Here is a 70,603-nt window from a genome sequence, read left to right as displayed (position 1 = left end):
GCAGTTTCACAGCAATATGGTGCAAATGCAGCATAAAATCACTGCTATAGATAAAATACTGTGTGTTCCTGCTGGTTTGACAGAGAAGCGCCATCAAGCTGTGAATCAGGTGATTCTTGCTGAGCAATTTAGCCATTTGCAGGTCTCTTGTATTGTACCAGTCATGGAATCACAGCCTGTTACAGTAGGTTATGTGTAATGTTTTTTATTATGGAGGGGGTCAAACTTTCGCTGGTATCTTGCAGGAGAGGCATAGGGAAGTCTCTGTGGGAGGAAAAGCTTATGGGCTATTTGCTGTTGCTTTTTTGTAGTTTAGTTCACTAAGCATTTTAGCAATAGAAGTGTTCTACAGATCTGTATGGACTTGCCACTTTGTTTTCTCCTTGAAACTGTAGAACTTTTAAGTATGCGTAACTCCTTACAAGTGTAGAGAAAGTCCTCTGAATGGCAGCTGCCCTACTGCCCACAGCAGTCTGCTTGTTTTAATGACGGCCCTGCTGTTCTAAGCCAGTTAGAACGGCCTGAAGCTGGAACCAGGCTTCCTCGGGGCAATCAGCTGACAACTGTGATCACAGAGAAGTGCCTCCTTCTCTGCAAATTAGCCCAGTCTTGGGTGGTATGAGCGCATCTTGTACAACATAATCTTGGATAGACCTTGATTTAAGGTTATAGCTTTATTTTAAATAGCTGGGGCTAATTAAATTAGTTTGCAGTACACTTTATCTTGCTTTAGCTTGGAGCGTTGTGCTGTTGGATTACCATTGCATGCATGAGACTTCAGTTTGTTCAGAACCAGGAATTTGTTGGAAAGGTAAATGGCAACAACTTAACAGTTGCAGGAGAAAGGTCTTTTTAGTCATGACTGTAGAGAACGTGGCAGTTGTTTGATGTGTCATTGTTCCTAATCTGTAGTTGAGAGATAATTATAGTACTGTTTTTCTCCTGCTACTGTATTTTTCTTGTTTCAGTACCTTTAGAATTTTTTTAAGAATCCACTTTAATCTGCAGTTAGTTTATGCTATTTTTTTCTGTTTTGCTTGAGATTTAACATAAACAGAATATATAAAATCATCCAGTATCAAGAAATGGAAAAACCTCTCAATTATGCTTTTATGTGCAGTAATTTGCATGCTGTGGTGTAGGATGTCTCTAATGAGCTGTAGCTGTGGCTTTGCTCTCCGTTTCATTTTAATTCTAAGTGAAATAGATTTTATTTTAATGATACGACCAGTAGTAAATGCGGTTAATATGAACACCAGCATATTTGTGTTCATATCTACATCCAGATGTTTAGAGCTACAATTTTTATAGTATATATTTTGGGAGGGGCAGGAGGGAGGCACTGGGGATGTCAGTAATATTTATCTAGTAAAAAAGAACTTTTTCCTGTGGATGACTTCAGGCTCAATTCTGAACTCACGGTATTGTGAAGAAAGTGATTCTGTCTTTAAAGAAATACGTAAGTGGCATCAAGAGAATGATGTTCTTCTGATAGTTCTGCTTCCTGTCATCCTACTTGTAATTTCCCCCAGCACACTGCACTTGCAATCAAATCCTAAGACGATGGTTTCACCTGTTGACCAGGGAAGATAAGGAGATTTTTTTTTTCGTTTTATATTGCAAAGGAGCAAAATTGATGTTACAGATTTAACTACAAAAATGAATGTGGTATGTTTCCTAGAAAAGTAGGATAATCAAAGGTGGTGTTTTTTTTTTTTTAAACAATTTTTTCTTAAGACCCTTCATGCAAATACTAGAAGGTTGTTTATATGATTAATAGTGTTCCCTAAGTGTAGGGAAGGGACAAAAAAAATTATAATTAGAGTTATTATCGTTGGGTCTAGCAAAAAGAAGAAATGGTTTCCTATCAGAACATTAAAGGGATTTAAGGTATGGTTGTAAGCAATTTTCCCTGCTCTGGAGTGGAGGCAACTTGTACTGAATGATAGGTAGCTCAGGACCTTGGAATACAGCGTGCATTTCAAACATCTGATTTAGCTTTGAGATATCAGAGTGGAAGTAGATTTACTGTGTCTGTTCCCCCACTGGAAACATTTGAATAACACTTACAGTGTCTAAAGTGGCTTGCCTGCTATGGAAGTACAATTACTTATTGTAAAAGGCACACCAAGGAGCATGAAATTCCTGTTCTGCATCACCCAAAGGGTTTCCAAGCAAAATGGTTTGTCTCTAGTTGAGTTAGCAGGGGTTTAGAAAGAATATATGATTCAGATGAGCATGGAGTCTAAACTGAGAGATTGAGTGTGCGCTGTGTGCTATGCGGCAGTTGGGGACTTAACTGAAAACTCTTTATTCCTCATCTTTGCTTGTACCTTTCTAATTGTCTTTGTGGTAGTTGGTAGAAGAAGGAATTCTTCCCTTACATCTGCTGGAAACTGAGCACTTTGTTAAACCAGGTAACTGCGTGCTCTCCTAGGAAACTGAGCTAAGAAAACCGTGAAGCAGTGACTACTGTGCGTTGTCTAAGAATGCATGAGGAGCACTGAGCAATGGAGGAAAGAAATGATTGCCTCACGTTAGTCTGCTTTCTCCTAACCTGTTAGTTTGCCTGCTGCAGGGAAGCATCACCCAGCAAATGAGATGCAGCATGTGATGGAGTCTGAGAAGGTCGCCGAAATCGCTGTTGTACATGAGTATGGCCATGACCATTCCAGGTTGCACGCATACATTGGTGTTTCGCTTGTCCTTGGCTTTGTCTTCATGCTTCTGGTTGACCAGATAGGCAGCTCTCACGTGCACTCTACAGATGGTGAGTAAGGAAAAACCCTTCAGATAAGCTTGCTCATTACTTCTAATTAGCAAGGTGCAATTTCATGAGTGCTACTGGAATTTAATTTGACCAGTCACGTCCAGAATTTCAGTAGGTGCAGTATGAACTTAGAGCAGGATCTGTTTAAAATATTTGTTCTGGAAATCTGTTCTGAAATCCAGCAAAATTTGAGAGTGTGCTTCGTTAATGTAAAATAACTGTGCAAGCATGATATGGGTGCGGAGAGTGTTTTTACGCTTGAATTATTGTCTGATTTGCAGTATTTTTTGGTTTTCCAAAAGACTTCTGCCAGAAAAATCTGTGGTTTGTACATATTGTGACCCTCTTCTGTGTCATCAGAGCAAGTAGCAGGAGAAAATTGACTGTGGTCTGTGTTAGAGATGCACATTATGAAGAAGAGTATTTAAATTTAATGCAGAAATGCAGAAGCTGATAATTTTAAATGCAGCTTTCTAAGGTGTTTATCACTGCTAGAGATGTATGGTAATATTTAGATTTTTTTCTTCCAGCTTAATTTGTGTATTCATTCTTTTACCTTTGCTTTCTTCATGTCCCTTTCAGATCCAGAAGCTGCTAGATCAGGCAATTCTAAAATCACCACAACACTGGGATTAGTGGTCCATGCTGCAGGTAATGTGGGACCTTTGTTAAAACTCGAGGGTGACTTCCATTGCTGTGCAGTTTGTCTTTAGGTGTGATAGAAATACTTGTGTTTTGGTTTTGAAGATGCCGTGTTTTATACCAACAACAAAAAAGCAATGTTCCCCACCAAAACTGATGGAGTAAACACACTCCAATGCTCAAAATGTTTCCTGGAATTGTATTCCACTGCTGTGTTTCCTCTCCTTTATTTTTCCCATCTATGATTTCATGTGGTGTTTAATTCCTGCCTGTACAATTCTTTGCTGACTTCCTTATCTGCTGTATTTTAATATATGCTTAAACATTTAGTATGTAGTATGACACATTTTTAGGTTTATTTGTTGGCTCAACTGACATATTTGAAGAAAAGTAAAACCACCAAATAAACAAAAAAATTGCCAAAATAAACCCAGGACAATCTTGTGATAAGAAAGGAGTTTATAGAGTAGAGCTGAAATATTTAACTGAAACGCACATATGTTGACTTGCAGGGGTTGAAAGGGTTGTGAATAACTACAACATCAGCATGGGTTATACATTGTATATGTAATATAAACATGCTTATTGTTCTCTTCTGCTGAGAATTACTGTGCAGATGTCCTAAAATGTTTATCCAAAGGTTATGTTTCACTGATGAAAGTATATATTAAGGATTAATATAGTATCCATCTCCCATTTCATATTTGTTAAATGAGAAAAAAGTAACGTTTAAATGTAAATAGAAATAGTAGCCGTTAATGTTCTTTCAATGTTTAGAATCTCAAACAGCTTGTTTAATTTAGAGAAGAGGATGATTTTAGACAGAAAACTAAGCCTAGTAAACTTGTTGCCAGATTCTAATTTGGCAGACTGCATCAATATTGAACAGATTCTTATTGTACTTTGTATGGTTTTGAGGAAATGAGAGCTGCTACCTGAAATTGTGCCCCAAAAGGCAGTGGGGAGTGAATGATGTGTGGGGCTGTTTATGTCGATAGAATTTTGAATATCAAGACTTTTCAAATGTTTTCTACTGCCAACCAGCGTGGGGGAAAGCTGAAACTTGCATGAAGGAGTAACTCAGGAATTCTTACTCTTCTTTCAGCTGATGGTGTTGCGTTGGGTGCAGCAGCTTCTACTTCTCAGACTAGTGTCCAGTTGATAGTGTTTGTCGCAATTATGCTGCACAAGGTAAGCCAACATCAAAAACCCGTGTATTTTGTTCTTTGAAAGACAAGTTAAAGCATACAGAACTTACACAAGTTCTTAAGTGTCCTTAGTGATGTAATCTGTAAATGAACAGATTAGTAATTCAACTTCAAGGACCAAAATGCATGACTATGATGTATGACAGTAGCAAATTATGGGTGCTAAGTCTGAAAGAGAAGGTATTGATGCTTGTTACTGCCTACCTTGTCTGCAGTGGCTAACAAGACTGTCTCAAGTGATGTGAGAACAGCTCTTTAAGAAATGTGTCAGCATCACGTTATGTTTTCTGAAGCAAATTTATTTTGAAGCTAGTGCTTTTGGTGATGGTGTCAGGGTTGGGTTGGTGTGCTGCTTGTTTTTCATTTTCCTGCAATATCTAAAGAATTCAAAAAAATATTTGCAGATAGTGACAGGACGAGGGGGAATGGTCTTAAGTTGAGATGGGAGATTTTGTTTAGATATTAGGAAGAAGTTTTTCACACAAAGGGTGGTGATGCTCAAGGAGGTTGTGGATGCCCCATCCCTGGAGGCATTCAAGGCCCAGCTGGATATGGCTCTGGGCAGCCTGGTCTGGTGGTTGCACATAGCAGGGGTTTGAAACTGGGTGATCATTGTGGTCCTTTTCAACACAAGCCATTCTATTAATTCTTACTGCTGTAAGAAATGCACACGAAGTTCTAGAGGTTGACCATGGGAGTATGTGCTAGTGTATTCAAGGAGAGATTGTGGTTTTATGCTCATCACACAGGATTTAGGGTTTGGTTTTTGTTGTTGTTGTTTCTTTGGGGTGTTTTTTTTTGTTTTTTTTTCTCCTCTATTGCCCAGAAAATGGAAAGGACATTTATGTAATGAAAGGTTTTACAGTTTGCAGGGTTAGTCTTCTGAGCCTACTTAATATTGGATACTGAAGAAAGCTTCAGATGCTGAGGAAAGAAAGGTTAACCTCTGTTATTAAAGCAGTTTTAACGTCTGTCATATCTGCAGGAAAAAACTCATAAAGAGATTTCTCATGGGGAAAATGATGTTTACAAGAAGTGCTTTCTTTTCTTCGTGTTTATGCAAGAATGTATATTGACTGTGTAGGTTCCAGATGTGTATGAGTTACAGCAGCACATACACACACTGCAGTAGTTAGTCATATGTTCATCTAAAGTCTTGCTTGCACAACTGCATATCCAAAATGTTAGGAAATTCCCATCTAGAATGATTTCATTCACTGTTTCTGCAGTAAATGGTTCTTTATGCAACTCACTTCAAAGGTAGTGCTAAGTGTTGCATCTTCCTACAAGGCTTACTTTATGGCTTGTGCCAAGTGAAATTTTGCTTTCACTATTCTAAACATTCAAAGTCTCTGTCTTCTTAAATTGTGCGATTGTGCAATTTTGGAAGAAAATTTATCCTATGAAATAGATCAAGAAATGGTTGGTATTGAAGCAGTGTATCTTCTGCGGCCTTGTGGATAAGAAACTGTGCTCGCACATAAAAGGGAAAAGAGTTCGTTGTTGTTGATATGCAATTGAATGGTGAACAAACCAGAAGAGCACTTAAGCCTTTGTTCACTTGGAGGCTGATAGCTATCTATCTTTGGGAATCTTTTTCCCTTGGTGTTAATTATAGAATTTTTCTGTTCTAGCTACAGAAACCAACCATCTAGAAATGCCCAATACCAGATGGAAAAAAGAAATTACAGGAGTTAATGGAAATACAGAGATTATAGCAACTACTCAAATCAGAAGCATATTAATGGTTATGACTACACAAATATCTCTACTTTTTCTGTACCTTTCCTAGCACTGCACTAATACTAATGTAACACTGTATGATGACTGCAGTCCTTGTTCTAGAATCACACAAGAACATCTTAACTCCTGCTTCTATCCCTTCTTTATGTAAAGAAATAATTGACAGTATGGGTGGAGCAGATATGGATCTGTGAGTCTGCAGTTGGAGATTATTCCATTAATTTTTTCTGTATGAACTTTCTGATACGTGTTACTACCCCAAAAGGGATGTACCATAACACAGAGCTACAGCATCAGTTACCTAAGGGGGGAGAGCATTTTGTAGTTCACAACTCCTGTTTCCTTCTCTCTGAAGAATTAAAAACCTTTGTCTGCCTTATTTTACTTTTAATTCATTGGTGTTGCAGTAAATAGATTGTAGGCTGTGGCTTGTTTGAATGATAGGCAGAATATGGGTTTCCACTATGGCGAAAGTTCTTAAGATGGGGCATTATGTAGAATTCCACTTATTTGAGTTACTGAAAATATACCTTCTTTCCCTGAATTTCTTCCAATTCAGTGCATTTCCGTGGAGTAAGTCATATTTCAACTAAGTTCTTATATTATCTTTCAGGTAATTTTAAAAGGCTTGGATTACTAGCAAGTAATTGTTTCGTTCTGTTTCTGCAGGCACCAGCTGCCTTTGGCCTGGTTTCCTTCCTGATGCATGCTGGGCTGGAACGGAATCGAATTAGAAAACACTTGCTGGTCTTTGCACTGGCAGCACCTGTTATGTCCATGGTGACATACTTAGGGCTAAGCAAGGTGGGTCTGTGATTCTGTTCTGCCCAAAATGTCTATTAGTGGACAAGTTAGGAGAAATGAACATCAGATAAAATTCATAAAACATGATTCTGAATTGCCTGAAGAATTCAGCAGAAGTAGTATTTTCTATTTTTAATAGATAAAAAGTTAGCAATGTAAGTATGGGAAACAAGCAAACAAAGAACAATTGCATTCAATCAGAACCAAAGATACAGTTCCTACATATAGGTTGTTTGTTTAGAAGACTGATTTCTGTCTTTTTTTTTTCCTTTCTGTGTGTTGTGCTTGACAACTCAGCATATTTACTTGTATAACACACCATATCTGGTGACTACATAGTTCAGTCGTTTTCAGTGCTGCTGCATGTATTCTCATTTTAATATACAGATAGAAAACAATCTTTGCTAGTTTTTTCCTGCCATGCTAGAATTCTGTTTTAAGTACAAAGACTTTTTCAGCATGTCAGAAGAAGCTGCATCCCTCTTTGCTAGAACAGCCCTTTTGCCTTTCACATTCTTACAAGCATAGTCTTCATTATGTATAGTTCATGTCTGTGAAATGAGCATCTCCCTCCAAATTAAATGCTTCTTTCCTTTCTTGCATCTTCTCTGGTACTGCTGTGTCCTACAGATACTTCTGTAGGCTGTCCTGGTTACACACTATGAGGCTACGTCATAAAGAATTTAAAATGTTATCTTGTAAAACTCAAAGCATGACAGAAAAGATGAAGTAAATCCTTTACTTGCTGGAAGGAAGTTCTAGCTGGTACTGCAGTGCAGGAAGTACCAGAAAGGATTTGTGACTAGAAATGAGAATGGTGTTTGAGCACTCTGCTGATGTTGGTCTTGCATTTTGCACTTCAGAATGGACAGAGAATTACTAAGGCAAAAAGACTGGGGTAGAAGATGCATTTTTTTCTCTTTGGAAAAAGTAGCCTGAGAGTTTACCAAAGAGCTAGCATTGCACTTGAGTTGGAGACTATTCAAGAAGTGTTTTGAAAATCATGTGACCGGTTTTACATTTCATTACAATTAATGATGCATAGCAAGGTCTTAATCCTAATATGAATAGGTGCTGGTTGTTTTTTTTGTTTGGTTGGTTTTTGATCCAGAGGGTGCATTTATTTGTGCAGCTTGTGTGGAAATTCTGGAAAGGTTTTTTATTGTTCATTTGCACATCTAAATGAAATATTGAGAGAATCATTATTTGGGGCTTAAATCTAGCAATTCCTGCTCTCACCACCTGCAGATATTTAAAGGATAACATTTTATTTGAACACTGTTTAGAAGGAGGGTCAGTCCTGAGTGTCGTTCCTCAGTTTGATGGCTTTGCAGTCTGAACCTTGTATTTTTTGAAATATAATTTGTCCCTCATCAACTTTATAATTCCTGTTGCCACATGTGAGGTGAAGACATTAAGCAATACCTTAATTCAGTACAAAAAAAAAAAAAAAAAAAAAAAAAAATCCAGTACAAAAAAGACAAGGATCTCTTGGAAAGAGTCCAGCGGAGGGCCACGAAGATGGTGAAGGGCCTGGAGCATCTCTCCTATGAGGAAAGGCTGAGTGAGCTGGGTCTGTTCAGCCTTGAGAAGAGAAGACTGAGAGGGGACCTGATCCAGGTCTATAAATATCTAAGGTGTGGGGGGCAGAATGGCGAGGCCAGACTGTTTTCAGTGGTGAGTGGATACAGGACAAGGGGAAACGGCCGGAAACTGTAGCATGGGAAGTTCCGCACAAACATGCGCAAGAACTTCTTTACAGTGAGGTGACGGAGCACTGGAACAGGCTGCCCAGGGAGGTGGTGGAGTCTCCTTCTCTGGAGATGTTCAAGACCTGCCTGGATGCCTACCTGTGCGACCTGCTGTAGGGAACCTGCTTTGGCAGGGGGGTTGGACTCGATGATCTCTGGAGGTCCCTTCCAACCCCTACAATTCTGTGATTCTGTGAATTCGCTCACAGCGATAACAGCTTAAAGTTGGTATAAATCCTACTGTGTCTGGACCTTTGTAGGATTTCTTCATTATTGATTGAAGAACTTATGCATACCCTGATTTTTTTTTTTTTTTTTTTTTTTTTTTCCCTTCTCTGTGTTTTTGTTTCAATTCCACAGAGCAGCAAAGAAGCCCTTTCAGAAGTTAATGCCACCGGAGTTGCTATGCTTTTTTCTGCTGGGACCTTTCTTTACGTTGCCACAGTTCACGTCCTCCCAGAAGTAGGAGGAATCGCGCATAGCCACAGACCTGAATCAACTGGAGGAAAAGGACTCAGCCGTCTGGAGGTGGCAGCCCTGGTCTTAGGATGCCTTATTCCTCTAGTTTTGTCCATTGGACACCATCACTAAAAGCTCGAATTTCACCGGTCTTCTCCTTGATCTGACATGAGCAGTAAATGTCAGCTGCTCCCTTTATCATTGTCTGTCTTATCCATTATCCATCCCATCTACTTTATGGAGTTCAGAATGAACCTTGATTGCAAAATGAGGAATACTGGGAAAATTTTTAGTATAGCAAAAGGTACTTTGGCAGCCGGACACAAATTCTGTGTAACTTTTCTGAAGACGTTTGCTATTTTAGTTGTTGCTTACGGCCCTATTCTCAGGGAAGATGGAATTTGGAGTTTAAGAAAGGTGAGCGAGGAAGAATGTAGTGACTCATCATGAAATTGCAATCACCAAAGCATCCTGCAATTGAGCTTTCACAGCTGAGAAGATAAACAAAGAATGGCTGCCTTTTGAGAGGTCGAAGTCTTACGAATGAAGAAGGGGACTCTCCCCCACTGAATCCATGTCATCTTGACAATGCAAATGGTTCTTGTAATGTTGATCATTAATTGTATTACAGGAGTGGGCTACACTCAGAATTCTGGACAACGGTGCTGTTGTAACAGGTGTCGTTGATAGGAAAGAAGTACTGTAGAGAAGGTGTAATGTAGGAGTAGGAAATGAGCAGGCTAAGAAAGAACAAATTTTTCAGTGTATTCAATTATTTAAGATAATAGAAGCAAGGAGTGTCACTTTAGTTGTTCATGCAGTTGTTAATAAGTTTGAAACAGGCAATATTTTCTTCTGACATGTAAAGCACCAAAAACATTAGCAGGTATTAGTAATTTGGTTCTGTGATTGCACTGCTGCTACTTGTGAGAGAGATCCATATTGTCCTTTGAAATCAAGCTCTTCTGGACTCTGAGGAGTAGAAATCTGGTGGAAATAGCTGATGAGGGACCAGAGAACTTTACTGGCTCACTTTCAAGAGTCTGAACCACTGACATCAGTGGGGGCATGTGTTGTTTTCTTTTTGTTGTTGTTTTGTTCCATTAAATAAAATATACTAAGGCTAATGTAATAAGATCTATAGGTAAATATTTATGTTATGATAGGGTACAGAGTGTTTCTGAAGCAGTTCTAAACAAACAAGAAGAACAAACAGACAAAAACAAAACCTGGTGGGTTTTCAGTGGCCCTGTTAGGCATTTTGCTTTTCCTTGGGAATCTTGCATTCACCTCTTACAGATGATCATTAGTCTAGTGAAACTACTTGAGGACTTTTTGCCAACTGCTGATGCCTCTCAGTGCAAATGGGTGCTAAAAGATCATCCCTTTCCAAGGCACAGCATTTTGTTTCGTTTTATTTTTTGTCAGGCACCTTTTATCTTATGCAAATTATACTATACTTCAATAACTGTAATGCATTGAAAAGTCAGGAATGCTTGATGTGCACAGACTGAGCTCTTTAGGGGCAAACTTTTTAATGCTGTACCCTTTTTAAGCTATACTTTTCCTGCACTTTTTAAAGATAACATTGCCAAATAGTTTTTTTTTATATGGATTTTCAAGGCTTGAAGTATTTTTCCTGAAGTGCTTATTGTTTCAGTTTGAATGGCCGTGTCTCTTTCGTGCCATTTATTACTTATACTACACAGGCCATCATGCCTCTTCTTCACATTTTGTCATTTTCCTAATTGTCTGCTAGGTCAGTAATGGGTATGGCCTGGCTCTTGGAGTAGTGGTTGCTGTGTCTGTTGGCTTTGTAACAACCTAAATGTGTTCTGGATTTGTACCTGGTGCTGATCCCAGGAGTACTTATTTGCATATTTTACAGGAGGTTAATTTGAAAATAGTTGCAAAGTGACTAGAACTTACCTTCTTCCACAATATTATTTTGAAGATAGAATTGATTTATCAGGCCTGAACAACATTAGACCTTCAGAAGTTGTTTTTTCCTTTCTGATTTACAACTGTGAAATCAATGGCGTGGATGAGATCTGCATTCTTAAAGCATTTTTTACAACATATATATGCAGCTAGTAACTTAGTAGTAAGTTATCTGTTAAAAAGTTCACTGACAGAGGCTACTGCAAATGGTGTGAGTGGTAACGGACATTTACACCGAAGTTCCCAGTGTTTTTCCTTATTTCCCCTTCATTACCTTCTTTCCTTATGATCTCGCTGTTTTACCTTTCTTAATTCTTCCACATAACTGAACTGTTTCCAGAAGCTGGAGAGCTTCAAGGTCTGTAACAAGTCAGGAAATAATGATGCGGTAACAGATGCTTACATGTTGTGGAACAGCATTTCTAGAAGTGTAGGCTATCTGAATCTACAAGTTGAGTCTTTTTCTCCCACTAGCCATTCGTAATGGAGGAAGGAGTTCTCTTGAAAACCAATCCAAAGAGCAAATTGTAATGAGCCTGATGAATTTACCTGAGTGCTGATACCTGCTGGTGATGCTGACTCGCACCGGGCTGTGGGGAACCTGTTCACATTTGCAGTGTCCTAGGAGAGCCTTGAATTTCTCTCAGTCCAGCAGCCTTTACCTCGAAAACGCTACATCTGGAATCCAAGTGGCAAGAAGCAAAAAATGACTCTGCTGTTACTTTTACATCGTTTTCTTTATGCAGAGCCACATTTTTATCGTCTGTCATTTGTGCACACATCCAACTCCACTCATTACATCAGCATCTTGACACTGCTTCCCTTTGGCCTCGTTTTGTGTGTAACAGTTCTGATGTCTTAGGGGCTGTGGATGATACCTTTTAGGGGTCAGTGTGTGTTGATGAGGATTTGTCAGCCAGTCTTGTCACTTCTGGTATAACCTTCAGCATGCTAAGCATAGCAGGTGCCACTGGTTAGAAAGTGTCATCTTTGCTTTTTCCCCATCCCTCAGGTGATGTTCACAGTTTGGGACAGCCACTCAATGAGTCATGGTCTATTGGCCAGGGTATAGCAGAAGGTGAGGGATGTTTTATTAAAACACTGACAAATTAAAATTATCATAAAGAAGTCTGATAACACAGTTTTCATTTTGGCACTCAAGTGTTATGAGACTGTTTTGGTGTTTTTTTTTTCTGTCTCTGTTTAGAAGTAGCAAATATTTTCTTTTTGCTGCCTCTTCTATTTCTTGTGTTGAACTGTTATTTTCAGTAACAGATGAAGCTGCAGTGACTGAGAAAACTTCTGGTTATGTCACAGGGAGAATATAAAATCATAAACGACTGAACCATTTCAAATTGTTCCACATGGAAGATTATTTTCTTGAAGTAGTGTATTTTAATGAGTTAATGAAGTACCATATTTTATCATATCCCCATTCTTACCTATCTTCCCATCTGTCACAGTAAATCAGTACTGCACGTAGTCAAGGCCATCTGGTATCATTTTCTACTCCTCAGGGGACCTCGGTGCAAGCAAATTCTTCTTTACTCTCTCTGTAATAGCCATGTCTGCTTGTGTTTCTACTGTGAGGTAGGTGACAGTAGGTCTAGCAGATAGCACTAACCAAGCGCCTGGCATTTTCCCCCTTTTGTTCTCTAACTCCCTCTGGGAAATCTATAATCTTCTCATCAGTTGGGCTTTTTTTTTCTTTTTTTTTTTCCCAGTTTTAATGATTTCTTAATGGGCGGTAGAAACTAAAGTAAAGCTGTGCTTCTCTTCATCTCAGTGCGTTCAGGTACTTTCCATACTGTTCTAATTATTTTATTGATCACAGTACTTTTTAAAAAAAAAAAAAAAAAGGAATTAGAAGGGAAATAGTTTTTTCAGCACCTGATGGTAGGTGCTGAAGCTGCTCTGTCATTAACTTGTGTGAAGATGTCACACCAAGATAGGAGCTTTTGATAATTATTCCCTGTGATGTCAGATGGCCAGGAGTTGAATACAAAAACCTGCTGTTAATTCTGACTTGGAAGAACCATTTCCAGCTGGATTGTGTTAGAAAAAGTATGTTAAGGAGACCCAGGAAAACTACTATGTTTATTCAGGAGCTAGTTCAAAGTCTTCGAGGAGCTTTTGACAGTAGCAGATGTGTGGTGTGGTTACCAGCTTTATGCAGAGTAACACTTGCTGTGGAATAAATGTATCTGCTGCTCTCTTCCTGTTCTGTGCTGCTTGGCGTGGGACTTTGGGGGAGGAAGACATGATTATTGTTTTGGGGTGGGAGGAGAAGTGGTTGTGTTGTGGTGGGAAAATTTGAGTTTCAGATTCCTGTTCACTTCAGACTTGTTTAAAAAAGTAATTTTTCTCTGATTTTCTTACATCTCTTAGCAGCCTTGGCTTTCCAGGGAAGAACATGGTGTGGTCATTGCTGTTTACCTGACTCCTTGTATGGAACTGTAATTTTAATGTCTCTTTTTTCAAACCATTTGTACACAAAATCATTCCATGAATGGCTGCCTTATAATTTTTCCACTTTAATTGTGAATGGTTATAAAATAATGTTGCAGTTTTCAATTTGTTTTATTATATTAAATTTTTACTAGGTGCAGTGCTTCAGTGTTGGCTTTTCATTTACCATAGTGGGATTTTGTGACAGCTCCTGCAAAGAGAAATGACAGTATTAAATGGGATGCAAGCATTGCAGACAGTGCCATTTATTTTTGGGTAATTGTGTTTGCAGCTTCCCTTCATAATATGTGAGCACCGCTTGGAAATCTGAAGCGTGAAACTGACTGCATGTTGAGAGGCAGTCTGGCATGTCGATTTAGACATGGAGTGAATGATTTCAGAGGCATAAATACAGACGTGATTGGACAGCTCTGCTTAAGAGGGGCATTTGACAACTTTTGTCTCCCACAGAGCATTTAGGAGTTGGTGTTGCTTTGAAGCTCTCTTCCTGCTTATAAGGCAGAGACCTTCCATGTTAGGAGGGTCAGAGGGTGATGGCTGAATCAAGACTGATGGGGACATGCTAGGGCTAAAGAAAATTGAGAGCATAGGATGGAATGAAAACGGTCAGCCCCCAGCCCCAAATGCAAATGCTAAGTTACTCCATTCTTCTGCAGACTTGGTAGCAGAGCAGGCTCTCCCAAATGAACGTGTGTGATTTGGGTGAGAAGTCAACTTTAAGTATGTATGCAAAACCATACCCTGCCTTTTGCTTTTGTGATATGAGGAAAAACTGTTAATGAAATGTTTTTGCTTGTTCTGCCTTTCATCCCATCTTGTCAGACCCCTTCTCACATCTCAGCATTCTGTGCGACTGACACGGGATCCTGGTGCAGTCCTCCTCACAGCTCTCCAGTATTGCAGTTAGATGTCAGTACTGACATGGGTTTTCCTGAAGGCAACCTATCCTCTTCCTGCTGCATGCAATGAAATCAAAGCTGGTGTTAAGCCACAGCTCACTAAGCTTTCTTTTCAACCCCAGTACTGATGGTCATTGTAACTGAGAGCTGATTTTTTGTTCTTTCTGCAAAGAAAAATACTACACCATTTTCAGGCTTCTGAATTTCTCTGGAAGTGTTTTATTTGCTTATGATATGTTTTCAAGTTCCAAATAGTAGTTGCTAATTAACTTTTAAGTGTTTTTGAGGGGTGTTTAGGCAGGGGATTTGAGAAGAGGTTTGAAAATGGATTTTATCTGAGCCAAAAAAATAAAAAAAAAAAGCAGAACAATCTTCACCCAGCAAACAGAACATTTCAGAGAGTATTATTAGCATTCGCAGGTTTTCTTAAAAGATATGTTAAAATTCAGTCAGCTGCATGTTTTGTGCTGCAGCTTTTTGGAAGTTGCATGCTATGGCCACCATCAGGATTTAGTGCAAAGTTGAGAATTGTGGTTTGGATTCTTGAAGCATCTGAAGAGTAAATAAGAATTTGAATGGCAGTCACAAGATGGTTCCAAAGGAAACACCTGCATAGTTGTTTCAGAACTCTGCGCAGGGCCCTTGCAGAGCAGGCTTCTCAAGTAAGTGGTCTGAAACTGTTGTCATTTGACCTTGGGTGATAAAACTCAAGGAAATGCTAATGACTTAAAGCCATCTATAGTGTGAGCCCATCCTTTCAATAGCTTGCAGATAGGTAATTATCCAACTTCACCTCCCTAATAGCATGAAGGGTAACTGGCAGTGTGTTGAGTTGGTTAGGGCACAGTGGGAAAGCACTAACTAAATGTTGTCCAGGGTGCTGGTGGCAGAATAGGGAAGTTGGCATCTGTGTCCATCGGGCCAACTCCTGCTCCAGCAGGTACAGCCAGAGTAGGCTGCCCAGGGCCACGTCTAAGCGACTTTTAAACGTCTCCACGGAAGAGACTCCAGAACCTCTGAGCAGCCTGTGCCACTGCTCCGTCACCTGCACAGTGAAAAAGGATGCATCTTACGTACACTGATGAGATCACTACTGAGCCTTCTCCAGGCCGAACAGTCCCAGCTCTCAGCGTTTCCCATAGGAAGTGTACCCTAGTTCCATCCCAGTGACCCTTTGATGGATGCTCTCTGGTATGTCCATCTCTTGTATTGAGAATGTCTTTCTTGTAATAGTCTTTAGAAATAAGATTAAGATTCTGACTTTACTTGGTATATAGGTATTCTTCTTGTCTGTACTCTCCAACTGCCCTGTAAGCAGGACTGGCTTTTAGACATCCAATTTCAGAGGAAGGGGAATGGCGCTGGGGATGAGGGAAGTATTTATTCTGAAAGCAAAGAACCTTCACACATCCATTTAAGCAATACCCTTGATGGAGAGGATTTAGATGTACTTCAACAGCAGAAGGATTTTTTTCTTTCTCTTGTGGTACAGGTTTATTGACGACCCCATGACTAACAGTTGCCATGATTGAGATGTGTGTCACTTGAGCAATAAGCAGCATCTCAGCTAATTGTTTGCTGTTATTCTTCTGGTAGCTCATAGGACTTGTGGTTAGAAAAGAAATGTCATCTCTTTATGCTGTCTTAATTTGCAAGACAAGATACTTTTAGTGTATTTAATAGAAATGTTTTTCTGAGTAATTAGATATGAACTCTGCAGCCTGATGTAAATCCTGTGAAGCAGTGAGGAAGGAGGAAGTGCTTTGGGTGTATTTATATGACAAAAGTTACCATACAAAGTTTCAGAACTGAGAAGCTGTGGTGCTGCAGACTTCCTGATGATGGCTGCAGAGAGTTCTTTCATTGAAGGAAAAAACTCCTTTTCCATTGGCATTCCAATGAGACTCATTAAGGGTGAGTACTGCAGCAAGGAGGTGATGAGCTGTCATTTACTTATTGTTCCAGCTTACAAATTGAACCTTTCTGCTGATGCATGCAAGCCTTACCCAGGTGTCGCCCCAGGCAGAGCTGCAGAGCGCTCTCCCTTCTTGCCACAGTGGTTTTGCCTCCTGCCTAAGATATGTAGAGGTTAGCAAGCCCTTACAGTGAATTTTGGATTAAGAAAAAATGCTTTGTTCAGAAAACATGTAAAACTACTGAAAAGTGAACTCCATTATGACTGACACCAAACCTGTACAGTATCTAGAAATTCTGAAGTTCAAGATGAAATCATTGGAAAATTGTTGGGCTGCTGGGAGTAATGCTAGGTCTGTGCCTTTGTGCCCAACCTGTGTCCCACACGGTGGTTGCTTATGATATTTCATTGTATTGCAGTCTGTGGATATTAATGGATGCTAATGCCTAAAGAAACAAGTTTATATGAGTCGTTAATGTTACACTGAGGTGAAAGGGGCTGCTAAAACTTGCCGCAAGCCTTAATGCTACCCTGAATGGCTTTTATTGTAATAACTCTTAGTCAAGTTTTCCTTGCTCAGTTGCAGAGGGGCAAGCTGCAGATAACCACAGTGCAGCGAGGCAAGAGGTACATTGTCTCGCTGTCCTTTGCGGCATGAGCCCAGTCCTTGTGGTGAGGAAAATCAAGGAGGAAAAGGAGCAGAGGCTGCTGCAGATTAGAGCTGAGGGAACAGCTGAATGAGTAAGTAGGAACACGAAGAACAACAGCACTTCAGTTCTTGTAGTTCCCACTTGTGATTGAAGTCCTGGTTGAAGCGTTCCTTTTTCATATTCCACAATATGCAGTATCCCCAGAACATAACACCATTCTATAATCAATGAATATACAGATATTGTAATTATGAAATATACCAGAGAGTTTGGCTAAGCAGGTTATTATACAAAAAGAGAATAGATAGAGTGCTTACCTGTGTCCTGGACTCACTGTAAAACTCCAGAGGAGGGATCTCTAGAAGAGATCGTTTCCCACTGGTAGCCAGCTCTTAAATGGGTCTAGGAGAGGTGGAGCAAGGCTCCACCCCTTCCAGCAGCACAGGTGAATTGCCTTCACCTCTGCTCCTGAGGCTGACTCATTGCTTGCCTCAATCAGAGGTTCAGGCTGTGATTCAGCAGTTCCCATACAACCATACTAGACACTATGAAGAAAATCTACTCTGTCCCAGCTGAAACCGGGCCAGCAGACAAAGCTGGGGAAGTAGCAGGGCGCTGGGACTGCTGTCTCTCATCTAGGTCATCAGCAGTGACGTTTACCAGGGACCCGTTTACCAGGGACCCATGTCTGTAACCGCTCCAATGCCAAAGGCAGCATATATCCTTGAGGCAGGCAGCAGTTTCTTCTGCTTAAGATGCTTTGCAAGTGGTCTCCAAGCTGCCTGTCTCCATGTAAAGCTCTGGTGCATCCTATGGCACATAGCTAGTTCCTGAATTGCGTGCCTGCAGGGTGTCACTTCTGAGTAATGGCTGACAGTTTGATGATTACAGCATTGATGTCAATGCAAATAGGGTGCCATAAGCCAAAACTGGAGCAGATGTCTCACAGCACGAATTGATTATATGATACCTCAAAGCTCCAGGTGCATTTCAAGAGGCAAAGCTGGTGGTTCTGCCACCATGTTCCATTAATAGAGGTGGTCCCAGGGAAGAACAACATGATGACAATGTGCTATCCTGTCGGTATTACGGAGGTTGAAGTGTTTTTGGAGCTGTGTGTGTGTGTGTTTATGTGTTTATACAGGGAAGGGGGATCTCATGGGTGAACAAGGGCTTTGGGATCTGGACCCGCATGCTGTGCTCCTGAACCTGTGGTCTGGCCCAGAAGCAGCTGGAGCCTGGGGGGGAAGGGCAGAGACTGTACTGACAGCACATAGAGGCTGAAGCACAGGGCAGACAGCATTGTGATCCTCAACCTTCCATCAGTGATGGCCCTTTAAGGATGAACACGAACACTGCCCAGCACAGACCCAGCAGCCACGTGAGTGTCCTGGGTGGGCAGAGCCGGGCTAGCACAAAACCCAAAGTGGGCAGATGGAGGCAGGCTGAGCTCGCTGGCTCCTGCTGCTCTGCTCCCTTGCCCTTGGGTGGATGAAGACTTGCCTCCAGGCAGAAAATTTGGGAGTATGTGTGAGAGATGTTCAGCAGCCAAGTGTCCATCTCGCTCTGATTGCTGCCTTGTCTGCTGCAAAGCTGAGTGCAATATCCTGGCTGGCTCTTTCATGGAGGCGCTTATGCTTATATTATGACTTTCTGCCTGGTGAGCTCTCTCTGCCTCCTGTTTGCCTGATTTCAGGCTCTCTTTGTTTTTTTGTTTTTTGGTGGTTTTTTTTTTTTTTTTTTTTTTTTTTTTTTTTTTTTAATTCATTTCTTAGTCTGGGATGTGCTCTGTTCTTAATGCATCAGGAAGCCATATGGAATGAAGAAGCTTCATTGTCTGTGCATCAGAGAGGGAATTATTGACTGAGTGCTGAGCAGCCACGTTATTGATTCTGTCCGTAGCCCAGCCTGTGTGCTGCTCGGGTTGACTGTGTCCTTCTGGCTCGCTGCATTTAATCGGATTCTCTGAGCCATTGAGCAGTGGGGGAGAGTTGGAACCAAACCCATCTATCATGTTTGCTTCCAAATCCAGCTCCGTGTCTCCTTCTCCATCCATGGAGCAGGCAGATTCGGATGCTCTAGACATCAGCACCAAAGTGCAGCTGTATGGAGTGCTGTGGAAGAGACCTTTCGGGAGGCAGTCGGCCAAGTGGTCCAGGAGGTGAGCTGCGGTTGCTGCAGTGGGATGCGGGGCTGGGGTGTCAGCTGAGCTCTCAGGCTCTTGTTAAGTGCCACAGATTTGAGGGGTGAAGCTTCAGGCAGAGCTTCCCTGCTGTCCTGAGCCAGCTTCACACAGGTGTGCTTTCCTCTTTGCGTGCCTGTACCATATCATACAGGCACTGCAGGATAACAATAGGGATTCATTTATTCCATGAGCTGCCTGGGTACAAGACGGCTGGGTTGGAATGTTTCTGCACATTGGAATGTACCACATTCTTATGCACAACTCTGGTTGTGGTTCCTGGTAGGTATGTGATCTGATGGACTAATTCTCCCTCCTGCATTCTTGGTATGCAGGTCAGTGTCACTCCTGATGGATGTCATTGGCAAGCTGATCAGTTTCAAGACCTGCAGCTGTAAAGCTCCATGTGTTCCCCCTAATATTGCCAGACATTTTCTAACCCAAGATCTGTTGTTACAGTCTTTAAAAGAAGGATAACAGTCCTTACCTTCCTTCTCTAGTTTGATAACTTAGATGAAAACATGCCAGAAAATCAAAGTATTGTTTTCCTTTTCCCCTACCTTTCCACTGGGAAGAGGCCCAAATTAATTGTTAAGAGAAGTTCACAGGAACCCAAGCTGTCTCTGGGGCTGGAAAGTGGCATTGCTCTCATGGAACTTCAATTTAAACCTGCCAAGATGGCCTGGCTCAATAGGTAGTTAAACGTTGCTGGGGAAGTGTGTGCTTGTGGCCATCTGTGTGATACATGCAGGTTTTATGCTGTGCTTGCTGTCCTGAAAGAGATGGCCTGTTTTTTTGCTAGAGAGAGGGCTTGTGCTGGTGTTCCCTGCTCAGCAAGCATTGCTATTGAAATGGATGATATCTGGAAACTGATGTGGCTGTTGGTGAAAACAAGTGGACAAAATAACATAGGGGAAGGTAATTTACTATGAAGAACACGTTCTTAAAAGGCTTTCTTCTTCCTAATCAAAATTTCTTAAAGGCAAATGGCCTGGTGCTCTGTCATTATTTATTTAGTGCTTTTCTATTCCTACAAGTCCCCCATCCTAAGCAAGCTGTAAATATTTCAGTAACAGCAAGTGGGAGGAGGTGGGAGGCAGTGCAGGGCAGAGCCGGTGTGGTAGGGTTGCTGTGGGCACAGCAGCTGGTCCTGGGGGAGCAGTGGGGCTTTGGGGAAATGGGAGGTGTCTCTGAGGTGCTTGTAGGACTTGGGATGAGGGCTTTCCCGAGCCAGGAGAGCCGACAATGGAAGTGAGAACTGGTCCCAGGGTTGGGCTGAGCCTGGCAGTAGGACATAAGGAGGCATTGGCATAGGGCAGATGGGAGAGATGTGGTGGTGCCAGGTTGTGACTCCCTGTGTCATTTTCTTCCGGGACAGAGGAGATCTGGGGCTGTCCCAGTACATTCAAGTACCTCTGCAGTTGGGTTCTGCTCCATAACACCAATAGGGCACCAGTCAATAGTACCTTGTGCTTGAGATAGAGACTGATAGAGATATCTATCTCTTAGATAGGTACTGAACAGATAACAGGTTGGAGAAAAAGTCCAGACAGCATCCAGAGCTTTGGTGGTTGATGATTTAGCAATTGAAATCCGAGACCTGGATCAGAATTGTTGCAATGACCAGGACCTGCCACATGTGCTCCCGGGCTGGTGCCCTGAAACCTGCTGTAGGGCAAGAGCAGCAAGAGTGCAGCAGTTGTAAGGCAAACGCTCACCTCATTTCAAAAACTTGTGCAATGATTAGCTACTTAATCTCGTTAGCCCTCTGTGATACAAAGACAGTGTTTTATCCCCAGAGAGCAGGTATCCCTGCTGGCTGGTATGGATCAGTACAGCTAATCTGAGAAGACCACATCATCTCCGCCTTCACAGATGAATCCCTCTGCTTGTCACTGTTCCACTTATATTCCAGTTTTTTTACACTGTCATTCTAATGGTTTCTTGGAGCAGGATCTAACAACAAACAGCCGAAGGGCTGCCTAATGGCTCTTGCACTCCTTGTGCTGCACAGAGTGAGTGCTGCCTCCTCTTTCCCCTCTGCTGCTGCTCTCCAGGTGCTTAGGATACTACTCAGTTTCCTAACTTCTTTATTCCTCCACCAGCTGATGTCCAGTAGTCTTTCTTATTTATTGCCTGTGGGTTTTTCTGTTACTTACTGTATTTTTTTTAAGCTCCTATTTTTATACTTTTTCATTCCAAATACCCACAGATTCTCACCATGCTCATGAGGTCAGGGGTGTGAAAGTTCACTCATCTGTCAGAGGCACGTCAATCTGGACAGATCAGTGTTCATGGTCTTATTTTGTTTTTCCGCTGGAGCATAATCCGTTATGTGGGGATTATCAGGAACACTGAGTGTCCCAAAAGTATGTAACAAGTGGAGGTTATAACAGAGGTTAAAGCAGGCTAGATTAGAAATGGTGTGTAGTTCAGTATCAGCATCTTTAGCTGCTTATCAAATGTTTCCTTTAAATCTGTTGACCGTGTCCAACAGCTGTGCCCGCTGCTAAATCTGTAAAATGCCTTATGTCAGTGTCTCAGAGTTGTGTGCACAGCTCAGCCCCACACCTATTCTGAGATGCTCTTCCTCAACCCCACCTGCTATCACAAGGAAACAGCCTTGCTCCCCTACCTGTGATGCTGGTGAGAGGTGTTTAGGATGGTGCTTCCCAGAACAATTGTGCCCACGGACAGTACATCTCCTTGCCACCTCTTACAGTAACACAGAGTCTGGGCTGGTGCTGCAGGCTGCGCTCCCCTCTATCAGCTCCTCTGCAGTTCCCAGCTGACTGAATACGCCCAGCGCAGAAGAGAGCCTTGAACCTTGAGTCATGCTGTTCCGTCCAGTGAGATTTTGCAATGCTGTGATCAGGACACGAGGGGGAGCTGGTCAATGTGTGAGAAAGCAGCGTCCTGCTGAGACAGCAAGTGGGCATCTCCACACTGCCGATGGCAACACAGCAGGTACAGATGAACGGGCAAGGAAAAGAGAAACTGGGGCATACGAATTGCTGCTGCTCTTTGTACGCTCTGAACATTTCTGTGTGTAAATGTGCACATGTTCACGAGCTGTCACGTTTTGAAGCAGGCTCGTGGTAGGTCCAGAGCCTGAGCTTGCTGCAGATCTTTTCTATAGAAAGTGCAAAACATTTTGTTGTTAACTTCTTTAACTAGTCTCTGTCTTTTCAGCTGCCCCTCAGCTTTGTTGAGTGCTGCAAGTATTCAGACTGAATTTAAGTGAAGTCAAATATCTCTCTCCTGTACCATTGCCTGCAGTGTAAATGCAACATCAATTTTCTTCAAGCAGAGGGACTCTCCTAGAGGAATTTTGAACATCCAAATAAACTAGAAGTGGTTTTCCTCAACATTACAATGTTGAGGACATGCTCTGGTAAATTACAGGCTTGCTTTACAGGAGCTGTGATGCTCGTGGCTACCATGCAGCATTCATCAGAGCATACCTAAGGCTAACTGCAGAACATGGCACATTTTAATGTGACACATATATAAAAAAAATTAAATTTCCTTCCTATTTACAAACGCCATTGGCAGAAGACTTTGCTAACAGCTCTGCTTAAAAATATCAGTACAATTCATTTCAGCTCCTGAGTTCTCTCATGACAAATGTTTTGCCTTTGAGAGTTGCTCGAGGATGTTGCCTCGTTGCTCTCCCTGCCATATGACTCAGTGTTACAGAGAGAATGCTTCCTTTCTGGCTTATGCTGGCAAGAGGCAATGAGGTGACAGAGGGTGACAGGAAGCTGATGGCAAAAATAAGCTAGTAATTGCTTTTAGCCCATGTGAGAGAGCCACAAAAAAAGAGTGGTGGCTCTCTTCCAATACGTTGAGTTCACTATATGAACTAGACAAAATAGGCACAGGTCAAGATGTCAAAACACTTTGGCTGGGATCCTTTCTTGGGTGCAGACCTCTGTCCCATTTATCTGCCAGTAAATTCTGCTATGGTTTGTCTTCATGCTGCATGCTAGAACTTAGAGTTCACTGTGAAGCACTAGCACCTTTGGACAGAAGTGAGGCATCCCATCTGAAGTTTAGATGGGAATGGTCAACTCTTCACCTTTCAGGTGGACATCTTCTTGTGCTGTGAATCAAGAACTCTGTTCTAGCAGAATTTATTTCTTTTCTGTCCTAAAGGTTCTTCATCATTAAGGAGAGTTTCCTGCTTTACTATGCTGAGAGTGAGAAGAAGAGCTTTGAGAGCAATAAATACTTTAATATCCACCCCAAGGTGAGCAGTGTTTGTGTGGCAGAGGAGGTTATTCTGCTCCTAGGTGTTTGTTGTGTTGTGGGTTTTTTTTTGTTTTATTTATTTATTTCTTTATTTATTATGAGACTGCAAGTGAAGAGGAGGTAAGGCCAGAGAGGCCTCAAAAAAAAAAAAGTGAGAATTGTCAGTTTCTCTTTCAGGCTTCTTACTGGTTCATCAGATACATGGCCTTAATTCTTCCCTTAATAGTAAATGTGCTCCCTGGTTTGCATGATTTCCTCATCAACTGATTTTGTGAGAATACAGTTGGCAAAGGCAACCAGTTTTGCTGGTTGTTCCTGATCTGTACTAACCTGTGCAAATGCTGTTAAGCTCTTCTCAAGAGATCAGCTATTCAATGAAAAAAGAGATTCCACACCTGAGTTCTAGCCCTCAACCTTTTCTCCAAGCTGGGTGCAGGGGAGCAGTCTTTACCCCCCTTTAAGACACCACTTGGAGGTGGGTGTGTCTGGTGGTGGTGATGGGAATCCATCTGCTTTTCAGGAGCTGTGCCTATTGCCTCTCTGGAAAATACAAGGCAGGTTAGGGTCCCACAAGTGGCCAAGGGTGGCAGCTCAGTTCCTGATTAGTTGTAAGCACTATACTTGAATTTGATGACTGATTGGAGTGCTCTGGTTCATCCCCAGGGTGTCATACCCCTGGGGGGCTGCATTGTGGAACCCAAAGAAGAGCCCAATATGCCTTATGCCATAAAGATCTCTCATGAAGACTTCCATGTAAGTAGACTTCTTTTTTATGTTCTCTAGGTAAAAACAAAAGCAGTTATTGTGGATGAGCTAAGCTTAATTTTTCCACCCTGTCAATGTGTGCTTACCCTCTCTGGGCAAGCCCTCCTGTGAGAGAGGGTGGCTTCACATCTCAAGTCCCCTCAAATCTTTGCTGCTGCTCCTGCAATGACAACCAGCAAGGAAGCTTCCTCTTTTGGCAGCAGCTCTTGGTATACTAGCAAATCAGTTGATAGAGATTTGGGAACCCGAGAGCTCATTTCTCCCTATTCCCCTTCCCTGCCACTTTATTCTTGCCATGACTGCTTGCTGTGTGTATCTCCTTCCAAGCAAGAATGACGTATTTAGTCCCATATGATGCCTCCCATGGAGGTGAATGTCTCCTTCTGCCATAGCAGTGCCCAGTCCATGCCCTGGGCACACAGGCATGGAAGGCACCAGCCTACTAATCTGTTCTTTCTGTTGTTGTTTGTTTTATTTTCCCCCTCCCTTGTTCTAGGGTAACATCGTTCTAGCAGCTGAATCAGAGTTTGAGCAGGCTCAGTGGCTGGAGATGCTGCAGGAATCTGGAAAAGTGTAAGCTGCTTTCTATTCCTTCTTTTCTTGGATCTGCTCTATAGATATTTGTGGCTGCCATGGCCTAAGAGCCAACTCAAGCTCAGGCACTCCTACCAGTGGCTCTGTATGTGTGAAATCCTTCATTGTGCCATTTCCTCCTTGCTTCCAGTAGTCTTCTAAGCAGAGATCCCTTTCCTGTCACTGTTCTTCTAGGCCACTGGCCAAAGTACACCCTTGACCTCCACATCACCTATTTAGACAGTTCTGCCTCCAAATAGCCTGAATCCCTGAGGGGCCATACATTGTGTCCCATCTACTCATCCCCCATTACACACATGATTCTTATTAAGCTGTTAAGTAGAAGGAACTAGGGCAGTACAAGTGCCCTGTGGACCATGAAGTGCAAAGCATCTCTAGAAACTGGTTGTGGACGTGCACAAATGAGGTAAAATGCAGGCAAAGCTGGATAGATGTTTCTAGTGCTGCAAAAGGATTGGAATAGAGGATGATTGTGCTGGATAGTAAGTAGAGTTGATCTACATACGATACAATATTGAGGGTTTTTTCTTTTTTTTTTCTTTTTCTTTTTTCATAAGTATATTATAAAGGCACTTTCTACTTGTTCCAAGAGTCTTCCTGGCCCTTTACAGTACTTCAAGTAACGTGTCATTTTCTAAGGAAAATTTGCGTGGAAGGAAGTACAGAATAACCAAGTATTTGTACCCCTCTCAGCTGTAGTCAGTGCATGTACTGCATGCAGGCAACTTCAGGTTACAGACAGGAATACATCTTGTGAGGCTAAGGAGGGAGCACTGAAAACGTGAATCTAATAAAGAGACCCATTATAGGCTGCATCCATTTTGAAACTCTCCATGTAATTATATGATAAACTCTCCCTCCCTTGTTTCAGTTGTTTGCTGTGGCTTCTCTGGGCCCAGATTCATCCTACATCAGAGCTCATCAGTGGAAAAACACATTCACACCCACGTGCTCTCACTCAGGATGAAGAGGTCTACCTGTGGGCACAACATCACCTTTTAAATTAGCATTCTAATTTCCTCTGTGTGTTGGAAATATCCTAAATGCTCGTTAGTTGGAAAGAAATCCAGCTGTCTGCAAGGAGCTCAGGGCTTGGGCTGCTGGAGGTGTGAGGTGCCTGGGGTGATGTATGTTTAATATATTTGTCTCGCTTCTGTCAGAGACAAGGCACAGGTTGTACTGAAACGTTTTATAAGAGATTCAAATGGCTCACAGAGAGGCCTGGTGCAGGAAGGCTTACAGGCATCTAATTCATAAGCTCCCTTGTGATTTAACTAAGAAGGCAAAACTTCTGGGCAGTGATTGCTCTTTCTGTGCGTGCACCTATAAAAATAGATTTGGATTAATTTTACATGTACATTTAATGTATTTTATCTGTGTAGCTACTGTTATCTAATGGAAAATCTATAGAAGTGAGCAGAGCAGTGAACTCAATTTCTAGTTCTGTTTCTGATTTGTGTGTCTGCATCCTTGGTTATTTAGTCTCTGTATTGAAGCCTACTCTGTCCATCAACTCAGTCACTAATGGGTATCTGCTCCACAGGCTTTTTTTGCAGCTTAGTTTCGTAATGTTTTCAAGAGACCTTGAGATCCTCTGGTCAATGGTACTACAGTAATGCAAGCTATTCTTTGAATATGCCTGCTTCCTTTAACTTTCCATACCTGCCAGCTTCTCATCTGGCTTTTATCTCTGATCCCTCAATGCTTTTACAGGGAGAGGCACTTATCTCAGAGTAGGGCCAGACACCTAATTCTAGTGGCTTACCAATTTAGTGGAGAAATTGATTTGCTGCAAGGTGGATGGATGACGGATACCAGGAAGGCTGAGGATAAAAAACTGTGAGAAGGGGCCAATAAGTAGTTAACGTTTGAAGTGGAAAATTGGCTAAAATAGTAATTGGACAATGGAAGACAATCTCACCAGCAAATTGGATGTTAGCTGAGTTAAAAGCTAAAATTTGGTTCTGAAATCTGTCAGGATCCATTTATTGTGTTCCAAGTACAGCATATTGCAGCTGGAGCACTTAAGACTAAGCTTAGTACAGCAATCTCTGAAACACTAGAGGAATGTTTGAATAGCTGTGCTGTGCTGAAGCACTGTTCCTGTAAACTTTCTGCTATTGAGTGTCAGGAAAATTTGTAAGTCACTTGTGGAGAAGAATTTAGAGAATTGCCATTCCCACTGAGAGTGTGCTTGAATTCCTTGATAGATGGCTGGGCTGAGTCCCTCTGCCTCTCTCTGTGGGACTCTTAGCTCTCTTTTATTGTCTGCTTTGTGTGTGCTCTCCCTAGGACCTGGAAGAATGCCCAGCTGGGAGAAGCCATGATCGAGAGCCTGGAAGCCCAAGGACTGCAGCTGGCCAAGGAGAAACAGGAGTATGTAGGTAGGAAACTCTTACTTCTAAAAGCTGTAAAACCCAAAATAGTCATTTGGCCTTTCTGGAACTGTCAGCTCAGTCAAGCCAAGCAGCTATAGTATTTTACTGATGACTTTTACAAGGTGAAGCTTTTGAATAGCCAGCAGCTAAGGTTCTGGTTCTGAAGGGAATTGAAAAGTTAAGGTAAGATCCAGACATCAGAGTCATCAGATGAAAGGAAGAGTGTGCCGTGGCCAGAACTCTGCAGTCCTGCAGCTCCTGCTGACTGCCCTGTGCAACTGTTGGGATGTGCTGGTCTCACCTGCTCGCTAGGCTACCAGCCAATACCTCTCTGTCCTGAATTAAGTAGGACCGGTGTTTCTGAGCTTGATCAGAGCATTTTATACATGGTTGTTTTGGGTTTTCTTTTCCCCTTAGATCTTTCTTTGTCTATGTCTGCTCAGTCTTTGTCTGCATTTTCCCCACGTTGTTCATGCTGAAATTGGGAGCGTTTTCAGGGTTTTTTCTTGTTTGTGGTGTCTTATGGCTAATTTCTATTACTGTGTCTGTGGGCAATGGTGAGAGCAGTTTCTCCAAGTGAACATGGAATAATTTAGGTTGGAAGATACTTCTGGAGGTTAAATACTGCAGTCTCTCAGAAACCATCCTCTGGACAGCAATATGCTGGGTGCTCTGACTGCCCTAGGAGGTGAAGCTGCCACTCTCCACTTGCTATTGCAAGAGCAAAGGGAGGGCAGCCTCTTCAACCCAGATGCCTCCTAAGCTAGGCAAAGCATTCCGCAGGGTAGGTGTAGAACTTCTTCTAGGCTGTGAGCTGATGGTCACATAATCCATCCTATAGCAAGTCCAGTGCTTTGCTTAGGCCGCCTGCAGTAGGTGAGTTAGTGACACATCAAACTGTCTCCTGCTGTCTATTGTTAACCATCAGGCTACTGACCAAGGGTGATCTCCATAAATCATCTCATATGTAAGCTATGATCACTGTTGCATATCAAGACATGTTGTCATGTGTGAGCTGATGGATAGATAGCTCATGTGTGAGATAGGCAGGGAGCAGTGGCTCCACGCCTTACACAGAGATAACAGGGAGCACTGAGAGGAGAACCTGGAGAGATAGGCAGAAAGTTAGAAACAGGAAAGTTTTATCAAAGCATTGTTTTGCAAATACCAGAGCTGAATAAAGAGCTTAAGGCCAAAGTATGGTAAAAGACAAGATGATACAGCAGCAATTGAAAACACATCCTGTACAAAGCAAGATATTTGAAGTGCAAAATACATACTTCACTGGTTTATTTGGTCTGTGATGACAAGATTATTCTTAGCTGGTGATTTTTCACAGTTACTTTCCTTTGACGGCAGCTGTACGTTTACTCTTATTTGAGTGCTGAGTTTTCTGCCTCATTAGCCTCATCTTCAGTGGTCTGTGTCCATCCTGTAGTTAAGTTTTGAGGTCAGGCACTGCTGCTGGCAGCTGGTCAATGCTCTTTGGAGAACACAGATATTGTCCTTCATCCCTGCTCTGGAGAATTCCGAGTCCCCTTGGGTTCCCTTCCATATACCCTTATCCACTTGGGATCCGGGTTTCCCTTTCAGTCAGGGTTGTTGCTGAAGCCCCTCAAGCCTTGGGCTTGGCCTCACCAAGGAGAGTTTAAAAGAGTGTGAGAGTCTCTGTGTATCTGTAATTTAGCTGTGTGGACTCCTGGCAAGCAGAAAGAGGATGGAAGTGGGCAGAAAGGCAGCAGTGACTGCCAGCAGGGCTTTCGCAGCATAAAGGTTAGTGTTGGCATGAGGAGCACTGCTATGGGAAGGCAGTAGAGGTCTGTGTATCTCCCAGCAGTTGTAATCCTGCCAGGATACCAGGATATCCACTCTGATACCAAGGAAACTGGTAGCAAGGTAAACCATCCATAGATGTCAACTTTATATGCTTTATGAAGGACCCTATAGACCTTTGCCTTTCTAGGTAAAGTTATTCCACTGATTTTACTAAAGATTTAGAGCATCTAGGCAGGTTTAGTAAACTGAAATCTTTGATTGCATGGGCAATGGTTTTCCCCATAATTCAAATCTTGTAGTATGTTTTAGAGCCCTTTCTTGACTCGAGGGAAGCTGGGAGACCTTCTCCCACTTGAGCCTGGAGGGGTTAATGCAGAGGGTGCTGGGAGGGTAAGGATGGGGCACTGGAATGTATGAGAACAGCCTGCTACTGTGCTGTGAGCGACTCTGTGTGTTGCTTAGCCCTTCCATGCCTTAGCTTCCTTGTGAAGGAAGGAAGTTGAAGTTGAAGGAAGTTGAAGTTGAAGGATGTTGAAGGAAGGAAGATTTAGGTTGGACGTTAGGGGGAAATTCTGTACAAGGAGAGTGGTTAGGCCCTGGAACGGGCTGCCCAGGGAGGTTGTGGATGCCCCGTCCTTGGACGTGTTCAAGGCCAGGTTGGACGGGGTCCTGGGCAACCTGATCTAAATGTGTATGTTTGGTGGCCCTGCTAGGCAGGGGGGTTGGAACTACATGATCCTTGGGGTCCCTTCCAACCCGGGTGATTCTGTGATTCTGTGTGAAGCAGAAAGGAGGTTGTTTTCTTAAGTCAGATAGAGACTGGCAAAGGTTTGTTCATTAATGTTGTTCATTAAGGTTTTAAAAAATCTTGGGAGGAGCTTTTGGAAGGAGTACGCAGCAGTAAGATTGTTTAGTTTATAAAGTTATTTGGCAGGAGGGAAATTATAGAATATCCCATTAGTGTAATCAAGAGCCCTTGGAGTCTCAGAAAGATAAGCACAGAGCAATAGGTAATGCATTTACAAGTTCCCAACAGTCAGTACTTCTCACACATAAACATCCCCGGGATAGAAATTGCATTTGTCTGCAATTTGGCCTCTATGCGTGCATATGTTTGCAGATAAACTGATGGAAGAAACAGAAGAGTTGTGTCTGCAGAGGGAGCAGAAAGAGGTGGGTGTTCCTCACAAGCCAATTCCATTCAGCTCCCTTGGGGTGGGGCTGGGAGGCTGGAAGTAGTGTGGAGTGCTCTCCTGCCTCTTCTCTTGGTGCAGGAATTGGAACGTCTGAACCAGGTGCTGGAGGCAGAGAAGCAGCGGTTTGAAGAGGTGGTACGGGAGCTGCGGCTGGAGCAGGAGCAGATCAGGCGGTGAGGGCTTGAGCTGGTCACACAGGAGAAGGACACCAACTCCTCACTTGCTGGGAGTGCTGGTGAGGTTGGGGATCAAAGCAATGGGTAAAACTCATTGGTTTTGCCTATATACGAAGGAGATAAATGCAGTATTGACCAAAACAGGAATGGCTGATGTCTTGCATTTGATGCTGTTGATTGACCAATAGAATGCATCCTAGTTTCATTTGCTGTTCAAGACTCCAGCAACCTCATTTTCGAGAAGCTGAGACATAAGCAAACCCTGGGTTAATTGAGGCTGTATAGCAACAGGCAGATGTCAGGATTTCAATGACAAGACCAGTTTTATTCGCACCAGCCCCATGGGCTCCAGACATCTCAGCCAGATTTTGCACACACAGATGAACGGGTGGAGGTTGAAGTTGCCTCACTAAGAATAATTTTGTCTTTTTGAGAGCAACACTATGCAGAATATTAGCAAGAAATGTCTATAGAAGGGGAAAGATCTAAGGGCCCTAGCTAAGAGCTAAGGGCAAATTCTGAGTGTTGAAATGGCATTTTTCTTTTTCTTTTCTTTTTCTCCCAAAACAACATCTCAGAAAAGCTGGAGTGGTTTTTATAAGCCTTTTTTGTTATCATAGATATACGCCTGTTTACTCATTCCTGCTGTCTGTGCTCTGCGAGCTGTAATCATGGTCCTGCCCTCACAAGCGAAGCCCGTAGGGGATGGTTTTTGCTCCACTGGGAGGCACAGCTCATTTTCTGGATGCCTGTAGTTTGTCCAAGGTGTGGTGCTTTCTGGCACACTCCTGCCTGGAATTCCTGCTTCTCGAGGACTGCCTGCACCAACCACCAGTAGCAGGTCCTGCAACTGAAGTCCACAGCCTGTGCAGTCTGAATGTGGTTTGTGGGGCTAGCATTCCCCTACCATAGCTATCACCATTTTTCCTTCTTTAGGGAGCTAGAGCTCACAGCCCGCTCCCTTAATGGAGTGGAGGAAGAAAAGAAAGAGTTGCGAAGCCTGACTCAGTCCTTACAGAAAAACCTGGAGGTGAGTGACCACTTGTCGCTTCTGAATGGCAGCAGTCTGTGAGGAGTTACCAGGACTGAACGCACTGCTGTCCTGTAGCATGAACCTAATCTGTTAATGTCAAAGTCAACCCTGGGCAGATGAACTGATTCTTTCAGTAGCTGATATGAAGGCCAAAATCCTCTTCAGAAAAGGATTAGAACTGGCAAAGAACCCGGCAAACCACATAGCTATTTGATTTTTGAACAGTAGCTCCATAAGCCCTGGTAGAAATTAGAGTAGCAGAGAGGTATCTTTGCTCACAGGCTGAAGCATTGTTCCCAGAGAACTGTATACCATACAAGAATTTAGGAAATGGAGTGCTGATGTGTTAAACCCTTATATTTACTTGGTGTTGTTCTGATGGAGAGGAAAAGAATGACTTTTCTAAATGCATATAGTTTTTGTGAAATTTCAGCCTAGCTAGCTTGCTGAAGGCAACCAACTTTAATCCCACAAATTAGTCCAAAAATCAATTGCTGATGTCCAAAATCTGGACAGGATTTCAGGATGTTCCTCCTGAAATCTTCTCCTAACCACAGTTATGGGTAGGAGAAAAAGATCTGAATGGTTAGGGAAGGAGCATTTGTACTTCAGCTATACAACAGACCAAACACTTTGCAGCATGGTACATCCTATTGCCTTGTATTACCTGTTTTTAACCTGAATGAGGAACGTGGGTGTAAAGATGGAAGAACTCAATAATGAGGAGCCAGACAGAAAAAGGAGCAAATATAAGACCTGGTTGATGCTCACAGCTTCTGTCCTTCTTCAAGGAGCTTTCTATGGAAAAGCAGCAAATGTTGGAGATGTTGGAAACAAATGAAAGCCCACCTTCAACCAGTCCTAGCGAGGAGCAAAGCCCCAGCTGGGGGTTGCACTGCAGCCTGCAGCACATTGAAGAGAAGATGCAGCAACTCCTGGAAGAGAAACTTCTGGCAGAGAAGAGGTGAAATGGGGACAAAGGCTCTTACAGTGGTGACAGGGATGTGGATTGAGATGCCTTCTGGTGGGAAAAGAGGTAGTTTTTTTTCTCCTCACAGATGGGAGGCAATCAGAAAGGGTGACCCAGAAAGCTAGGGTCCCCTCAAAACTCTTCCCATGTTTACCCTAGGGCCTATAAGAAGGTGAAATCCCTACTTTCATCTTCTGGATGTGGTAGAGAGAAGTGGACAGATCTAACCGTGATCAGGATTTGTGGTGCCTCATGCTGTGGCTGTCTGCTGTCTTTCTTTTAGGTTGCCAACACAAAGCAAGGTTGAGGAACTGCCCACATGGCTTTTTCCAGCCATGCCTGCACTACTGAAGTGAAAATGCAGATAATGCTGCCTTTAGCACCTCTTTGCTCACGGCAGCCTGGTAGTTACACATACCCCTACTCAATACCTAGGCCCTTCCTCTGTGTGAGTCATACTGGGGTGGGATGGTGGGATTCTTTCTCTCTTCCATGCTCCAGGATGAAGGAGAATGAGGAGCGGTCCCGAGCCCTGGAGGCGGAGCGAGAGTTTTACTCTTCCCAGTCGCAAGCGCTGCAGAACTCGCTCTCAGAGCTGACTGCGGAGAAGCAGCAGACAGAGAGAGACCTCAAGGTACTGACTATATGCATCATGCATTGCTATCCCTGGGCCCGGACTTCCTTCTCTTTCAGATCATCTCCCATCAAAAGAGAGATTTGTTCTCATTCTGTGGTAAAAGCTCTCTGTTTGCTATGCTTCATATCACAGTTACACATGAGGATGCCACACTGTATCTGTGTAGCACTTTTATTTATTTTCTCATTCTGACGCTGATTAACCTATTCAGTAAAAATTATTTCCCTTTGTTCATGTGAAAGCATCATCTAAAGATGAAAGTGGGGCAATAATACAGGACAGTAGATGCAGTCAAGAATGAAGGTTACTTCAAACGCTAGTATAGAAATTGTCTCAGTCATGAGAGAAATGGTGATCTAGACAAAGACAATTGGACAAAGTCATGTTGTTTTATTTTAAACTAAGAAAAGTGTAAGTAGTTACTGGCTGTTTGACACTCAAAACCCTTCTCCAAATATTTTGTCCAAAAGTATCCCCCGTCTCATCTTTTTCCTGCATTTCTAAGAAGTTTTTATCCTTTAACATTCCAGCTGGCCATACTAAAGCTAAGTTGACCTAAGTTTGTATGAGTTATGCTTGTTTACTAAGCTACCACTTCACCCCTTTTTTTCCTAATTTTTACTGTATTTTGTTTCTGAAAATAATTACTGTCCACCCCTTTGTGGGAACTGACTGCCTTTGTTTCAAGTCTATTTAGGATGGAAGGAAGTCCTGTTCTTGTTCAAATTCTTCCATAAGTATGAATTCAGGTGCTGGAGTACTATCTTTGACTTCGTGTTGTTCATAAGATGAGAGGGCAGCTCTGAAAAGGGAAGTCAGAATAGAGGAGAATTGCTGAAACATCTGTACTTTTAGTTCTGTCTGAAGATACAATAAACAAATTGTGTCTTATTTCTATTGGTTTTCCTGACTGTTAATCTTTCATTGGGTCTCTTGCAAACCTGTTGAGTTGCAGGAGGCTTACTGATACACAAGCTGTTTTCAGGAGCATTTGTTCTTTTCGTCTTCCTCAGGCTGAGGTGAAGGTGCGCATGGAACTGGAAAAGAGACTGAGGGAAGCTGAGGAAGCATTGCAGAGCTTGGAGCAAGGCTTAAATTCTTTGGATCGTAACAAGGAGAGGGAGGAGAAGATGAAAGCGGATGTCAGTAATCTGAGAAGTAAGTCTGTCATCCATCTTCTCTACTGATGAGTGATCCCCAGGAGGAAATATTTCTTCCCATCTTCCCAGACTCAAAAAGTGGTTCCCAAATTAGTAAGGCTGCACCTGGAGTGCTCTCCCAACTCTTTGTAACCTCACCATCCTTGGGAGGAGTCACAGTATGTTGTGCATCACTTGATGCTTCACCCTCAAAGGAGTACAGTATTACTCCATACTTCCCTATGTAGTAGAAGACAAACCTACGGGCAGAGAGAAGTGTAAAGGCTTTCCAAAAAGTCAAACAGGGAACTGTGGCATAGCACACGTTGCTCAGTCCTCCTAGGTGATTGCTGCAGCCCTCCACCACTAATATTTGCTGCGCTATTAGAAATCCCTGTGTGTTCATGGCACATCTGGATGTGTCCATGACAGTGTTGCCAGCTCCTCCCTTTCTGCAGTTTAAGACTTAACTGGTTCTAGTATTTCTTCAAGGAAAGCATGCCCAACGAGGCTCCAGAGCCCTCTGTGATGACAGAGTTGAGAAGTTGTATGATAATATCAAAGAGAGTAAGCTGCCTTTCTGCAGTTACATCATTAGCAGATGTGGGAAAGACAAAAGGAGAATGGATGATTGCTACTCTTTCTCTAGTTTGAGTATGGCACCAGAGGTTTCTGTCATTCTGAATTTGATGATGTCTTGGTGCTTAACAAAATGTTGTTTGTGAAGATCTAAGGAAGTACTGAACATCATCCCCCGACTCACTGAGTGTAGTCCCTTCTGGCAGGTCCACTGCTTGCAGTGTCTTTCCCATCACTGCTCATGGTGGTGTATTCTCTTCAGAGTTCTTCGAAGAGTGCATCCGCAATGCTGAGCTGGAGGCCAAGATGCCTGTGATCATGAAGAACTCTGTGTACATCCACAAAGCTGCCACTCGTCGCATAAAGAGCTGCCGCCTTCACCGCCGGAGAGCCAGCGCTTCGTGGAATGACTGTAGGTAGTGGGCAGCTTCTTCCTCTGTGCCCTGCAGGAGCAGATGCATGCAGATGAGGCTGAAAAAGCAGTAAGATCTGCAAGTGTGGTTCACAATGCATAGTTCTTAGCAGTACCATGGAACTATAGGCTAACCTGGGGTTTTGCTATCTGAAGAACAGGCAGCAAATCTGCACAGTTACCCGTCTCTTTGTGTGTGTGGAAAAGTATGCAGTAACTGCTGGGATGCCTCCTAGTCTCTACAAAAAAATATGCTCAAAGCTGACTTCCTTTGATGATTAAGCATTCACGTGGAGCTAGGTTGAAAGGGACATCTGCATAATATCTTGCCTAGTCCAGTACTCAAAATGGCTGTCTTTGAGGTCAAATCCATTTTTACAGCACCGTAACATTGGAGAGAGGTAAAGCAAAGGACTTACAAAGCAGAAAAATGCTGTCAGCATTTTCCTTCCCTGAAAACATTAAGGTGAAGCTGTTGGTGCAATGGTTAGTTCACCCCTGGCTAGGGCTCTTGGTCGTGATGATTGCATGGCTCAGGTGCCCTCTTGGCTTTCCTTGATTTGTCCCCTTGACTGAATGTGCTGACTTTTTTGTGCTGCTCTTGTTTCAGTGAAGCAGTCCCAGTCCTTCATCATCTCACATGCAGAAGCTGAAAACATCGAGGAGCTGAAAGAGGCAGCCAAAAGACTGAGCCGTCACCAGCACTTCCGTGAGACACTCTATCAAATCATGAGATCACACAAAGATTCATCATCAGGGGATGAAAAGTGACTCTTGTTGAGAGGGGACTTCTGATCTCAACTTGCCATTCAGCTCTGCAAACACTAAGCAGTCAGGCATTAGGGTTCAGAAGGGAGTTGCGTCCTTTGGTGAGGAAGATGGTGGGAAGTTGTGTGTAGGCAGTTCCCTCAAGTAGTGTCTCTGCTTTAGTTTGGATGCTCTCTGTGGTCTGGCAGACCTTCCCTGCTGATGACTCTGGGTCATGCCTTTTTGCTTCAGCTGCTTACGTTAAGCCATGTTTTGCCAAGATACTGCAGCTGGTGTTAACGTGAAACACTGGCCTTAGCTTAGGAAGTGCCTCTTCTTTGCTGTCTAGTCTGCCTGCTAAAAACAGGTGCTTCTGAGAAATCCTTCCTCAGCCACCCAGCTACACTCAGCAGCCACCGAGCTACACTCAGTGTAGCCACCCCCAGCTGGCACAATTTAACCTGTTCTACCTAACGTCCTCTACGAAACTGCCTCCTCAGTGTAGGCCATAACATCAAATACAAGGCGATCTTATGCTGCAGCAACATTTTAAGTAGAGAGATAACAGCGCAAGGTGAAGCCAACCTGAAGATTCTCCCCATGGCAGGGGAGATGGAACTACATGATCTTTAAGGACTCTTCCAACCTAAGCTGTTCTACAATTTGCCTCCAAAAGCATCATGTGCAAAGATCTCCTAGAAAACTCAGTAGCATCAGTGCAAGGTGGAGGGAAGGCTATGCTGTGCTGATTGTAGGCAGAACACCCTGGGGACACTTTTTCATCAAGACAGCTGACTATGTTGCTGTCAGGAGGAGGAGAAAAGGTCTGTGCAGAAAATGGTAGGCAAGTTCAGTGTGGAGTAGCCTTGACTCTGATGGTTTCCTCATCACCTCAGGAAAACAAGCTTAAGGACAGGTGAGTGGAGTGAGAACTGTTCAGCAATGACACCTACTACCATTTTGCAAATTAAATGTTGTCAGCAGCAAGAGGTTAGGGCTGAGGAGTTGGGGAGATCCGCTTCAATGTGTACTGCAGCAAATAGCCCTTACCCAGCACTTTGTACTGCTCTCTGCCAGTCCTTTTAATTGCAGCCCAAGCTATCATGGTCTAGCCTGGACCTCCAGCAAACCAAGACTGGAATGGGAGAGGTCCTGTGTACAGCTTAATCAGAAGTGGGCTCCTGGCTGGCCTCTGGTCTCTCCTCATTGTTCACCATGAGGTTGTCACAGTGGAGTATTTAGGTTGGAGTTGGTTACCTTGTGTTTTACATGAGAGGAATGTCTTTGTTGTACAAATCTCTCCTTTATAAAAGCAGCTGGCTAATAATTATCCACACTATAGTAACTGCACTGCTTAGTGCTTACAGAGCACATGGCAAGCACGCTCAGTGATACTTCATCCCTGTGATATAAGTCAGAAAACAGAGATGTAAAATATACAAAGGTGATGATGCTAAAAGCAGAGCTTGCTTAGGGCTTAGCTGCCAGAGTACTGGGGCTCTTAGGTCTGTACCCCTGGGTATTACATGTGCCCTTTTTGTCAAGTGACTGGGGTGGCTGTTTGCATATTCAGGCTTTGTTTCTGGGCACCAAAGTCATTCCCTTCCAATCCCGTGCTGCTTCTAGGGTAAATTTAGGGATGAGATAGGGAAGGGACCTTGTCCTGTTGTCATCCATGGGAGTGGCACTGATGCTGGTGGAAGGTGCAAAGTGTGATATGCTGAGAGCTTCTAGAGCGGACTGTGTGACCAGAGGATAAGCACTGAAGGCATGGTCTCTCCATTTCAGCCACTTATTGACCACTGTCCTCCTGCTAGATAATGGGATGCTTTAAAAAGCCAGAGGGCTCATCACAGAGGGCTGCTAATTTTACAGTGACAGGTGATGGGACAGGAGAACAAAATTTACATCCCTCCTTAGCATACCTGACCTTTTTGTGCTTTTCCTATTCTAGCTTGCATGCTAGAAGGCCAGAAATTAATTGTGGTTCCCAGAAGGTTGAAGAGTTAAGAAACAAAAGCGGAGCTGGTTTTCCCCTTTGCACTGTCCTATCAAAATCTCAGGCTATTTTCCAGCTGCAGTTTTTTTTATATGTAATACTGGAAGATGCAGTGAAAAGTACAGCCAGAATGTGTACCTGTAATCAAGGCAGTTAAAAAAACCACTTGGTGGCTTGTGAATGCAACACTTTGATCTATTACAATCAGATGCCACAATATCATAATTTACAGAAGTATTGTACTCAGGAGGTAGTCACATCTGATCTTCCTTTACTGCATATTGACAGCAATAAGTAAATAAAACTTACACGGATACCAGAGTGAATTCCTATGTGTTCTTGTCACACTGTTACTGAAATGAAGTTAAATTGCCTCTGCAGGAGTAGAGACAAATTGTTGTGAAATGCTCATTTACTGCCAGGGTACTTGCTGTGCTTCACTGGGTTGCTGTATGAGCTGAGCATCATCTCTTGAAGGACAGTGTGCAAAATGCTTTCACCCTTGCCACTCGCTTCCACTTTATTTACTAGGTTGAGCCTCTGCACTTTAAAATGGAAATAATGCTAAATCCAGGATATATCAAATCTAAATCAGAAATCTCATGCAGCTTGCTGGCTTCAGGTAAGCAGGTGGAACCAAGCCATGCCCTCAGCTACCTGTGGCAAAGTTCTTTCTATCAGCTGTTCCTTGCTGCAGACAATAGCCCTGTTAGCCCTGACCTCATAAGTACCCTGGGAGAGTCTTCTCACCTAGGAACCTCTCTTCTCTCTGAAGACTTTCCCAGTTGACCCTTTTAGAGCTCTGTTAAAACAGTGTTAATGTGTGGACATTGCCAGCCATAGTGTCTGTGTCTTCTTACCTACTTGTACACAACAAGAGCAGTGGCTCCTGCTCAGGCTGTGCTAAGGGTTAATTTAGTCCTCCATGTGAGCAGCAGGAAGCCTACAGGCTGTTTCACTGCTTGGTGTGGAAGTGTTGTTTGCTTTGTGGACAGGAGTTTTGGAGCTCCTCTGGTACTCGCTGCCTCAGGGCTTTGCTATTGCCTAGAAGTAAATGGCAGAGAAAAGAAGGCAGCACCGCCCCACCATCACCATCGGTGTTTGCTGCTTTGAAAGCAGAGAAAGCAGATGAGAAATGGAAACTGCCTTCAGGGTCAGAAGTCAATAACAGAGGGTGAAATGTCACTGGTGTTAGAGCTGCTGTGCATAAAGTATGAGGGATGCTGGCGGTAGTGATCCTCAGCTCTGGAGCATGGATTTTTATCTCAAGATGGTGGGCCGGCTTTCAGCTTGGTATTGATTCTTTGGAGGAAGGATAACAGGTTTTCACTAAAATGTCTGTTTTGATTGCTTTTTCATTCAGGTGCTTCCCGTGGCAAGTGAATGGACAGAGGGTGGCTCATGCTGTGCCTCGCAATAAGAAGCGTCTGTGTGGGTGGGAGGAATGGTGGTGCCGGGGGACTGGCTGTGGTCAGACACTGGAGCGTGGCCATGATGGTCAGAGGTGGCCTTTCCCTCATGATGGGGCTGTGCTGTTCTGCTGCCTGCACCTCTGGGCTCTTCTGCCTACCTGCTCACTCAGAGCCTCAGTGCCTTTCAGCCCACCAAGATAATGTTTCCTATATTAAGTAACTCCTTTCCTTCTTACTGTAGGCTTAACTGCAAAGCCGGAATGAGGAAAGATCCAGCTGAGGATTCAGACAAGTCTGTGAGTCCTTTCTGCTCCTCTTTCCACCAGCATTGAGTACAGGAGGTGCTGCAGTGCTGGAACTGGCATCTCTTTTTCAGCCTTGGCAGGTTTGCTACTTAAGATGAAGAAAAATGACAAAAGCTATTTTGTGGAGTTAGCAAAGGCACCTTTTACTATTTCAGAGGTGTTGTAATAAATAGAACAAGTGAGGTCATGGGTTCTTCTTTTGCTGCATTATGAGAAGTGCAAGCTTTGCATTGCTTAAAATAATAAGTAAAATTCTGCTTAGTCTTGAGTTCCTCTTGGCTGCACTCTGCCTCAAACCATCCAAGGGTACAGGGATGGGTCTTTTCCCAGGACTGCTGCTCCTATTGGATTTTTTTATTTTTATTTTTCTGTTAGTGCTGTGGGCAGGAGAGCTCTCACTTCACTCCTACGTCAGTGCCTGCCTGAAGGAGCCACCAGCCCCCACTCCCCTGGCATGAGAGGAAAGGGTTCTGCTTTATGCAAGTTTTTACTCTGAAGTATGGCCAGGAGCAGTGCCATAGCACGAGTGGTAGAGCTCAAACTTTGATGGGACTCACAAGTGCACGAAGTCCCTGCTGACAGAGGTGCACAGGTAGGTTGGTAACATGAGGCTGTGAGAAGTTAAAACCACGCAGCAAGGAGGTGGGAATGCTGCAACTCCTGTAGCAAGCTAGCTGAGTAGGCTTACTGCAAAGACTGCAAAAGATGAGAGATTGCAATTCACTTGGGAACTGCTTTAATTCCCCCTTTCCTTTCTCCATTCTCTTGGAGGCACAGCGAAGCTGCTTCCCGCAGGTGGAGAAGCTTCTCCAGAAACAGGATAGAGAGGTTGGGGTGCAGCAGAAGAGCCTAAAAATTGAACCATTCCTGATAGTGTGTCGGTGTGTTTTTGTTTTTTTTTTTTTTTTTTTAAAAAAAAAAAAAAAAAAGTACGCACATCTCAGTATGCAAAACACAGTTGTCCTGTTTATCAGTGAGCAAAACCAAATACAGGCCCAGCTGGCATTCAGCCCCCTGTACTTAGATAAAAGGGGTCTGAAACTACAGTCCCCTTCCCCTCTCTCCTACTTGTGCTGCAGGTCAGGTGGCAAGGCAGTGCTAGTGTGGCCCAGTTGGGTGATATGAGCCCAGCATTGGTTGCCCCTGCCTGACCTTCCTGACACTGGTGAGATGGCCAGGTCCTCCTGTGTCTGCAGCTGTCATACTTGCAGACAAAAAAAGCAATGAATCTGGTCCCCAGCTTCCTCCTCTCCACTCTGCTGAATTTCTCTTGTCATTGCTCAATGCACACAAATGCAAAGCAGGTGGGCTTTAATGTGGAACTTATTTTAGATTAAGGAAAACAATGTAGGCTCTCTATGCAAGCAGAGCTGGCTTTGTTCCCTATGTAGGGGGAACGTGGGCTTCAAAATGAGGACAAAAAATTCCCAGCCATTCGAAGGTACCATAGATGAGCAAAATAAGTGCGTTTCTCTGATGTGCCAGGCTTGGGTGAGGAGGAGTTGCAGGATATGCTGCATTTGAAATTTGAAGCCAGTCTGCAGCAAGTGAAAGATGGTTTGGTTTGGAGAGAGTATTCTAGCCTCTGCTGTACAGGGTTTTGGTCTCTACTTGAAGGATGTCAAGTTAGCAAAAACATTGTTTACGTGAGGAAAAAAGTGAATAAATATCCATAAATGAGGGGATGGTGCTCAGTATCTGTTTGCTGTTGCCAAGCTTGCTTGAGCTCTTGTTCATGAGAAGCTTCTCCCACTGTGAGGATGTGGAGGGAATGTGAGCCACCTGAGTGAGTCAGCTTTGGTGTATCATGGCCTGGGCCAGCCTGGGATGTCATCCCAGAGTACATGGGAGGGTTAGGAGAGACAGAGGGATGTCAGGTGGCTTTCCTTGCTTTACAACTACTTCAGAGCATCTTTGCGAGCATCAGAACAGAGCAAAAACATTCACAAAGTTTTGAAGATTAAGAAGCAATGTGGGACTCAAGTGTGTGAGAGGGGGATAATAATACTGGTGCTGAATCCGCCCTTTGTTGTGCTTGCCCTTTCCCTCGACTTAGCTGCTGTTCTAATGTGGCTAATGGAGGATATTCACATGAGGTTGGGATTGACTTCCCCCTGGCCCACTGTGCTGTGTGGCTGGGTCATGGCACTGCAAGGCAGAGGGGAGGTCCACCCTGCTGAGAGGTGCATGGGAGGTAAGACATGGCCTGTAGGGAGCTGTGGCTGTTCAAGCGTTTTTTAAATAGTACTGAATTTCTGTCTAGAAAATGTTACTCATTCAACTAACACAGAGTCTTCCGGACTTGAGTGTTTCATGCAGAAAATGTGTACAAGTGTTCAGGGAGCACCCTGGGATGCTAACCTCCAGGAACTATTCTGCAGCCTTCTTCATGCCCAGCTTTGAGCATGTCCTGTAGATGCAGGGGCCCATCTCCTGCTGCCTGGCAGTGCAGGGCCAGCTGGAGCCTATGGGACAGAGCCGGTCCCAGTGTGTGCCTTGTAGGTACAGAAGGCAGCATGGAGGAATGGCCTCTTGCTCAGGACCATGACCTCAGCTCCCCTCTCAGTGCTGTGTGTGCAGGAAGGTGAGGTGCACAGAAGGGCTGTGAAGGAGCGGGTGCTCGCCTTTAGCTGAGCTAAAGTCAAATCAGATTTTATATTATGGAATCTCATCTCTCCTTAATCTTCAGAGATTTATCAGAAAGCTTAAAGTTAGGACAGAGCGCTGTGGCATCTAATCTCTCCTCCTGTCTGTCACAGGCAAGTACATTTCACCTACTTAGTGTTACTCTAATCTGTGGCTGGAAGGGCTGAGGAATGGGATCTCTGCCACTTTGGGGTCATTTGCCCACCTACATTAGCGAAGCAGGGCCAATGAGTTAACAGGGTGTGGGGATCTGGGAGGTGCAGAGCCCCTGGGGGAGCCTGGTGAGCCCCATGTCAGTGCAGTGCAAAGTGCGGGAGCTCTGCTTGTGGGGAAGAGACAGTTGGGATGGGGTTGCCCAGCCTTTTGCTATGAAGAGGTGACTCAGAGGCCTCATATATGGCACCTGCAGGGACCACGGCCGTGGGAGCGGCACAGAGGAGAGAGAGTTTCCAGTGGGCTGCAAGTGAGATGGCTCTTGAATGCAGGTTAACCTTGTCTCTGTTCTTGAGGGTCACTTCATGGAGGGAGGGAATCTTTTGTCTTAAATAAGAACAATATATCTATATATGTAATGTCAGGTTTCCCCACAGGTGCAGAGAAATGCAGGTGGAAAAGGAAAGGAGCTGAGGAATGGCAATCAAGTGAAAAATCTTAAGTGTTATTAGTGCTCTATGATCCACACTTCTTGTTTCCTTTGCCTCCTGCAGGAGAAACTTGAGAGGCAGGTTTCCTTGAAGGAGGCATGCTTCTGCCTGCTGTCCTTCACTGCTGCAGCCTCCTGAGGCCACAGGAGGAGGCTGGGATGGTGGACACCTGGTAAACATGCAGCTAAAGTGACTAAGTCCTACAAAGGCAGCAAGGGGATGGGGCTTGATCCAGCCAGCGTGAGGCTGTGGTGGCCATGAAGAGAGTTAAACACAACTTGCCTAGTGCTCCTTCATGGATGTTTTCTGGCTTTCTGAGAAAACGTAGCTTGCTTCTCAAAAAAATGAAGTGTTATGTGAAGAGAAACTGAGAACTCACCCTCATGGTGTGAAGAACAAGGAGAGGAACACCTCCAGGTGGACTACCTGGACTTGCACAGGGAGGTGGTTTCAGGTAAATTCTGAGAACATGCACTGCGTTCTCAGCAAAACACAGTTTTGTAGCTCGCTGTGGGAGGAGTTCCTCTTGCTCTTTTCTGGTGGCAGCAGAACTGGACTCCTTACATTTCAGTATCTGCTGGAGACTTACTCACCAGTGCCCTCAGCTACCCCTTGGAACCCAGCGGGCTGCTCTTGTGCTTGCTGAGCTCTGCCACAACAAACTGCACTAAGGGGAGTGGGACATCTCACCTTCTCCTGAAGCTTGTGCAGAGAACTCTGAAATCATATTTCTAGACATGTGCTTCCCTGCAGGTAAGCTGAGTCGCTTCTCTTCAGGCTTAGTATTTGATTAGTTCTTCAGAGCCATTTGGAAGATCCTGCTATATTATGTTCTCTATGTAGTGCTCTGTGACAAATGCACCCAGTTTCCAAAGCCTTTTGCCCTCTGAGATTTGCTGTTTTTTTTTTTTTTCTTTGTTTGTGTTTCTTTATTTTGTTTTTAAGGTACAGGGACAAGGTTGGGTGCCATTTTTATCTGCTTTCCTCCTCCCCTGTTATCAAAAGGCATCTGAGGGCAGGTGAAGGAAGCCACACTGCACCTTCACAACATCTTAGCGGCATTACTCTCCCAGAAATGGCAATAAATCCATAGGCTGACAATGGCAATCTAGCCTCTCACGCTGTTCCAAGCCCTGGCTGCGTTATCTGTCAGGGATAATTCCTTGACCTTGTGGTCTGGGGATGAGCCCTTTGCTTAGTGATTAAGCCACTGCACTAGATAACACTCCCTGTTTAATCCCTTTGGTAGCTGCTGCTGGGGAGGGGACTGCAAAAATGCGCGATTTGCAATAGGTCTGGAGACCTCAGAAGCTGTGGTAACAGCACAGGATATGGCTGTACGTGTCCATCCTCCTGCCTTCATTTGCTGGCGGGCTGGAAAACAACCAGCATATCTAGGGCACTACTTTATCGAGCGATGGAGCCATCTGGTGCAAAAACCAGAGCTGTCTGAGGGCTTAGACATGTCAGAAATCAGAAGTCCCTCTGTGTATTGATTCTGTCTTCTATCTGCTGTATAGAAAAAGGCTTGTAATTGCCTTTCCTTGGTCTGTCCTGAATAACTTGCTAATCTTGCAGACTTGGCCTAGAGAGGGATGAAGAAAGCTTCTACGCCCAGATCCTCCCTGCCCATTGTACCCCTGGTGCCTGGGGAGTGTGCCCACAGAAGTGCCGTGGGTTGTTCAGGTGCACCCAACCTGTGAGGTTATGACCGCACCCTGGAACTGTACAAACCATAGAAGGCTGAGGCCCAAACCCCTCATGATACTTACAGTTCTGCACGCAAGTGAAAGCAGAGGGAGAGCTTTGATCAGATCTTACGTGTAATCATAACATAGAGTGACTTGGGTTGGAAAGGACCTCAAAGATCATCTATCGCCAACCCCCTGCAGCCAGCACAGTTGCTAACCACTAGACCTCAGACAACAGATCAGACTATCCCAACCATCCTGGCCTTGAACACCCTCAGGAATAGGGCATTCACAAACTCTCTGGGCAGCCTCACCACCTTCTCAGTGAAAACATACCCCTGATATCTAATATAAATTTTCCCCCCTTCAGTTTAAAACCATCCCCCTTATCCTATTACTATCTACCCATGTAGGAGGTTTAATTCTCCCACACAGCTGCCAGTCCTCTCTTTCTGCTCAAAATGTGTCTTTTCCCATGTCACCACTGTTTATGTTATATTTATTATGAATTCCCTTTAATCTGTCCCTTCCCTTTTAAAAGGACCTCCTTGAGCTAGCTGTAGCCTCAATTTCCTTTGGCCACAGTGTCACCTCCTCCCACGCACAACAACGCAGTAGTTGTCACCCCATACTTGCCTTTGAGGAACTGACTTGACCAAGAATGACCCAGCCCAATGGTCTGGTGCCTGTATCAAAATGGCTGCATACAGATAGAGCTGTGCTTAGCCTTCACCCTGGTGAGGAGCTCACAGCCAGCTTTCTGCTTTCCCACAGTGTGCTGAGCTGTGGGCATGTTGTGGGCCTCTGCCCACTCCTGGCAGTTCCTTAAGAGAAAAATAAAGAAAGTTGGATTGATACAAGCTTCAGCTGAAACATGCTGCTTCACCCTGGGTTCCTTGAGCTAAATACCTCTCTTGCAGCTCATCCTACTGAGCCTAGCATGGGGGAAAATCCTAGCACCAGCTCACAGTCAATCTACAAGAGCAGAACCAGGAGCTCCAGATGCCTTTGGCTGCTGCAGCAGAGCCCAAAGATTGTTCAAATCTCTGACTGCCATTTCTTTCTTATCTCTTCTGTTCATCAGTTTCTTTTTTCTTAGAAGACACTTCATTCCTTTGCATTTGTGCCCCCAACAGAAAAGACTGATGGTAACATCATCATCTACAGAGTTATACTCCCCAGCCAGCCTTGCTGCTTGCAGGATGCCTTCCTCTCCCTGAGCATTGCAGTGTGTTGTCATGGAGAGGATGCAGTCAGCACTGCGAGGTCAGTAGGTACTGTACAGCCTGTGAGTTTCTAGAGCAGAGGCATCAGGATGGATGCGAAGGGCCTTTGAGGATTCTAGGAGGCTCTGCAGAAATTTCCCTGGTAGCTGCATTGTGGTAAATTTTCTGTGCATTTGGGAACTCACAGACTGTGACTGAATCATATGCCATCTGCATTATGATACAGTCCCTCTGCAAAGTGGGCTCTGCAGATTGCTTTCCATGGGAAATCTGTTGAGTGGAACAGCATACACTGAGCAGAAGCATTTGGAGAGGCCAGTAGCTCTTAGTGGGATCTTCAGTGCCTCCAGGAACCAGAACTACCACTTTTTCTTCTTTATTGGGCCATAAAGAGAATGCATTGGAAACACCAGACTGAACTAGAAGAGGTGAGCAGATCATTTGCAATGCAGTAGGAATGACAGAAAACTGCTGTAAGACAGAGTCCCGTCTGCCTGGAAAATACTAGGACTTGCCGCATCTAAGAGATGTAAGCTGGTGTGACAGCTACCACACACAGATGTGGAGTGTCTGCAGAGCAAACCTCAGATGTCAGGTGCTCTAAGTAGCACTGCATAGAGCACGGAAGGATCCTTCAGGCCACCCACCTGCTCCCGGTTTTCTGAAACAATCTTCCCTGAATTTGTTTATTCCTGTGCAGCAGGAGGGGAAACATCATGGAAAACGAACAGAACAAGTGAGCCATGGCTCAGAGCTGGTAAGATACACCTAAACATCCTCAAACTCTCCCAGCCCCATATGCTCAGACTGATTGTTCCAGTATCAGGATTCACATTTGTACTGGTTTTAGTGCCACAATCAAGGTTCTTGGCCTTGTGACTTGGGGCTGGTTTCTGGTGCCGCTAGTGCTCTTCTTACCCACAATAGAACATCTGGGAAAACAGTGCAAGGGAATCAAATTAGTAGTGCTAATATGAAAATCAAACAGCAGCATCCCTTTGCTGCTCCACAACATCCTAGTTGTTCTGTAGGTTTTTGACCGACACCAGCCAAAGACCCAAAGCCACAAGCTTGCCTCAGGTTGAGGACCAGCAGGCTAAACCAGCTGGCTGGAAGCCTCTCCAGATCAGTGTGGACTTGGCTGCAGCCTGGGGCTGGATCCCCATGAGGGCTATAGATGATGGGAGCACAAGCCTCAGGATCAAACTGGTGAGGAGACAGAGGCACAGGTAGCAAAGCTGTGAACAGAGTGGCCCCCTCCTGGGCCTCAACAAAATGCATGCAGATGGGCACTTTAACAAAGCTCTCAACTGTTGGCATAATGCTCAGGGCTTTATGGAGAGGAAATGTCTTTCTTCTTTACCTGCACATTCGTGTTTTGAACTCCCTTTCCCATCTATTTTCCCATCTCTCATAAATCATTAAATAACTGACAAAAATAGCACAGCTTACTTAGGAGGTGATTAAAAATGAGAAGAAATTATCCTATCGCTCTCCCAGAAACCCAAATGTTCCCAGTAGCATCTGTCACAGGGCCAAACCTCTCATTCCCTACTGTTTAGCTTGCAGTCTGACAAGGTGCCTCTGTGCCAGCTGTGCTCTCTGCAAACACCCAGGAATGCAGCATGGAGTATCAGCAGGCTCATCACTGTAGCTAAGACACCAGCACCTGTGTGATCCTACATCCTGCTGTCCAGGTATGGGTCAAGCAAGAGGAAATTTCCACCAGGTTCTGAGATACATAATCTATCCTAACACATCGTGGTTGGCATAAATAATAGAAAGGCTAAAGTATCTGGTCAGCATTAATTCCTGGAGTAGCTGTTAGCTCCACTGAAGTAAGTAATGAGATGAAGGTGTGACTTCAGTGTGCTGAAAGAAAGAGTAGTGTTATTTCCCGCTGTTATAAATATAGTTATTTCAAGCCAGCCAGGATGGTGTAGGTATTCTCACTCAGCTCATGCCCGCTCTCTTTAACACTCTTACCTGTGCCCCAGCCCATTCCCTCTAATGCACCTTCCTCCTGCCCCACCTTGCTCCTGTATGCCCCAGTACCTGCACCATTCACTATTAGCCTCCCTTTTGAAAGTATAAATATCCTTACATTTCCTTTGCATGCTTTAAGGTTTGAAGACGAGGGCTACAAGTGGAGGCTGGCATCTTAAGACTCCTGTGAAGCTCCAGCTGGAGAGCAGCAACAAGAGGAGCTGCCGCAGCAGAGGCTCAGGCATACCCTCCCTTTGCAACAAGGAGGTTAATTAGGGCTGCTGGGGGAACGGGGAAGATACGAGTGAGAGCTCCGGCTGAGTGCCAGCATGGCCTGGGGCAAGTCACATCCGTTCTTTCTGCTTCAGTCTTTCTGTGCTGAGGCCGGGGGCAATAACTCATTTACCTCACAGTTTGGTCCTTGGATTGGATGCAGAGAGCTGTGTAAAGCACGTAACAGTAAAATAGCACTGGCAGTTTGATTTCATAATCCAGGATGTTTCTTGCTGCTGGTGGGATTTTGTAACAAGGGAGATTTCTTGCTGAATGAAATAGGGGAAATTAGTGTAAAGTTGCAAGAGAAGTATTTGGGTTCTTTCAGACTAGAACCCTACAGTGACAAGGTTGTGTTTCACAGCAAAGAGCCGTGCTTAAATGAATAGGCACTGAACAAAAGAATCAGATCCAGAACTGAATATTTTATGCCCTAGCATTAACAGGCATATGGGACACGGGGCATATCCCATTACAAGGGCTCTGACCACTTGCCTTCCCCAGAGTGCTGGTTGCTGTGCATAAGTGAAGAATGCATTTTGAAGTACCATCTGGAAGCTTCCAAAGAGGGGATGTGGGGCTGCACTCCCACAGCAAGTTCTGTTAAGGCTTCATCGGCTCACTTTAGAGCACGCCAGTACCCTTCTTTGTCTAGGACAGCCTTCTTTTTCAACTACAACAGTAAGTTTGAGCCTAACAAACTTAATTTCTTAGGACCTTAACTCAGCAAAGCATTAAGACCTTTCACAGGCATGCTTTGAAAGGATCCTGCATGATGTGAGAGCAGGTGGATCCCTCCCAGAGCACCTCCATTCTCCTAGATGTGGAGGCTGCTCTGCTGGGCAAGCGCACAAACCCAGTTCTGCAAAGAAGTGTGAGCGGAGAGCCACAGCCACCACTTGCAGAGTACTGCATCTAACTGCTCTTGTGCCTTGTTCCTATACACTCTGCACCTGAATTGAAAACAAACAAAAAACTCCTGCAAAACCTGAAAAACTGCATTCTAACTACTGTGTCTTAACCACCAGAGGAAGAAGAGCCACACACAAAGGCAAATACTTTCTTCTAGTGTAATGCCTGGTGGTGATGAGAACCTGTTCTCAGGTAGGATGGCATCAACCAGGAATTCTCAGAGGTGAATAAAGGAACAGAAAATGTCACCTCTCTGAGGATAGCTACTGGATGCGATCCTTAGAAAAACCTCTGGAAAACTTTTGACTTTGCACTGCAAATATGGTATTCCCTGTATCTCCCTGTCCAAGATGGGCTTAATAAAGACATTCGCACCTCTCAGACCTGTGCATATTGTGTATTCACTATCGGTTTTGTGCACAAAACTTCACAAAAATTTCCCTGGCACAAAATTTCCCTGGCATCAGGAGAAAGCTTAGCACAGAATGAGTCTAGATCTCCCTAAGAGAAGGTAATTAAGGTGAGAAATCTCATCTTCACACCTTTCTTATCCATGCTGTGAAAGTGTTTGTGATAAACTGGGTTAAAAATTCTTTGTAAAACATTAACTACTGGGGGTGCAGCTGTGCCTCCTAATAGCTTTTGAATGTGTCTGACAAATACAACCTTGACAGAGATCATGGTTTAGAGATGAATGTTTTGCTAAGAGGTAGCATTCAGAAGAGACAGTTTCAGTGCTGGAACTTTGACCAGCTCTGAAGATCTCCAGCTTTAGCTGAAAATGAATCTCAAGACTCGGTACTGTAATTCTTTTTTGAACATTTAGATGATAATGGAGTCTCTCTCCCCAGTGTTGCAATATCTCAACTTCAGAAACTCTTCAGAGCGGTTTCCATCAGGTTAAATGCTAGCAGGAGCTCCAGTCCATCGGCACTGCTAACCTGTACAGCACTTTATAGGAGAAGTTACAGGTTTGTGCACATGTGTTTGGTTTCAGATTTGAGAGTATAGTGGCATTTGGATCTAGATTTTGGGTTGATCCACTAGATCTACAGAATCCAATATGAAATCTGTTTAGGAGGAGAAACCTGGGAATTCAATGCTAGCCAGACCTAAGATGTGCCATCAGTCACAGCAATTACCCAGTACAGGGCATTTGCTGCTTTTAAAGTGCAGACAGTCCAAGATCTAGAGGTCATTCTGTAGCAGGCATGCACATGATCTAGAAGCAAATTCTTTGTTACAACTATAAACAGCTATAAACTCCATTGACTCTCACAAGCTTTATACTGGAATATCTACAGAAATGAAAAAAGTCCATACACGAATCTGTGTCTTTTGGAAAAAAAATATTTTTTTTTCAAAGATTGCACATTCAAAACTCAAGCTGCACACTGCGCAGAATAGGAACAGCAGTTAGCCAATCCAATTACCACCATGGAGGTGTGCTTTGATTAGTCTGGCTGTAGCCCTGAGCTGTCAAACTCAGTCAGCAGCAAGACACGGACTTGAGGTGTAATTACAGTCAGTGGCCAAAGCGCCTCTCCTGGGCTGTAAAAGTTTTCTTGATCTGCATTGGAAATGTAACATCAGAGGGTGCAATTCAGTTAAGGGAAAAAATGACAGCGGCTGTGTCCACTCATCTGCCCACCACGTTACACACTGCAGTACAAACAGCGCATAAACATGACTGGTGGTACAGCAGGACAGCAGGATTGCTTTCTCTTTTCAAATCACTTGTAGTTTCAAAGAGGAGAGTGAAGTGACAGCTCCTAGCTGGAAACGCTAGCACCGTTGTCCTTCCCACAGTTGTGCATTTTTTAGGTTTTGGTGTTACCTGACCATTTTCACCAACGGATGTGCTTTTTTTTTAGTAACACCACAAACAAACAAATAAATAAATCAGTACTTTGTGCTTTGTTAGCATCTTTCATCCAAAGTCCTGGAAGTGCTTTGCTAAGCCGTGTGTTACTATTTCCTGCAAGCCACCTCAATCCCAACAGTCCGATTCTGCTTCCTTTTATATCAATAGGAGCAGGGCCAGCCCGCAAGGACGTACCTGATGTTACATATCAAGCCAACAACTGAGCTAGCACAACTCAGGTGTCCCACTTCTTGCTTTTTGTGCCATCTGCCCCCACAGCGCCAATCACTCTGTGATTCAAAGACAGCAAGTTTTACTTTACAAGATTACTTCATTTCCAGCACTTCTTTTACAATGTCTCCAGCCTTGCAGGGTACCAGAGTGTGCTTGGTCTACTGCTGTTGTTGCTATTCATTTAATACTTTCTTTAGAGCCTTCTGAGAGGTAAGTGATCTATGCATGTGACACTGCATGCCCGTGTCACCTTCTTCTGGTTTCCTCTTTCCCTGTGTTGTACGTCAGAGACATCTGCAAGGAAATGAGAACCTGGCTCTTCTTGCTGCTTCTCTCCCTTGCTCCAGGTTTGACAGCTATCACCACAGCAACCCAGCACACTCACGGATGGTGGAGCACAGCGCTGGCACTGCCTGGAGCCAGAAAAAAAACCAACAGAAAGTGCCTGGTTTGGATGCGGGTTTCTAACTTCAACCTGGCAGTGAGTAAACATGGAGAACTGGAACAGAACACTGACTTGAATGCTGTCCACAGGGTGTAGGTAGGCTTTCACATTTCCAGTGCATTCATGTCAAAAGGTCTTGTTTCCCTCAAAATAGTATTGAGTTAGTTGTAAAAAAATGTAGTGATCGTCATCTAAGAGAATCTGTAACATACCTTATTTTGTGCATCTCCTCTTTCTTGTGCCCTAAAATAATAATGCAACTGATAGCACCAGCAGATACATAAAAGCTGCCCTACTCAGCAGACAACAGTAAGAGCAGGGTGACAGTCTCATTGCAAGCAACTCACGCAGCCAGTAGTTTGGAAGAGATCTCTGGTGTATGCCTCGTCCAGCCTCGTGCTCAAAGCAGGCTGAGCTGGAGAAGGTTGCTCGGGTTCTTGTCAAACATGAATATTCTCAGTGTGGATATTCCTCAGCCCCTTTATGCAATCTGTTCACAGATTTCTATTTGCACGTTTGCAACAAGGACCAGCTTCCACAGGTTTGTTAATCTTTACATCTTAATGTACAAATGGGTTGTTGGGATGACTGTCAGCTTGTGGATTGCCCACAGATTCTTCCTTCCTTCCTCTCCTCTGAAAGAAGAAACTCTATGGACCTTTGTAAGAGACACTTGGAAAGGAGGGTAAGGATACTGGGGAAAGCTGCAAACAGCAGAAGTGAAACTGCAGAGATTGTGAGCGTTTTAACAGCTTCTACCCAACTGGGATTGTAATGCCTGCTTATATGGTGTTGTGAAGCCTTGACCCGCACTTTCTTTCCCCAGTGTTTGATATCAGCAGTGAATGAGATGCACCTGGGGGCACATGGACTTCTCCAAGAGAACCATTTTCACCTTCCGGAGTGCGCAGCAGCTTTGAAAATGCAATCCTGTATGTTAAACCACACTGAATGTCACTCAAACCAAAATCAGCTTGGGTTGGTTTGGGTTCTTTGTCAATAGGCTCTAAGAATAGCCCATAGTCTCTATTGTCTGTTTTTCCAACAAAAAATAGTGCCGCTGTAGTCAGCTCCAGTTTAGACAATCAATTGGTAACTGACAGGTATCACGCAAAGTTCTTCTGCAGCCCTCTGTGCTTGTGGGGTAGAGGATGCAAAAGCTTGCTTCCCCTTTGTAAAGATGACTGAGGTCAGTCCTTAAAACACATCCAGAACAAAAACAAGTTTTAAAAAGTATGTGAAATAGCTGCCACATTTTTGTGCGGTACCCTGCTCCCCCAAAATAATTAATTAGGGTGGTTAGTTTTATTTTTTAAAATACTAACTGTTAATGCAGAGGAGCTTTCTGATGCATTATGAGGGACAACTGATCACATATCCCCAGCAAGACCTTTCATTTCTTATCCAGGCTGGCATGCAGCTCTGCTTCGAAGGCCATCTTGTCAAAGGTGCGCGTGTTGGTCTCCTCCCGTACTTTTTCCCGGACATGGAAGGATGCCCGAGCTACAGACCTGGCATTTTCTAAGACAGTTTTCTTCTCCTTGAAGATCTGCTCGCTCCTCTCCAGTTTTCTCTCGATAGAAAGGAGAATCTCCCTGCGCCGTAAGTCCTCATACTGTTCCACCTTTTGCTTGTTCATCTTCTGCACCTTCTCCTTCTCCAGACGGCTCAAGACCAACCTGCGGGCTTTTTCCTGGACCACCTCTTCAGCCACCTGGGCAGCATGCTGGAGCTTCCTCTCTGTCTCTTTAGCCAGGGCCTCCAAGTGCTCCTTCTGCTCTCTTTCCTTCTTCTCTGCTGCCAGTTTAGCTCTCTGGATCTGCATGTCCTCCCGCCTGGCCTTCTCCCTCAGCTCCTGGTTCCTCTTCTCTACTAGCTGCTCATAGTTCTCCTGAGCCTTGGACAAGCTCATCTCCAGGGAGGCCTTCAGCATTTCCTTCTCTTCTGCCTCTTGCTTGGCCAGTTCCTTGAGCAAAGTCTCGTGCTTCAGCTTTTCTGCTTGGTTGAGCTGCTTCCTCTCCTTCTGCAGCCGCACCTCCTTCCTCTGCCTCTTCTGCGCGGCTGTGGACAGCTTCTCCTGCAGGATCTGTTCCTCTCGCTCCCGCTGCTCCTTCTTGCTGTCCTCCTTCACCTTCAGATTGTGCTCTTGATGGAGCTTCTTCTGCTTGTCTTCCTGGACGGCTCTTTCCAGCTTCTCCCTCCGCAGCCGCTCCTGCTTCTCCGCCTGCTCCCTCCACCTCTCCTCACATACCTGCCTCTGCTTCTGCTTCAGCAGGGCAACCTCCTGCTGCTCCTGGCTCAGCTTTCCCCGCCGCTTCTCCACCTGGCTCTCCCACATCCTCTGGCCCTGCAGGAGGGCCTTCTGCTTCTCCTTCTCCTCCTGCTCCTTCCGCTGCTCCGCCAGGCGCCGCTGGCTGTCCCACTGCAGATGGGCCGCCTGCCGCTGCTCCCGCAGGAGGCTGGCCTCCTGGTGCTTGGCGATCATCAGCGCCGCGATCTTCTTGTCCCTCTCAGGCACCTCTGAGAGGCCCTTCTTCCTCTTCACCTCCCTGACGATCCTCTCCACCCTCTGGGCGGTCTGCGGTGAGTGGCTGAGGTCACCCAGGCTGAAGCTGCGCCCCAGCAGGGAGCCGTCGGCCACCCGGCCCCGGCCGCGCGCCTTGCCCCCCAGCCCCCGCAGGCTCTCCCCGCTGTATGAGGACGACGCTCCCGACTCCGAGGAGGTCTTGCCCCAGCTGCCCTCCCGACGCTTTTGCAGCGAGTCCAGGGAGTGGCTCTTGGCCTTGGCGCCTCCTGACGCCCCAGCCTTCCCCACGGCACGGGGCACAGCGGCGCTGGCGGCAGCCCGTGGGGCGAGGCGGGCGGCGGGCGAGGGAGGCAGGCTGCCGAGCGGAGCGAGGATGCGCCGCTTCTCCTCGCGGATAATCCTCTCCCGCTCCTCGCGGCACTGCTGCAGCTTGCGGCGGCGCTCCCGCTCGTAGGCCTCGTAGAGGCCGGTGGCCACCCTCATGGAGCGCCCGGGAGCCTCGCGCAGCAGCTCGCCCAGCGCCCGCGGCAGCAGCTCCACCGGCCGCACGGCGCAGCGGGCGCAGGCCTCCAGGGAGCGGGGGCTGGTCAGCACGTACCGGCTGCCCTCCGCCGCCGCGCAGTCAAAGTTGTACAGGTCCAGGTGCAGCAGCGGAGACTGCTCACCGGGTCGGGACGTCTCCCCCGGCGTCGCCGCTGTCGCCCCGCCGGGTGCGGGACAGGGCTGCGCGGGGGGTTCTGCTGGGGGCTCCACCATGGTTGGGCCTGCGAGGAGAGAGCGGTGGCGGGTGAGCCTGCGGTCCTCTTTGTCCCTCCGGCACGGTGCTAAGGACGGATGGAGCAGCCGAGCAGGGGCGGGAGTTCGGTGCTCGGGGAGCTTTGGTGCGGTGGGATTGGGGCGCACGGGGCGGCTGGTAGCGGTGGTGTTTTGCGACCCTCCGTGGGGGTGTCTGGAGGGTACAGGCTGCGGACGCGGGGGGTCTCTGGGGCGCACGGGGCGAGAGGGCAGCCCCGCACCCATCCCTCCGGTTCTCCCGTGCGCGGGAGGTGCGTGGCTGCGGGTCGGAGCGCCGGGACCGCCGCCCGGGCTGCGGACAGGGGAGTTCGACTGGGCGGGAGGGGGGTATTCGGGCTGTGAGCGAGGATGCTCGGAGCGCGGGGGCTGAACCGCGGCAGTGCGTTTGGGGCGGAAGTGTTTGGGGTGAGGGGTATTTGGGGCGGGGGTGCTCGGGCCGCGAACGGGAGGAGGGGGGCGCGTCCGAGCCGCGGGCGGCACTCACCGGGCGGGCGCGGCGGGCAGCCCCGCGCTTTGTCTCGGAGGCGGCAGCCGCGGGGATCAGGTGGCCGGAGGCGGCGGCGGCGGCGGCGGCGGCTCCTCCATGGCACCCGCGGGGCGGCGGCGGGCACGGCGGCCGCCCGCAGGCTGCGTGGCCCCGCGCCGCCCGCCGCAGCCCCGCCGCAGCCCCGCCAAGCCGCGCTCCCGAGCGAGGGCGGGCGGAGGCGGGCGCGGGGGACCCGCCCCGAAGCCCCCGCGCCGGGGCCGGGCCGGGCGGCGCCGCTGCCGCGCAAGGCGGCGGTCCCGCTGTGCACCCGCCGGCCCCGTGTCCTTCTGTGCACGCGTCCTTCTCGCAGTGAGGGGTTCTTTCTGAGTCGTGCCTCTTATTTTGCGCAGTGCTCGCGCGCAGAGAAGCCCATCCGTGTTTACGGTCGATATGAGAGAGTTGCAAAGAGGAAGGATGCTAGCCCAGTTTTGCAGATGGCAAACAGCCGCAGGGAGATGAAGGTGGCCTGCTTGGGGCCGCTGGGAATCTGTGTCAGAACGGCACGGCACTCAAATTTCAGCACAAAGCACTTTCCAGCTATGCACCCCTATTCCCCTTAGTGCTACTGCAAGCTACTACTTGCTGCAGAGATATGTCAGGACTGAGAAGGAGGGAACTGGAGCAGTGTTGCAGGCAGTGCAGTACAGCTTTCCAGGTACCCGCTTGGAACAGGCTGGCTGCAGTTACTGTGGTAGATTCAGAATTTCTGTAGGCGTCTAGAGCTCAACAGCCACTGAAAATGCCTTGCCCTAGAAATATCATTCAGCAGAGAGGGAATCACTGCTGGTTGTGGAGTGCAGAGCATCTGTGCCACACAGTGGAACAACTCTGTTTTTGTCAGGCAGAGAAAAACAGTAGTGAATGTTTGTTAGGCACTGCATTGTGACCTTAGTGCTTTTCAGCAATTTATCATGTAACCAGTATAGATTATAGATGCAGCTTAATCTGCTTTGTTTCAACAAGGAAGGACAAGGCACTCATCAAAGAGCTTCGAGGATGATCCAGGACAATGACAGTGAGAGAAAGACCCAGGAAAGGCCCAGGGGGTCCCTGGGAGAAGCTAGAGAGCTGCAGGTAGGTGGTGGTTCCATTTAGTATGAGAAAAGACTTTGAATCCGTGTCATCCTCCACGTTGATGGATGCGCACAGTGAGGATGTATTGAGTGGGCAAACTGCACCAATGAACCGTATTGACTTATGTAATCTAATTCATTCATCATCATCATAGTCTGTATGGGGTGGTTATAAAGCTTGGTAATTAGTTATGTGAACATCCTTGGGCCAGGGAGCAGCTTTCTGCTGTCAGAAGAGCCTGGCTCACTGCTGAAGGTGCTGACCACGAACAGGAGTTGCAGCACAGCTGTTGTCAAGCCGCTGCTGCACTCTTTGTGGAAACTTATTAGCTGGCAAGTGTGTGCCCGGTGAGGCATGGGTTTCCTAGGGCTTTTGGCAGATTGCTGTTTCAGCTTGGAACAGGGCTGTAGCTGAACCTTACCTTTCAGGTTTCTGTGTAGATCTTATGGACTCCCATAGGCAGCCACCCAAATGGCTAGGGGTAGGAAGGGGGCTTGTCAGACAGCTTGAGAAGTAGCTGGGTATGACTTTTGGAGGCTTATGCTATCAAAACACTGAAGTCATATCCCCATCTCATCAAGACTAAGGGAAACTTGGGATGGGGTAGGAGGTGCCCTCTGGAGGAGCCAAAGAGGTTCGCTGCTAATGCGTCATTTTCCCCCACACCAATTTAAACCCTAATTCTCTTTTGGCTGGAAATGAGAGAAATCTATGCACAGAGGCTGAGCAGTACCATAGGGTTACCCTCCTCCTTTGATAAACAGTTTCTTTGTTTGCATCACTGCTAATGATAGCAAGAGATGCAGGGCAGTGGGAAATCATGCCTACGGATTATGGAGATGGAAATATTTGTTTCAAGTCAATGAGTTCTTCTGTATGCTCTCTGCTCACATGTATTAATTAATCCTTCCCAGTCTGGCTCTAGAACTGCCTGTACCTGGGTTTTCCCCCAGTCTGCTTGGGAGAGCAGTTTCACAACCTATGAAAGCCCTTTGGTGAAATGTCATTAGTTAACATTCTGCTTCAGTTTTTCTTTACTGTTTTATCTTCTCTCAAAAGTAATTTGCCTTTTTTTGGCTAGACAGTTCTCTCCTGCTTGAGCTTATGCCTTACAAATGTTTGTAAACCGTTTCCAAATTCCCTCAGAGCCAAGGAAAACATATCCTCATTGTAAACCAATTGCTTGTGGTTGCACAAGCAGCTATCACCCTCCTTCTGAACTCATTCCAGAGCGTCAGTCCTCCCGTGGCTGCTGATGCTGGGCTGAGCCGGGGCTTCTGCCGAGCATTTGCTTCTGTGTGTCCTGGCATAGGGGGACTGTGCATGCTGCCCTGGTGCCTGTGCACTGCCTTCCTTCTCTCTTGCATCTCCCCTTCTACAGTTGGCTAGCTCTTCTAACGAGGCTTTGGCTTCGACTTTAACAATTTGACTTTTTAGAACTGTTTCTCCCTCCACCATGGGAATGTTAGCTGGTGAATTATTTCCTCCTTGCTAAATAGCAACAAGCAAAAGTTTTCCAGGTTGACTCCTGTCTCCATCTGTTTTGCAATTTCTGCGTTCTCTTTCTCATGCTGTTTACACTGTTGCTGGGAGGACCCTGACCTAACTGTTGTGAGCCACACGTGTCTTCCCTGCCAGGGGCAGCCCCCGCAGCACTCGCAGGCTCACCAGAGCCTCACAACACAGCCTTTCCCTGTCAGTGGGAAGCTTGATGAGCCATTTTAAGACTTCCATGAGGCACTGAGTCTAAGGCCTAATGCTGAACATAAAGTCCTATGAGACCTGGTTTGTAGCCAGGCCTGAAACCCAACACGCCACAGTGCTGGTGCAATAACCTGACAAAAGCCAAAATCCTTCTCTGGGATACTTCAGTCTTGACTCCTTTTATCCTTTCCTGTGCTCAACCTCTTGTTCTGTCACTTCCTGCTTCTTGCTTTTCTCCTGCACAAGCTGCCTGCCTGTGAGATGCAGGCAATGCCTCCCTCCTCCCATGGGTGGCCGGCCCTTTTCTGCAGCCCCTGCCAAGCTTTTGCAAACAAACTGCCCGAAGCTGAGGAAGAAAACTGACTGCTCATAGCCCAGAGGCTCTACTTCATGCTATCGTCTGTGGCTGTCCCTCAGCCATTTCACTAAGTCTCTGGAGAAATGGTGCCTCTTGCTGGGCAGATGCATAGAAAATGCACACAGAGAAGAGATAGGGCATGAGGAGGTAGCTGGAAACAGGGACATATGGTGAGAGACAATGCAGAGCCAGATCCAGAAGCAAAAGGTTTGGCAGCCACTGGGGACAGACTTGCACTGCAAATACAATGTCCTTCCCTCTAATGTAAAGCTGGAGTCTAAGGCTAACATGTGACTGTGCTGATGGCGAGCTGTTATTAGCATTCATCTAGTTGGGTGTGCTGGTTGGTGTCTCTTCTCTGATCAAAGAAGCACCTTAATGAGCATCGTACTGCTTCTTTCCTGGGGATGTGCCTAGCAGCTGTCTATTTGGCTTTGTGCACATTTGGCACACTTGCAGCAGTCTTTGTATTCGGGTACAATCTATGCAGCTACCAGAGTAGTCTGAGAAAATATGGAAGACTGGCAGATAGAATATTGAAAATGAAAGAAAAAGCCCTGTCAATGTGTATTTCCATGGAAACAAGAATAGCTGTGAGAGTTAGTTGTGTTTGTTTTTGAGGATGTTCCATTGCCAGCAGCTGTTTTTGAAGAAATTAGAATATTGGCATGTTTTGGACCAAACCAAATCAGAGATGATGTTGATGCTGACCGTCAGGCACACAGTTGTCCTAGTCAGGTTCAGCTTGTAGTGGGCAGCTCACGCTCATATGAGCGTTATGAGGCCCTTGAACACGGTGAATCATGGAAGATTACCCCAGGGTCACAAAGCAAACTGAGGTTGTGATAAACAAATACATAAATTATTCAGAAATCAGCATGAGGATGTCGAAAGGTCTGTGTTATGTGAGAGCTCAGAGTATACCTTTGGAGTGGTCTGAGCAGACTTCATAAGCTAGTATTGCAAACTGCATCTCCATGAGCCCTGATGTCCGTACAGAAATGCAGTGGTTTGCTTTCCTCATCAAAGTAAAATCAAACTTCTCTGCAGAATTTAATTATTTTCAGAGTTCACCAAAACCCAGCTTGGACAGACCTCACTGTACCATGTGTTAAAAGGCTGTGTGGCAGTTGGGTTTGGGCAGGGAATGCCTTTGTGATAGCAGTTTTCAGCCCCAGCTCAAGTGTTTTCTGATCCCTGATAAGGGTCCGAACCACCACTGGATCCCCATTATTTTTAAATCAGTAGCAAGCATTGATCCATAATCATCTCCAATGAGCAAGTGCTACTGAATGTAAAATCAACAACAATAACACATGCTAACTCTGGTTACATTTTCAAGCCAAAACTGAAATTCAGTTATGTTCCATCCATTTAATTGAAAACCATTGGTTTTGAGCAAATGATCAGTCTTCCATGCTGTTTCAGCTTTCAAGCTGTGCAATTTATTGTAGCACAGCCTGGAAATTACTATGTGAAACTACTAAAGAATAGTGAAATTGCTGGTGACGTTCTTCAAGGGGAGCAAAATGCAAAGTGTAACCAAAGATTAAGAGTGGAGATTTAAAAATACTTCAGTTTTAATTAATCTGAGGCATTGATGAGCTCATTACTAAGGGCTTCTCTCTTCCTGTAGGATTTCTACCTGGACCGTGGCATACTGCTGTCATATTTTCAGAGGAACTATATCAATATTCCATCCTTTTTCCTCTGTCAGAAGCCTCACCGAAATGTAGTTTTCTGGGGTATAGAATTTAATGTCCTACTCTCAGTTTGAGCCAATTGTGCATTCCCAAATCGCCTACAGTGCTGTGCCAAGGAGCTTGGAGGCAAAAAGAAGAGATTCTCTCCTTGCTGCTGCTCTATCCAGGAGCGAAGGGCAGAGAGAGGGGTCAGAAGCTGGGAGCTGGCCCCTCCCTTGCTTTGTTAGCTGGACAGCCATGTGTTCAGCGGGTTGCACTCAGCCTGAAGGACGTAAAGCACGGCCTGAGGAGAAAGGCAAAGTGTTTAGCTGGTGAAAAACAAGTACCACGCTCGCTGTGGACAGACACATTGCACACCCAGCAATGCAGTCATCCAAGGTGGAGCTGCCCCTGCTGTTTTCACACCGGTTAACAAGACCCCGAGCTGCTAAGATTGCCTTGAATACATCCAAAATCACACCGAGGGGTAAACTTCATCAAGAATACTTCTTAATTATAGAGTAATGCCTGCAGTTTCTCTGCTGACACGTTTTTCTTATCCCTGTGCAGCCGCCAGAGGGCGATGGCGGCCCGGACGGTGCCGGCCCGACGCTGAGCTGCGAGCGGGCTGTAGCAGGGCGATGCGGATGGGGTGGATAAGGGCGCGCGGCCCCTTTAAGGCTCGCGCGCCGCGCTCCAGGCCCCGCCCCGCGCGCCTCCGGCCGGCGGCGCGCGGGGCGGGGCCTGGAGCGCGGCGCGCGGGCTGTTGGGGGCGGGCAAGACGGCGGCGCCGGCCGGGGCGCGAGGCCGCCGACCTTCAGCCCCGCGCTGCCGCACCGTTGCCCGCGCCCCGCCGCCCCTCCGGCCGGTGAGCAGCCGAAAGGAGAAGGCGGGAACCGGAGGGCGGGGTGTGGGAGGCGCACCCGGGAGGGAGAGGCGACGGGAGGAAGAGGTGAAAAAGTGCGGTGGTGTGTCGGGTCTGGTCGGCGGTGGGTTCGCGTAAATACGGTAGTTGGCGAGGTTTGTGTCGTGCGTGAGCCGATCGCGGTGCGGGAGGCGGAGGAGGGTGGGAGGGTGCCGGAGTTATGCCGGCGGTGTTCGGGAGCTCGGCGGGTCGGGGAAGGAGGGCAGCCGTCTGCCCGCCCGCCTCTCCCTGTGCCTTTGTGCGTGTTCCCGTCGGCGCTGTTATGTAATGGTGCTGCTCCTGGCAGCGGCACGCATTGTCACCGCGAGCCCGGAGCTTTCTGGGGCCGCTCTGTGAGAACAATGGGAGCGAAAGTTCCTCGGAGGGGGCTGCGAGCTCCGCGATTCCTACCGCGCCTTCGGAACGCCTTTGCTGTGTGCCCTGCCTTCAGCTCGTCTCTCTGTTCTGCTGGGCTGCAGACACCGGGCAGCAGCCTGCCGCCCGCGCCCTGCCTCACAGTAGGCAGCACGCTGCCTCTCTCCTGCAGTAATAACGATTTTTTCACACTTTTTTTCCTTGTTGTTCTGTCTCCTTTTCCCCTCTGTGCAGGAGCAGCGATAGGCAGCAGAGATAATGGGCGGAGGGGGCTCTCCCGTCCTGCACCTCCAGTTAGAACTTGTCTGCGTACATCAAAGAGAGGCGAAATGCCTCAGCGCAGGGCGGTTTGCATATTAAACGCCGATGCCGTGAGGATCGGTGCTTCTGTGGCTGTGGTTTATCGCTGATTTCATTCTTCAACTCCTCCTCAGGTGTCTTATCGTAAATCTCTGCCCTTCTGCCGGCTCTTCGTTACGTGCCACGGTGTGTCTGTCCCTTTATTTCAGCGCAGGGTTCTGTGGTCGACTGCTGCTGTGGCACCTGTCTTTTTGTGACTTCTGATAACGAGCAAAACTTTGAGAAGAACATAAACTTCTCTCCCGTTTGGAGATTCATCTGCCCTCCACGATCCGTTTGTCCTGTTATGTAAACGGGTGTTTTACAAACGGCCGGGAGACAGAGTGCTGCTGACGGTAGGAAGGCTTGTTTCTGTAGAGGGGAGCCTTTACATGGCTGGAGGAGCTGTCACCTCATCTAGCAAATTTGGTAAAATCTAAGGGGTTTCTCGTTGCTGCGTGCTGTTGGAGCGTTGCATCTCCTTGTAGAGCAAAGTAGCACATGATAAGGAAGTTATAACCTCACCTTAAAAGGCGCTATGAAAATCCAGTTGTCCTCGTGTTGCTGCTTTCAAAGGTTTTTTCATATGCAGATGTTTTGGTGAGGTCTGGGAAAGCACTGATCGGGAGTCTGACATTTCCCAGTCGCTGTTTTACGGTTTTGCACTTTCTCGGCAGCAGAGGCTCTGGTTCTGTCACCTCTGCTTGTCATGCAAATTGGCCACCTGTGGTCTATGAGGAGAGCGGGGGTATCCTCGGGTCGCCCACTTCGCTGAGTCCCTGCAGTTTGCACGCAGTTACCGGCAGAGTTTATGCTTAGTGCAATGGTGAAGGTGGGCTGACACGGCTGCTCGATCTGGCAGGAGCTGCTGGGGAGACAGCCAGCAGCGCTTACTGCCGCTGCAGCGGCTCTGACAGGATTAGCTCTGCCTTCTGATCACGCTTTTTTACAGCTATTCTGTTCCTGCCTGCAGAACGGCCTTATCTTGCAGTGAGAGCAATCTGCAGCAGTCTTAACCTCAGCTGTGCAACCTTAGCTGCAGACATGGGTTTCTGTGTCTGGGGCTGTTCCTGTTACATCACTTCTCCTTCTTATCAATGTGCTTGTTCATGCTGTGCCTACCCACTTCCTTGCCACCCGAACACATCTCTCACTTGTTCTGCTTTTGTGAGAAACAGATGTGAACTGCTGGCCTTTGTCAGGTCAGTAAAGTCTGACATATGCGCCCAGAACCTGGGTCTTTTTTTCCCTCCTTTCTTCCTTTGTGTTTGTTCTTGCTGATCTGCGTTCCTCCCAGAGAAGCCCGCAAGTGCCTGCATGACAGGTCAATTGCATGCAAGCATTCCCCAGCATTCCTCCTGCTTTCCCCTGCATTCCACTTGGCACTGGGTCTCCCTCAGCCCCTGTGGACTGCTGGAGCTGGCTGACCTCTGCAGGGGGCTGAGCTGGGGGCAAGGGAGCCTTCTGTGGCAGGGCTGGGTCTGCTCTGCTTGACAGAGGGGCTAGGGGCAGCAGGGGTTCCCTTCTACTTTGGGAGTAGGTAAATAGAAGCACACAGGCATCTCTGAGGACAGGAAAAAGGAAGCCCTATCCCATCTGTAGCAAAGATGTTTGCTCATAATGTGGTATTGGTTACAGCAGACTTCTCTTGCCAGAAGTACAGTAGTTCGTAATTATGTTTATCCAACCATCATGACAAACATCACATCTTTCAAAATGCCGTCAATACGTGTTTGATCTCAGTTTTGAAGCTGTGTTGGGTACAAATGGAATTGCTTCAGATGTAACGATTTGATCCCCAACACAGGAATTTAGGAACAGATGAAGCGCTCTCTGTATTTCAGAACCCCTGTTGTTGACCAGGCTTTGCCTTTCTGTAGTTATGCAGACCGGATCTTTCATTCTGCAAGCAGGCTTGTTTGCTGAGCAGTTGCGAAAGTTGATCTTAAACTTAACCAGTGAGAATGCTTTTTATAAATTCTAGGAAGTGAGCTTTTGTATGCAGCAAGAAATATTTGCGCCCAGCATTGGTTTGCTGTTTGTTTTGGTACAAAGCAATGGAAACCAGTGTTCTCTCACAGGAAACTCAATGTTCTCACCCGGCTAGCTCTGGGCAGCTTGCAAGCAGGATGTTTGCAAAATGAAAATAGTGAGGGTAAGAGGATGTTTCTGATGGTAATGCGCTGAGTACTCTTTGGGAACTTGGAGCTTCCAGGCTGACCCGTGCACTCGTTTTTCTTTTGAAGGTTCCCAAAGACCAGTGCAATCTGGTCTGCTGTTTGCTTTCCAGCTTATTTTAAACCAGTGATACTTGTATATGGAAATTGCATACTACTGAGGAGCTTCAGGACCAGAAGTTAGAGGTGCAGGACTCTTCCCCTTGGCTCCAGCTGCCCCTTCCCCCACCTCCTGGCTCTCTCTGCTGGAGTGTTGAACAATGGACAGGCTCTGGAAGTGGAGCATGCAGTGGGAACCTTCTCCACAGCAAAAAGGATCAATGTGTCTCGTGTCATTCTGGTGATTCCCTAAGGGAAACTGCTATCCTGGCAACCAGCCCACTCAGCCATAAATTCGCTTTCCTGTTGCAAGCAAGCATTAACTGGAAAGGGAGTTTGTCCCCTCTGCAGCTGTAACCTTTAGGCAAGGTAAATGCAGCTTTTAGAGTTGGTAGAGCACAGGGCAGAGGAGAGCGCTGCATCATATTTATGCTGCGAACCAGAAAGGCTTTCAGTCCAGCAATGTAAACTTGCTTGTTATGAGGATGGCTTTCCCTCGAACCTGCTAGGCTGAGATGAGCCACATTTAACTTCCTCCTTGGAAGAGAACTGGTATGAAAATTCTGTGTCTCTGTCCTTTGCTTATGCTTAAAAAAAGATCCAGAACCATTTTGAAAACTTTAACGCTGTTTATGCTTTCTCTGAACTCATTTTCCTGTCAGTTTGTAGATAAACGTTTCTGTGGTTTGCTGCTGCTCCTCGTTGTCCCTTGCGTTGCTTTAATGGGGTTTTATAATAAAGTGAATTAGAAGTGAAGCTGTCTCTGAGCAAACCGAAGTTTGAATCTTGTACAGGAGTGAAGATGAGCAAAGAAAATTTCAAATAAAATTGCATTAGGGCTGTAAGAGAGCATAAGTTGTAACAGGGAAATTCTGGTGATAGTTTTCTTTCATATAATTTTATTTCTGTGTGTGAGATGTTGTGAGAGTGACGTTCTTATGCTGTACAAAAACACAGACCTTTCAGTAGATAAATGTGTACCTTGTCTCTGGTTTCCAGCAGTAGTTGCTAAGGCAGCTTGTTCTGAAAGGGGCTGTAACTTGTATTTATAGTTCTAAATGTATAGATTGGTGAAACGCTGGAATGTCCTTTACCCATTTAACGTTGCTGTGGGTTTGTTTGTTTTCACTTAGTAAATAACTTCTCAAACTCTTAAGCAATACTGAGGCAGCCTGCTCTAATGCAGTTATATTGTAGGATCTGCCAGAATCTCCTTTGGGTGTTGGAGACCATTTGTGCCGATTGCTCTTGTAAGGCATGTTGTTAGATCTAGTTAGGGGTGCTGATGTTAATTACAACTCCTTTAAGAGCTGTGTGATCCTGAAATACTGTAAGCTGTTTCTGTGATGTGCAACAAAAATATGCTGGAGACTCATCATAGGATTTGTGAGCGGAGACTATAAAACCATGCATACAACTCTGCTAATAGAGACCCACCAAAGGCTTCTTTGTAGGTATGGGTGGCAGGACTGTACAGTCGGGGATGTGTGTTTTGATAAACATGTGGCTATTTGAGTAACAGACAAGAGAAGCTCGCTGGGTTTGCTTCTCATTTCGTTAGCTGTGGGAACCTCATTTCAAGTCTGCTTCTGGTTTGCTGTATGAGTGTCTTGAAGGACTTGCATATTCTGAGAGTCAGTAAGTCAACGTGTCATTAAATACTGAAATGTGGTGTTATTTAAATGTTTAAGAGCAAGACCTTTAAGTGGGCAAGCCAGAAATTCCTTCTTCTGCACAGCTTTTACTTTCTTTTTGATACTCTGCTTGCTCAGTTCTCAGTTGCTGTGCTTTCCATCCGAGCTGGAGAAAGTTATGTGGTGATCTTACTAATAGCCATCTTCTCAAGTCTTTGAACTTCTAGTATTAATGCTAAAATAAAAGGATAGGGGAGATAGACTATTAAAATGCACCCCTGATTTCTGATGCAAAGAAGTAAATATTCTTTCTCCTATGCTTGTTAGGGAAGTGTGCAAGATTTATGGCCCCTAGCTTTTTTCACTTGTACAAGTGGGTGTGTGTATTGGATAGCTGGAATTGATGCAGTTCTAGTTTGCATATTTTGAATTACTTCTCAGAAGTTTGTCTCAAAAAAATCATAAAGCTTGATTTCTGCTGAAAATCTTCTGCAGTAATTCTCTGTTATGTTTGAAACTGAGAGCTTTTGTATTTCTATACTTGAGATTTCCAAATGGAGTGTGTGAGGGTAGTTCTGAACATTCTTTGTCTCAAATGCAGGTATGAATTCAGCAGGCAATGCATGTATCTGAAGCATATCTGTATGCCTGTGTTCTAAAAACGTAATGGAACACTTTTTCCCCTCAGCCTAGTGGCTCGTTTATGTGGTGATGCCCTTATCTTTTTGTGCATTCTAGGTGTGCAAATCAACCTACCACCACTGAATCATCACTTCTATTGTACTAACAACGACTGCTGTATGCTAGCTTCTGCCAACATCAGGTAAGATGAAAGCTAAGGTGGTTACTTTCATTTCTTTGCTTTTTAGATGTGTGTGTTTTGTCCGTATACCAGAGATTTTTCTCCAGACTTGTCAGAATGTGCTGCCTTCCATATTTTTTTTCCTGCTGTAATGAGACATCCACGTGCTGCTAGTGTTGGTTCTTCTTTTGAAATCTAGTCTAAAATATTTTATTAAAATTTTATAACTGTGCTTCATCCTTTTTCCTGATACCTCCGACTTTTTTATGGTGCTTGTGTACCACACGATGTTTTTTTCTTTTGTGTTCTTCATGCCATTACCACTTCTTGGCTTTGTTACAGAGACTTTTGAACTCTTGCCTTCCAGAGTTAACCTTGCATGATAAGCCACCTGTACTATTCAATCTTTTTCAAAGAACAGAAAATGTGTTCTGCTTGTGGTTGGTTTTTTCTCTCGTTTTCCCCATATCTGCTCCCAGATGCTACCCTTGAGAAGCTAGAACAGAATTAGTGCTAAGACAGCGCCAGACTCTGTCTTTCAAAGAATTAAACATCAAGCTGCGTTTTGGACCTTGCTCCACCCCCTTCCCCCCACGCTCTCTCTTAGAGATGAGATGTAGATTGAGAAGGGATGGAGGAATATCCCTCTAATGCTTTCGACAAGGTTATTACTCGGAGCTCTTGGGGAGCCCTGCTGCTGACGGAACTAATGTGAGCCTTTGTTCTGATGCTAATCAGAACAGGGATAATTCCTCAGGCTGCCACCTTTTTTCCTCCAGTCCCCTAGCAGTGATGAGGCATTAAGTGCCTTGCTTCCTGCAGCTGCCAGCTTCAGTGCAAAGGGGTGAGTTCTAAGGTTTCTCACCGGGAGTGTCGTCTAAATCGTTTGAGGTTTTGTGTCGTTTGAGATTTTTTTTGGGGTGCACATGAGTGGTGTTTGTATGCTTTAGTTAAATAGGTTTCTTGATGGAGATGTGTGTTTCTTTGTTTTTCATATCTTTAAGTGAGAAAAGAACTTCATTGGAGCAAGATATATTGGATTTGATCACAGTGGCATCTTGTGCTACATGTTGGGATGTGTAACTGAAAAAATGCAAGTAGGCACATACACGCAATTTATTTTTCTTTCTGTCTCTTTCCTCCTTTGTTGGCAGAGCAAACAAATATTGTTTCTCAAATATTTTTAAACATCTCTAAACTGATGGGCTTTTGATTATGAGTCCAAGGAGCTCTAAGTTTTCCTAGGAGGAATGTATGTGCAAACCATATTGCTTTATTTTACGCCAATGATCTCCTCCCCATCTAAAGATGAACTGTTTAGCAGTAGAGAAGATTTTGAAACCTAAGCATAGAGCAAAATACATTTTTATGTGTAATGTAACACCAAAAAAATTGTCTGCTACAACCATACCTTTTTGCTACCTTCTGTTTGCAGCAGAGGGTGGGAAATGGTGGTGAGGATCCTGAATGGGTCTGATGTGAGAGGTTAGACAGAGGTGTTAGAATATGTCTTGCAACTCAAGAAGGAAGGGTTGAATTGTACTGATATAGCCTCTTCAGCCTTTCTGTGGCAATATAAAGCTGAGGGGAAGCTCATCCTAGTGCTTATAAAAGCAGATCTCCTAGCTGAGACTCTCGATTTGTGATAGCAGGTTCCCTGGGGATAGTTGGTGACAATCCTTAGTGGATAATCTGGCCTGAGTCTGGCTGAGCTGCCCTTCTGATGAATTTGTAAGGGGGTTTGCAGTCTCTCACTAGAGACTGTTCTCTCTGCAGGGTGGTTTGAGACCCTCTTTAGTGCCAGTGTGTAACAGTGGGACAGGAAGGATTTAAACAGGCTAAAGAGCTTCCCCAGAAGATGGAAACCGAATGCATCTGCTCAGCTCGTGGCAGCATGTCAGCTCAATGTTCTCATAGCATTCATTTTGATGGAGGGGTTTTATTTCCAATGGAGGCTTGGAAAGGCCTGAAATGACAATATAAAAATCTGCTGTCTTTTCAAAATGCATAATTTTTGGCTATACTGGTATAATGTCTAGATAAGTTGAACTAAAGAAAAAAAAAATTGTGAGAAAAGCTACTGAGGAAGAGAAAGAGAGGCTTCATCAGGTGCATCTCAGAGGAAACTGATGTAAGGTGTTTAGTGCAGGAGTCCAAAGCCCAGACTTACCTTTTGCTAGTGCCTGTATGCAGGTAAGGAGCTCGTGTGACTCTCTGGAGTGAGCCTGCATTGAAGCATTTGCTGCAGGAAGCACCAAACAGGAATTTTTCTGAGGTTGATTCTATTGGCCCTCTTTAGAAGATATGTCACTGATAAAAGAAGTATGAAGTGTTTTGAATGGGCAAAATAGTGGCAAGGAGTAACTGCCTTTGCTTGGCACTATTCGCATATCAGTTGTTCAGTCCCAGGAAATGCTCGTTTTCAGGGTGGTGAGTGTGTTTTTATGACCTGAAAATAAAAAGGCGTGTGTGTGATTGGCTTTTATTTTTATTTTTTAATACTCTCAGTTAGCTTGTGCATGGCATAGCCTGCAAACGAGTGCCCTGTACTCAGGGTTTTTCATGTTCTATCAATTTTCAGCATTCTGTTCATCTCCTATGGTATGAATCAATTATCCTATAATGGTGTGGGTGTAGGAGTGTGCGAGTGGGACAGAGAGAGGGAACTTGATTGAAGAAGCTGCAGTACAGAAAACAGAATTCCTCTTCTGTTATTTTTATCTCGAGAAGTGGGAACAGAAGGAGGATTGCAGAAGTGTTTCTGAACACATCCTGCTCAGTTTCACATGAGGCCTTGAGTGCTCTCTAGACTGCATTTTTATGTCTGTTTCCCATTTGCTATAGCAGTTTGGACCATAGGCAGCTTCATGCCCAAATGCATGTAGTAGCAGTGTCTGCTCTGGTTGTGGGCTGGTGCTCATGTGCATCTCTTCATATCTACCTGGGTTTCTCCTTTGGTTTCTGGTGTTGCTCTTTGTTTCTCTCTTCTTGGTTAGCATTTCCTTTTCAAGCAGTATTCTCTAGCATGAAAATCCAGGAACATATGTCATCATTGGTACTAAAAATAAAGGGAGAAGGGCAGAATATTCAGAATTGATCTGCTTTTCTTCCCAGGTATTTTCTTTCTGTTCCACTTCATCTTCCTGTTTCTTTACTTGTTAACTGGGAGCTTGGATTCTAAATGTATTTTTTCCCTTCAGTATACTTTTTTTTCAGTTTACGATAATTTGAAGTCCAGTTAGCCCTTACGACTCTCCAGGTTGCTCTTCCTTAGAGAAGTAGGAAGGCAGGCTTTCCACAGCCGCCACATCCTGGGTACAGTAATGTTGTTTCACTTAAACCATGATGTGACAATTGCATTTTCCCCACTCCCTCCCATGCCCCTCAATGTTCTATGGAGCGGACTTTTGGTTTTAGTTTTTCATCTGTATTTATCCCTTGCTGAGAAGCTAGAGTTCTTAATTGGCGTAGCTTAATCATTAACTAACACATTGCAGAAGGCGCTCTGACGTTGCTTGTCATAAACAGCTTGCTGTGTGTAAGGCTGGGGCCTTCCACAGCCTGTTTCCTGTGGCTGATGCTCCTCAGCTCTTTGTTTTAGCAGCCAGTCGCATTCCTTGCTAGAACTTAGGATCTGGGGAGGGCTTGGGTCAAAGCAGGCAATGATCAGGTATCTCAGCTCACCTCGGAGCAGCAGGCTGGAACCCAGCGCTGCCCGACAGTGATGTTTCCCCTCACACTGGAGAAAGGGAATTGAGCTCCTGGCAGCGTGTTCCTTAGGATGAGTTGCGATGAGGAGACCTGGCTTCACACGGGATGCATTAGGTTGGCTTGCTTCTCTTTTACAAGTGTAGGCTCGTCACGTGAAAGTGAAGGTGAGC

At 45.3% G+C, this 70,603-nt stretch overlaps 3 protein-coding genes across 6 annotated transcripts in view; 2 read left to right on the top strand and 1 right to left on the bottom strand.

The window, feature by feature from the left end:
* The window catches only part of SLC39A9 (solute carrier family 39 member 9), a gene marked incomplete at both ends in the record, with an annotated part of 14,002 nt that extends 4,493 nt beyond the window's left edge, over positions 1–9,509 (top strand). For 2 of the 4 annotated variants that reach the window (XM_079536835.1, XM_079536836.1), the window contains 5 exons: positions 2,579–2,770; positions 3,353–3,421; positions 4,518–4,603; positions 7,033–7,167; positions 9,279–9,509. In XM_079536835.1, coding sequence (XP_079392961.1) covers positions 2,579–2,770; positions 3,353–3,421; positions 4,518–4,603; positions 7,033–7,167; positions 9,279–9,509 — 713 coding nt within the window. The remainder of the gene's footprint in view (positions 1–2,578; positions 2,771–3,352; positions 3,422–4,517; positions 4,604–7,032; positions 7,168–9,278) is intronic. The other 2 variants (XM_079536838.1, XM_079536837.1) reach the window with 2 other exon arrangements.
* A 9,754-nt stretch (positions 9,510–19,263) lies between these two features.
* Positions 19,264–36,113, top strand: PLEKHD1 (pleckstrin homology and coiled-coil domain containing D1; the record flags this gene model as incomplete). The annotated part of the gene is made up of 13 exons (XM_079537560.1): positions 19,264–19,412; positions 23,592–23,685; positions 24,351–24,440; positions 24,949–25,025; positions 27,339–27,430; positions 30,321–30,373; positions 30,475–30,569; positions 31,509–31,602; positions 32,397–32,569; positions 33,077–33,209; positions 34,226–34,370; positions 35,193–35,342; positions 35,953–36,113. 13 exons carry the CDS (start codon positions 19,264–19,266, stop codon positions 36,111–36,113), a joined length of 1,506 nt encoding a protein of 501 aa, XP_079393686.1.
* Positions 36,114–53,119: 17,006 nt separating this feature from the next.
* CCDC177 (coiled-coil domain containing 177) lies at positions 53,120–55,181 on the bottom strand (the record flags this gene model as incomplete). Its single annotated transcript, XM_079536849.1, has 1 exon — positions 53,120–55,181. The coding sequence occupies exon 1, from the start codon at positions 55,007–55,009 to the stop codon at positions 53,120–53,122; it is 1,890 nt and encodes a 629-aa protein (XP_079392975.1). The 5' UTR covers positions 55,010–55,181.
* Between the last annotated feature and the right edge of the window lie 15,422 nt (positions 55,182–70,603).

The sequence above is a fragment of the Tetrao urogallus genome (assembly GCF_951394365.1).
Source record: "Tetrao urogallus genome assembly, chromosome: 6".
Taxonomy (NCBI): domain Eukaryota; kingdom Metazoa; phylum Chordata; class Aves; order Galliformes; family Phasianidae; genus Tetrao; species Tetrao urogallus.
The sequence above is the reverse complement of the archived record's forward strand: the minus strand, read 5'-3'. Positions and strand labels throughout refer to the sequence as shown.